Source organism: Perna viridis, chromosome 5, assembly GCF_037379345.1.
Source record: "Perna viridis isolate PV_CMFRI_1.1 ecotype Kerala chromosome 5, ASM3737934v1, whole genome shotgun sequence".
Lineage (NCBI taxonomy): Eukaryota > Metazoa > Mollusca > Bivalvia > Mytilida > Mytilidae > Perna > Perna viridis.
Window position 1 is genome coordinate 16787012 of NC_142449.1, and position 72089 is coordinate 16859100.

Sequence of the window (72089 nt, forward strand, 5' to 3'; positions counted from 1 at the left end):
TTGATGACTTTCATAATCATATTTATCAATAACTACTTGATGGACCTCAGATTTTTACCTCTTTACTTTGCGTTCATCTCAAATAAACAATAGAGGAAAGAACTTGACCAACTCAAAGACAAGCACGATGATAATTTTCCATTGTCAGTAACCCATTTCTATGTAGAAATATTCCAGCAAACTCGCAATGTATAAGTTTCGTTAAAAATTGTTGTATCGATGATTTTATTGCCTCAGCAGCTTACACAAGAGATACAGGTTTTTGCCCATTTCTTAATGTCATAGTTTCGAAAATAAAAAACGAATGCAACGTAAGAAAATAAATAATTATACATTATCACATATTTCAATACATTTAAGTAAACAGAAATCAAATGAATAAAGATATCACACATATATAATGTCATTTAAAATTCCAGAAAAGTTCTTCCACTAGGCTTTAGCGGCACCTTCTAAGCCCAATCCAGATTTCTTCTTGCACAATGAAATTGCAGCTACAACAACCGACACCTGAAAAAAAATAAAATATTCAATTTTCCCGTATTTAAAACGAAGCATATAAGCTTAATTTCAACTTAAACCCTGACAAAAATAACCGACGCGAGGGCAATGGGACAAATACAGTAAGCCAAAATCTAAATACATGACTAGAAACAAAGACGAGCAACACTCATAATGTAGCGAGCCGAATAAATAGATTTCCTGTAAATACTTAATACGTAACACACAAAAAAGGACTAAAGCACTAGCAATATGAATTCCCACAAAAAACGGGAGTGACGTCAGGTGGTTTGGAAGGGTAAACATGTCCTACTACTCCAGCGGCATCTGTCATATTGAAGTGCGTTAAATCTGGTAATATAGTAATATAGTAAAAATAATGCAGCTCTCCTATACGCACTACAACATAAGTACAAAGACATGTTACAAGTAGGAAATCATTTTTCTGGGGGTTACATAAATGAATTAAAGGGAAATGAACGTCTGTTTGGCACTAGTGCAGTAAGACTTGAACTGCATTGGCTGCATAGATCAATCTATAAAAATACAAACTACTGATCAATTAACTCGTATTGTCTGGTAGGTAAAAAGAAATGAGCACACACAATTATTTTAAATAATCCAAAAACACAACCATAATGGGGTTGAAGTCCCATGATTGACTATCAAATTCGAATATGTTACGCTTAAAATTTGTAATAACCCAATTTGTATTTATTTCACCTCTCATAGCCATGAAAGGGCTAGAACGAATTGGAAGTAGCAGTTCTGATTAAGAGTACATTTTTTAACTTTTTATATACATTTTATTTACTCAAAAAGGTGCAACAAAGTTTTTGCAGGTGATATAAGTGTATAATCATTACAAACAATAACGTTAAAATGTAATGATATAAGGGTTTAAATTGAAAAGAAATTTCATCCAAGTAGTACCTAAAGACAAAACATCTATGATAAGAACAAAAGATTGTATACATTCAAGTAGAGCATTAAAACTACGAAACCTAACATCACTTTAAGCCCAGTAAGTTACAAGATTTCTGAACACTAGCTACAGTTGTTTGTTTCACAGTTTTTCTTCCTTTCTTATAGAAAAAACTCCCCCTCAAGTTCAGTAAGCTATAGAGGTTAAAAACTCTTCCCACGCTTTCAGTAAGTCAGAATAAAAGAAATAGCAAAGTATCTTATGTGAACGGAAATAAATCACAGTGCAACTATTCACATTATTACCTCCTAAGACCAAATTATGTTCAATTCTGGTGTATGTTGTTATAGACTTTTGATATCATGCTAATAAGTTGCAAGCAGTTTTTAACACATAAAGTAAGTGCATTGGAACTTTTATCATACTACACCAGGAAAGTATTTTTAAAAATGGGTCATTAAGTTGGTTCGCAGCACTGACATTTTCAAACATGCAAATAAAGCATCAATTAATTATAGTGCAAATATACAAAAAAAGTCAATGGTTTTAATGCACATACATGTGAGTAGAAGATTATTCAACACCAGTACAGACAAACCAGATTAACCAACAAATGTAGCAAAACAAAAAAAAAAAACATTTCTATAAAGAAACTGTAGGTTAGGGTTAGTTACATAATGAGAGTAAAACCACGTTACTACTTCATTTATCGTTGTCCCTTTCGGTAAGAGTTAGTATCAGTTGATGGCAAGCTCAATCGGATTTTAAAACAAACGTTAAAAAGCATAAAAAGTAGGTTCAACTTGTTTTGATAAGAATATATTATATGTGCAAGCTGCGTGTGAATAGGATTGCGAAACATACAATGTCGTGAACCTCACAGAGTAATCAAATAAAAAGTTTCGCGTAGCTCAGTATGATACGGTCGCAGCATGTTTAACTCTGTATGGATACAATATTAGTTTTAGACGCTTATGCATAGGGACTTACAGTTTATAATGAACAAACCTTCTGGTTTAGACGCAATAAAGTACAAAATTAAAAATTCAATTAAAGGTGAAAAAAGTGCTTTAAGGGTGCTAATCAGAGACCCGTTACTAAAATAACGTATAAGATGCTAATCTGATAGAGTAACGCAGGCAGAGATTTTCATAAGGAATCCAATGAAAAATTTCAAAATTGGACCAAAAATAAAAAAAGATCACGTAAGAGATATCTAACATCTGATTGAAACAATGAAGACAGGGATTTTCATAAGGAATCCAATGAAAAAATATCAAAACCGGACCAAAAATAAACAGAAGGCTCTAATGAGTCTCAATTGCTCACTCTCACCAGGCTTGAAAAGCTACACTTTATTTTTTTTGTAAAAGCGGCCATGTTGTTATGGATAGAATCCAAATAGTCATTTTGTACAGGATTCCCTAAGGATCAATCATACCAACTTTGTTTTTTATTCTATCTAATTATTTCACGGTAGAAGACTTTTTTACGTTAATAACATCAAAATAGCAAATATGCGCCCGAAAAGAGCAATAACTCCAACATGTATCAACAGATTTTCACGAAAGATGACCTCAGGTTGATCTCTTCATGCCGAACACTTTTATTCTGTATGTAACGAAGATATATGTCACAATTTGCCATCTGCCCCATATGTACTATTTTTTGTAATGGCGGCCAGGTTTTTTTTTCACAGATCAGGAATCCGATCAGATTTTGTTTGAAAAAATGTAAATGTCATGTGGTGGCAATAACTCACATAGACTGTGGCAAAGTCAGCCACGTATAACTCGAAAACTGTGAGAGATATCAGCAATCTGATTGAAAAATGCAGGCAGGGATTTTCATTAGGAATTCAAATAAAAGAAATCATAAGCGGACCAAATTTATTTTTAAAAATGTATTTTTTTTTTGGAGTGGCCTAATTTTGTAACTCTTCAAAAACAGTTAAAGATAATTCTACCCTGTAAAAACTTTTTAAACAGAATTTCAATACCAACACTGACGTCTGCTTCATCACAATCGGATTAACATTAATCTTTTCAATTTCACTGATAATGATAACACCAATTTTCCCCTTCTAGCCCCCTAATTTCGAAAGAGGTGGAGCAAAGACCTCCAAAAACTATAGGGTCATGTCCCTAGAAACGATTTGTGTAACTTTCAAAACGACCGAAAAGTTTATATTCAAGTTTTGGTAAATAAACAGAACGAAGACGACAGTGTGATACCATTATACGACCGAAAAAAGTTGCAGTCGGATAAATAAATTAATGCAACAAAAACGTAGAATGGTAGTTGTGCCAAATTGTAAATGACGTATTGTTCAACAATAAAACAATAAGTGTGCAATTCAGTAAATTCTTTATCACAGTTTATACATACGTTTACTTGTTTTTACACGACTAGATCTTTCTTCGAGCTACGTTTACATATCACAAGAGCGCTTATAACTCCTGTTATCTAAAGCAAATAAACTAGTCCTTATAATGTACATATTTTTTCTGACAAATATATATATAAACAAGTCAATACATCTATCTGTAAGGTACGGGAGTCTTTTATTTTATGACAAAAATTGACCTTCAGACATTATTGAACTTGAAGAAATGTGTTATTACTTTTAGATACTTAATCATTGCTGATATGTAGCAGTATCATACCAGATATGAAATAAGTTATTGTTTTTAAAGCTGCATTAGCTGCCAAATTTGTTCAATTTTGATTCTACTGAATTTTGTTGATTTAATGAAATAAGTTTGTAGTGATGCAATTAAAGCAATAGTGTTGATAATACCTACATAATATTGTGAAAACAACGTTTTTAATCAGAGAAGATCGATAGCTCTGATCTAATTATTTTTCGCCATTACTTCCTTCGATTGTCGACAGGCAATTCACCCGGGTTAAAAATACTTTTATCTTGGTTAAAATAAATAACAATAACGGATACACAGGTAAGCACGTGTTTTGTTTTCATTTCATTTCATCTATTTTTTTATTAATTTTCAAATAAATAATAAGCCACATTATATCACAACACGTAAATTTCAAAATGATCCTTGCGTTATATTCGAACTTTTTTTCTTTTACGGCTTGAGTCCGTCTGTCTTCCTTTCAGTTGAATAACCACTTTCGCTTTGCAATCAGATTTGTTATTAAAGAAGCAAACCTTACATCACATGCGCGTATTAAGGTCACCATAAGTCACATGCATACGAATTTAACTAGGTTGATGTTTTCTCTTGCAAGACAATAAATATTTAGACACCTATTTCATGTATTTAATGCATTTTATTTGTAGATATCAAATGAAATTATACAGGAAAAGTACAATTTAGTAGAAATAATTCAAGGTTAAGGCATACTTCAACAGACACAACAAATTACAAAAATGACAGCTAATGCAGCTTTAATTAAATCGAATAATTTTAATATACTTGAAATCATTATGATAATTGTGTTCGTTGGCTTGATAATTAGCCCCGTTTCTATTGTGAAGTTTTTTTTTCTGAATGAACTCGATGGAGCATGATATGATCATTCTGTTTTCAAAGTACATGTGACTATCTCAGCAAGATTAACATATAACATTGATGACAATGTCTATTTCATTTCCACATAAAATATGAGTAGGCAAATACTTGCATATGCGTATCATATGTAATTCATTGATATTATATGTAATTTATAATTATGCATTGCAAATATGGCTGTAAATAATGATATTGATTAAGGAGGGGCGGCTATTCTTCATTTTGATAGTGGCGTAGAATGCTTAGTATAAATTTAATACTTTACCTCAATTAGTAAAATGAGGACCAGCACAACAATGAAGGCGATGGTATACGAACTGATCAGGTCATACACCACGTCATAACATCCCTAATAAAATATAAAAATATCATAAATATCACTTTAATTGTACATGATTTCGCAATGCAACATGACAAATAACACGGTTGCTAAAATTGGAAACTTAATTTTTGATTTTGCTTGAAAATAAATTTAATCAACAAGGAAAAAGGGTGTTAAATTTGTAATTAAATGACCCGTACAATTTTGTTTAAATATCAAGAAATTGTCCTCATTTGTTACAGACTAATTAGTAACATAAGGCGGATATTATTCTATATTTATGTTATTACCATGACACTTAAAAAAAGGTACGGAATATAGGGAAGTTTGCAAACGAGGGGGAAATCAGTCGAAAAACGTAACCTGGAACATACAATACAAAACAAAACGTAATAGGCAGAAAAATATCACAGAAATATCAGATATATACAGGAAGCTGTCAAATGAAGGATGATAAGAAGACATCATGTATACATTAATTGCATCCATCTACAAATTATTAGTGCAGGTTTATGTTATTTCAATACACTTCAAAAAAAGCTAAATATACTGTAGTTTATAATCAGAGGAAAAATACATAGGAAAATAAGCATCAGAATTTGTTTATAAATTGAAGATCCTGGATGCCTATTAATCTTTATTTTGATCGCTCAAAAATTATATATGGCAATATACTTCTATAGGTAACAAACAGTAAACAAACAACACTAGTTTGTATATCAGATATTATCGATGGAAAAAGAACCGAAATGTTAAACACAGCAAATTCACAAACGTATAACTTAAATCGAAAACATTAAATATGTTCAGAGGTATCCATAAGGTCGTCAGCAAGTGTTGATACACCTTAAAGCAAGCCCTAAAAGGCCCCGAGAACAAAAGTACGAAATTCGCGATAACAGAAAGAAGATAATTCTTAATAATTAAACTAAAAAATAGCATAATGTCACCAAGGCAAATTAATTACCAACAACTTCTGACTATGGACAGACCCGTGATGTATGAGAGTAAGGCAAAAAAAGCAAACTAACCGAACTGACAGGCAATAAACCAGATATTGTATAGCGCGTTAAACATCGCGCTTCTATTACGGTCGAGTATGTCCTCTTCACTGCAAAATTTCCACCGGATAAAGTTGGTGAACCCAGTCATGTTCAAGATATAAATTTATTATTATTGGAGACAAATACAGTGTATATGTCATCGGTAACCACAAAATTAAAGTCACGTTTAATTTCGGTTATAATTTAAATATATATTTTTTTAAATTTGGATTCAAAACAACAAATATGTGAAAAACATTTTGTGTGTTTATTATAAAATCTTTATAATTGCGCCGTCCATGCGAGACTCATGTGAGCAGTCAAGGAAGTTTAAAAACCACCACTATCATACTCACCTTTGAATATTGTCCAACAGGAGCTGTTCCAGAGCTTGATGGACATCCTGCATTTGTGGCAGAGGCTGAGTTATACGAAGTAACTGTGACACCAGGACAACAACCAAGAGGTATATCTGTATTTGGTGAACCTGTTTGCCAGCTTGTCTGGTCAAAGTCGTTTGTTGCAGATGTGACAGCGGCAATCCCACAACACTCCATCTAAACACAAAGAAAAAAAATCATGCATGTCTTACATTTGGTAGGTACTCTTTTATTGATCACCTTTCAGTCAGAAACTATGCATACATTAACAGTTATCTTGACACACCATCAATTTACTCTTCCATATATTTGATTGATTTAAACAAGAAATATATGATACCATCCTGTCTGGTCAATTCTTTTTGTGTGTTATTTTGGGTTATAGATGATGATTCATAATTTCTGTATGAAGCTTTACATGTGCATTTCAGGTTTACAAAAAAATCCATTATTTATTTGTATATTTTAGTATGTAAGATTTTTATTTGATTTTAATATAATTCGCGTGTATCTGTAGTTTATAGATTTGTTTTTCGTTTCTTTCTTTTTTTTGTGTTTTTTTTATATTAATAGAATTTTAAGATATGGCTTCTGAACATATTACAACTATTGTCGTATATTGTGTATACAGGTGTATTACCTGCATAAAAAGATAGTTCCATGCTGTAGAGACTTCGCTGCTAGTCAGATCATCGTGGGTGTACTTACTGAGCAGTGCCGTAGACAGTTCTGCTTTAAGTGTTGAAACAATCTAAGAAATATATACTACCAATGTAAGCGATTAACCAGAATATTAAAAGTTGAGGTCTTCTGGTGGGGTAGGTGTATGTCATATCAATTCACTGTGTATTTTAAAGTAAACACAGAGACAGATTTAGAATTCAAATATTGCTGGACTTTTCAGAAAATAACAATATTGTAATGAAAAAGTGCAACTGAACTTACCCCGGTATACATTAAATACACTTCATTTAATTGAATGGCAGTAACACAATTGCCATTTTCTTTAATAGAAATAGTTTTTTGCAAAATAATATTTATACAAGATTACTTTAATCAGTATATATAATTAAAGCCTAACTTACCGCATCGTTCATTACAAACCAAAGAACGACAACTGCAACTTTACCAAGAAACAAAACGCCAACAATAATTGCATACTGGAATTAAAAGAGCATTGTTTAAAAATCATGCATAAAATGGACAAAAATGAAAAAGTAAATATTTATGTCATTAAACCATTACATTATTTTCACGATATATAACTAGCATATACCTTCTGTTTTTTAAGTTACGAAGGTGTCAACATTTCCATTTAGGTTGTATCTATTTGCTATGTCTAGTCTGTCAGTAACAAATCCAATGTTCCTAATGGCGCAACATCTGGTATCTATGATTCACGGAAGAAAAACTCTAAGGAAAGTAAATCATTTCAAAGGTTACTATCGCGACCAAAGAACAGCAGCTTTTTCTCATAATAAAGCTGGTAATCGGAAACCAGCCTAGTAAGGTACACACGTGTCATTTCTTGTCAGTCAAGGGAATCACTAAATGACTTTACATATGTGGTGCTGCGTTCTTCAAGTATAGTATCAAACATTCGGCCGGAAATATCCAACTACTACATAGTTAGCAACCATATAGACTTTGCCATACTCACAGTTTTCATTGGAGTCCGAGTTGCTCATTTAATTTTGTATGTATTATTTTTGTTAGTTTATGTTCTTTGTTGTGTGTGTCTATTTTCCCTGTCTAGTCTTTGTCCTTAGATTACATTCTTTTGATTTCCGGAAGAATCCTGGTTCATTTGATTACTCTTCAAGTAAACTAGTTGTTTAATTATCTTTGCGCACACTTGAGGGTTAAGTATAGTAAGGTGAACGCCTAATCATATTGTTGAAGGGGTCATTTTGGCAACAAAAAATGCTACCTCTTTCCCTCTTTCCCTCAAAAACCTCGAAACGAACAAAAAAAGCTAATACATAGCATATACGGACTGTTACAGTAAATAATACACTTATGGGTTTTGACTTAATGCTTTATATATCAGAACATAAGCTAACATGCCCATCTTCTGGTCATAATGATTATATAAATATCAGAAAGGGTAAAAATCAGGATTTAAATATTTCAGCCATTTTGTCAGTTATTTCCTAATATCATCGTTTAAACATGATTGTACATTATAATACAAGTATTCACATTGATAATACAAATATTCACATTGATAGTCTCTAGGTATTTTTTATCACATTTGATGAATTAATTATTGCCATATCTGTTCAGAATACCATAAGAACTATGATTTTTTGTGGGAAAATATCATATTTCTGTTTCTTTTGTCAATAAAAAAGCAAATGCTAAGTGAGTAACCGTTCGAATAATGATGAGATTTCTTTGATGTTTAAAAATGTCAATGTTAACGCATCTTAACACTATCTAACATCAACTATTAAGTTGTGTAGTTATAAGATAGACAGATGATAAACAGTATCAATGTCAATCATCATCATAATTTTTCTTTGAAACCTTACAGACTACACGTATATTGATGATTAAAAGCACACAAAATCATGCAAAAACGCTGATATTTGAAACAAAAATACAATTTATGAGCAACTCGGCGGGTGTTTCTAGAAAAGCAGAGGACACTTGCCCTACCGGTGCATCTGGTCCGTCCTCCCAGTTTTTAGTGGAGTCCGAGTTGCTCATTTGCTTTTGTTACTTTGTATGCATGATTTTAGTTACTCTATGTTCTTTGCTGTGTATGTCTGTTTTTCATGTCTGGTCTTTGTCCCTGGCTTGCATTCTTTTGATTACCGCTATAACCTTGGTTCCCTTGATTACTCTTTGCCATAGATGTCACAGCGGTACGAGTTTAAAAAAAGAACGACCAAAAAAATGTGAACCGCAAATTTGACAGTTCTAACGTCGTTGGAATATTTCAGACCCTTTTATGCTTACGTTATCTTCCTCGTATCAATTTGATCCGATGGAGCAGTGTAGCGAATAGAGTCTGTCACATTCTGAGACTTGTACACTAGTATATATATATTTATATATGTTACTTCGCCCTGTTAAACAACATATCAGGAGTAGTAAAACACTTACCACAACAAGACAAACTTTGTTCTGACAGCAGGCACCGAAAGCTCCAAACGCAGCAACGATAAGGACAAATGCTCCAAGTACAATAAGAGTGATAGAGAGACCCTTAGCAAGGTCACCAAGGTTAAACACTCCAACCGTTATCTGCTGCATCAATGGTAAAATATTGTCATTGACAATATCGACATTCAAAATCATAAGAATCCCTGGAATCAGGAGTCCTAAACCGAGTAACTGGAATTAGTAGACAATATTTTTAATTTCGTTGACAATTCAAATTAGTACTGTTTAAGTTTAAAAGCATCAATTACCTCGTGATTGTGTAATGTATTACTTGGTCACCTTATTTGAAGACACAGCATTGCCATTACGATGTTATTTTGTTATTTGTGGTGTATTTAAATTTGGCCTGGTAAACAAAATAAATGCCACCATTTTTTCTAAGAATTAGTATACTTAATTGTTTGTTTGTTTGTTTGTTTTTGTTTTTGTTTTGTTTTTTGTTTTTGTTTTTGTTTTCGTTTTGTTTGTTTTTGTTTTGTTTTGTTTTTGTTTTTGTTTTTGTTTTTTTTGTGAAAATTGAAAGTAAAAATAATGGAAGTAAAACATGCAGGTGATTGTTGTGCGTCAGTATATAATCTATTAGTATTTTGTATCCATATTGCAATAAAGAGGCCGCTACCTCCAAGTACTCATAATGGCAAACTTCAAGATGATATTTTGTAGAAAAGTATAAACAATCTAGTTACATAGAAATTAAATACTTACAATGAATATCGTATTCAGTACAATAAGCAAAATTTTGCTAACTTTTTCGCTGCAGCACATCTTGTCTGGCTTTTATACTGAAATTATTTGGTAAAATCATACATGATACTGTTGTTTCAACAAGGGTATCAATATTCATCATCAAATCTGGAGACGTTTCTCGATTATCGTATTTAGATAAAGGATAAAGGTAAAACCATCGTTGACATTATAATGAAATAGTTTATAATAAAATGGCACCAGATTATTTAAAAGATCTAATGCCACTGACGATTCATTCTACAACCGTATATCCGCTTCGGAATGGTGAAGATATCATTATTCCCCTTTGTAGGTTGTTGGTACTCGTGAATCTTTTTTTTATTCCACCAACAATAATCGAGTGGAATAAACTAGGCAGAGCATTAAGAGAGATCCCGGCACCCCAAAATTTAAATTATGTTTACTGAACACAAATGATAAATTAACTGTTCCTAAACATGTTTGCTAGGGCCCAAGAAACGGCCCACATCACCTAATGTTATATATTTGACTGTCTTTTCTTAACTTTAGAAAAATAAAACAAGACTTGTGAATTTGTATGCCTATACCTTTCGTAATTATCATTCCAGGAGAAGACTTCACAAGTATGTTATACACGAATTCACACAAGTCATTTTACTCCGAATGACCCCAGATTTGTCTCCGAATCAATGAAACAATGTGATTTTAAATTGTGACGTCATTAAACTTTTAGTAGAAGGAAAATTCAATACCAAAACAACGGGAAAATATATTATTTTTGACAATGGCTTCCACAAGTGTAAAAATGTCTATTTTACTTGTGTCTGGTCCATTTTGTTTAATACGAATAAAATATGTTTAAAACAATTTAATGAGGTAAACACAAGGCTCATAGATCGAGACAAGGAAGATAATTTATACATAGGTCTCACTAACCACTTCCGGGTCAAATGGCCACCCCCTATGTAGTACCAAAAACACACTGAACCTAGACATATGCATTGTAAGTGCATTATTTGTGTGTATTATGATTAAAAGTAGTCAAAATAAAGCTGAGAATGTGTACTTTAAAATCATATATGTAATTAACTATAAAAGTGTATGAATATTGTTTACATGTGTGAGTAATTTGCCTCCATGCTGTCAGTTAGCAGAACAGGTAAAAATGTGGATTTTCAGTATTATTTATTCAAGTAAATTTTGTGAAGAATTTCTACTATCATCGTACCATTAGCATAATGATTTTGGAAGCCTTATTTTCCAAGCTTCGCAACGGTATGCAGCTTTAAGATGTCATTTGTCATGGGAATTCACAGTGAGACTTTGAAAATTACTTTTTTAACATGTAAAGTAATGGAAACGTTAGAAGTGGTTAGTGAGACCATAAATTGACAAAACTGGAAATCAAGAAATTAGCCTCTATGGTCCTGACTTGGTATTTCAAAGTGAAAAAGTTGCGTAAAACCAGAATTTATGACCAGCCAAAAGTGACCATTTGCTAAATGAAAACAAATGACAAATCCATTGAAATTGATATATGATAAAATGGGAAGATTAGAACATGCGCGCAAAACAATAGAAAGGCAACTGCATAGGGAATAAAGTTTATATAAAAACAACTGATGATAATGAAAATCATTATTAATGATGTGTTTACAATAAACAACTGAATGTTGCTGATAACAGATATTTTAATGGCCAAGTCAATGCTTGTACATACAACATGTCCTGCAATTTAAAACAGAAAAAAATCCAATACAAAAATTCCTTACCTTACAGAGATTTTAATGGATAATTTACTGAGGAGTTACAATAAATACTGATTTGGTTCAATGACACTGTTGATTGACCTTGTTTTTGTATGGACTTTGAAACGTCATAAAGAAACATTATAATCCTCAATTATATGAGAACAAATCATAATATAGACGTCACTGTTCGTGATTTAAAGTTTAAATTATTAAGTTGAAATAAGTCTAACTTTCTGGTATAATAATCTGGGTCTTTCATCTGTCTACTAAATATGTGTTTTGTTTTGGTTTTTGTTTTCTGTTCTGTTCAATTATATATTACTATCGTATTTTTTTGTTTGCAATTACAATACATACTACGAGAAAAGATATTCCCTAATATACATGCAAACACTTTATTTCTGTTTCAAAAGCAAGACTTACATGTACATGTCCGTACTCTGCGATTTAAATTAACTTAACCAGCATAGAGGTTTACATTGTATATATATAACGATCTGAAAAATTCCTAACGATGTTAAAACTCTCAAATTTGGAAGAAAATTTCAGGTCGTTCCCTCCAAGGGACTTGAACTCGTACCGCTGTGACATATACGGCAACACAAATGTCCAGCGCCCTAGAACACTCGGCCAGCTAGGATATATGTATACATACACATGCATCCCTGTTTTAACATTCTATGTATATCCTCACCGTGTATGCACTAGGAAGTAAGATGGTAGAGTTGCAACATCCCATTAGACTTCTTATATGTATTTTATACATGGTGTGGCTGTACTTATATAATGTTGCAGATCCTTCCGTCTTATTCAGGTAGTCATATTCAGTTATTACACGTGCTGATGTTCGAGCTCTAGACTTACTTACGAGGAAGTATCATTCGGTTAATGAATGCTATATTTTATAGCCTAGTTGGCCGAGTGGCCTAGAGTGTTGTACTTAATGCTAGTGGTATTGCCATAGATGTTACAGAAGAGAAGGGGTTCAAATCCTACTTAGGGAGGCTACCTTGTATCGATTCTAGAGTTGGTATATAATCAATTATCATATTATATGATTGGTATTTTTGTAGTCAATATTTGGTAGAAATTGAAGATGTTTAACATAATAAACTTTTGGCGACAGTTTAAACTTATACAGTGCCAAGCATTTTATAAAAAGTGTAAACTTACCAAAAAATAAAAACATTTAACCATTAAATATCCAAATTTTATAAATTCGTGGTTCTATTCACACAAAAACTTGTTCCCATCTAACAATGGCCTCTTTGGATGCAAAATAATATCATGATTAACGTCCAAGACAATTATAACACCAGTGAGCACTGACCATCTACTGAATTATTTACAAATAGTTAGGCAAAGAAGTAAAAAAGGATATTACCCTTAATACAAACAAAACGTTTACTTAAATTTCATGAGTTGCTGTACCGGAGTTTTAAAAAAGCAAAAAAAAATGGATCAACAAAACAAGAAAGGGAATACCAAAAATAGCAACATACAAATAACAAGTCGCGCAACGAAACTTAATTGATTAGGAAGGAATAAGAAACGAAAACCGTGAACCCCGCAGGCTGAAGTTAAGTGTTTCGGACAGGTGAGCAGTTCATGCTTCTTGCAAGACACCCGTCCTGCTCATTATTGAAAGTAGAATGACACAAGTACTATCTTTAAAAAAAGATAGCCGACGCAGTAAAATTTGTAATTTTTATTTATAATTTTCAGTATTTCATCCAGCAAATATCACATGGCACGCAATATCAATTTTCGATACAGTTTTTTTTTCGAATGCCATTAAGTCATCAGTATTTGGCCAATCGTGAAATAGAATTGGGATCAGGTGACTTGCGTTTTTATAGAAAAGCGTCTCTTAGGTCAAAGGATAATAAGCAGAACTATACCGACTGCGTGGGTAAAACTCCATGCAGCTTTGACATTAAGTACTACGCATGAAAGGAAAGTTGACAATGGTAGGTTTTTCCGACGCAGTCGGTATAGTTTCGCGTTTTATAGAGAACATAAAGATAGGCGCTAAATTCTGTGATTATTTAGTGGATAATTAGCATTTATATTGCGGAAGTTAAATTGATAGGACTGTGTCAGCTTACGAAACAAATTAAAAACGGTATTGCAATTCCTTCAAATTCAGCTTTATACACAAATGAACACTTCCGTTCTTATTGCGGAACAAATGAACGCTTCCGTTCTTATTGCGGATTAGATAAGATTACAATTATGCATGTTAATTTTACACGTAATTGTATATCATACTTAAAACAATGATAATTTGACATTTGTTATTCTTTTTGTACCCTATTACGTTTTTCTTTTTTTCATTGTACACAAAATATAACGATAATGGATATGGAAACAAAAAACCCAAAGTCTTGTATTGAAAACCCGCATAGAACGTCTATAAAAATTGATATATCAAGTGGAGTATTTGTTCCCTTCTTTTGACAAATGTTCATATTTCATGGATAAGCTACATTTTAAATCATTTTTAATGTGTTGCATGACGTGTACCATAATGAGAAAAAAAAATAGCATTTTTGGAATTCCAATAAGGTTCCACAACCTTAATTAATTTTTGAAGAGTAGTTTTTGAATAAGTTTAATGCAGACACTGTGTCAATATTGTAGATAATTTTAATCAATAAAATCTGAGAATGGTTAGCAAAATCATCATCGCAAATAGTGGTTTAAAGATTTTTTTTTCTAAAGAAGCACTCAACGAGGCTAAATCAAACAAAATTTCATCCATTTGGATCTGCCATTTAAACTATTCCAGATTTCTATCAGCAACACGATTTATCTGGCATACTCACTGGAGGTCCACACGTGATTGACCCACGTGGATATTAAGTCGAACCATTTTTCGTAGAACTATCATATAGGCTATAGAAAATAAATTCGATGAAGAAATACGTCTGTGCAAACTCTGTACTTTTAATGGCTTCCTGTTTAATTTCATTTCTATGGACAGGTAAGATTTCTATGGACAGGTAAGATTTCAGTTGATTTTTTTTTTCTTTACTTCTTATCACTTCTTAAGAAGTTTGTACAAGTATTTTGTTCTTTGTTAATAAATAAGTATTGAGCAATGATTAGTAAATGCATTTGATTGCACACAAATGTTCTGTTTTCTATATGTAAAACCCTTCAGCATACCGCCTACAAACTGTTATAAAAACAAGTGTCGGAAAAGTTGGGTTTGGTTCATATATACATGTATATGGATAAAATTTAGTTGATTATTGCAAATGCCTTACTTTATAGTCCAAAGTTTTATTATGTACAGCGCAGGGGAAACAAACATTAAATGAATTGTTTACAAGTCTTTTAGTTAATCTATTTTCAACTGTAGAATACACATGTAATGGATGGTTTTTGAGGGACAACTTTTACTTATTCATTCAAAAATATTCGTTTGCTTACTGATTTTTGTGTTTTTGTCTGTTTGTTTTTAAAGCGTGTACCACTTTTTAACATACATGTATCTTACGTAATGAAAATGTTACTTTATATGAAATCGTTCAAGCAATGTCATACTTTTGGGAATTTTGAATTAAAATAAGACACTTTGTAGTTGCTAAAACATTGATGCGGAATTTATATGTACTCTACATCCAAGGGTGTTGGGACATTAAGTTATGGAAATGATTAAACATATCAACTTTGTCGTAATAACCTAGAAATTATTCAAAACATTGTAAATAAATAAATATTAGGAAAATGAATGTTTTATGATTTTAGTTCTTCGTAATGACGTCATATTGGTGTCACAATTTTACGTCATTTAATAACTGTTGAGAATTTGTTATGTCATATTTACATCCAGAAAACTGTATCCACACCAAAGAAACATCTATATATTTTCACATACAATAAACTATGAAATAATGATTGTTTTCCCTAAATATGAAGTTATTTCTTAAGTGTGGACATAACTTATTTACCAGAAATTTGACGGGAAAGTACAAAATGAACAGAATATCTGAATTTTGCTGAGCTTCAAACAATCATTTCGTTCTTTTAAAGCAAGAACTCTAGAAGTCCTAATGTTTTCTTGCATGGTTGTTATGAATTCAGAATTAACACTTTTAACACTCAAAAATAATTTGCAGTTGTATTATTGGCCAATAAGAGTCTTTTACCCCTTTCTAGTTTTCAAAGAATTTTGTAAATATTTAATTCTCTTAGAAGAACATCAATATCAAGTTTGATTGAGGTGGCTCAATAATGGATAATAAACAAAGTAAGATTTAAACAAACGAACGAGACATAGATGTTTCATAACAATGACAGTCTGATTTTAACGCATCGATTAGGACAATAATGTCAATTATCCCAAAACACTGTGACTAAAACTTATCAGATTGTAAATGAGTGAAATTCGTTTAAAAAACTACTGAATAATGTCCTGACGTAGCTGCCATATACGCAATGACGCACTTGCGTGCACAGATAAAAAAAATCATTTTTTTTTTATTTCTTTTATATGAAACTCATCAGAAAATCGCTTAAAAGTGAAAATAATGCAGCAGAATAATAACTGTTACGTATACATGTACAATATATCTTAGTTTATGTTACAACAATTGCCAAATATTGTCGAATGTTGTAGAAATGCATCAAAAAGATAAGTAAACCCTGTGAGGATAGTGGAAACCTTTGTCTTCAAATTCATTGATTTCATACACTAAATTCATAGGGATCGAGTAACTATAATTTTAGTGTTTTGGATACAAGACTTGTTTAAAACCCCTTAAAACTGATGATTTCATGATCCAACTTATTACCATATGATTATGTCGTGGCCATATGGCCCGTTTGGTAATATATTTGTCGCTTTTCAAGTATAAATTATTAGTTACTTAAAACGAAGCTAAATATGCTTCCGAAATTTCTATCCTTTATAAGAAGAGCAAAACCAGCATTGGGCCTCGGTATTTTGTAATCTTGGCAAAAAACATGCAGACAAGTACGATGTTAAGAATGTTTCATTAGCCGTTTCCGTTTTCAAGTTTTAAAAATAACAGGTTTTCTTTTGTTTTTGTTTGTTGGGGTTTAACGTCCGAGCAGCAATATTTCAGCTATATTCAGACGATGAACATGAAATTGATGATAAAATGAACATGAAACGATGATGAAATGAAAAAGGGATGGGACACAAGGACAATTGGGTCGACAAATTTTGATTGCCACTCGGAATAGGGAGAGGTGGGTAGGGTCGGGCAATTTAGCCTCCTGTGGCGGAGCCCTATGGTTCCTACTCCGGGAGAATACCACAGTAGGGTTCTTTAACGTGCGAGGAACGTGGCTTCTTTCCCAACACGGTGCACCACTATGGTTTGCGGTCAGGTTTTCCGTATTATAGCCTGACAACCCCAGCATGTAACACGCCAGGGGTACCCCATTCCATCACCTGGGGCACACAACCCAGTTGCTCTGTGGGCAGAGCGCCCTAGCCCCCAGCTAGGGTTCTGAGCACTATTTAGTCGCCTTTTACGACAAGCTTAGCGCTGCTGCAGGCCTATTCTTTTAACACCCGCACCTGCACGGGGCAAAAAAAAATAACAGGTATTGCACTGTTTAATTAACAGCGCCTCTTCGGTGAAGTACATTCTTACTGGTTTAATGTTATTAACATTGGAATCTAAATATACGCTTGATATAACTTCGAGATTTGTTTCAACTATGTCCACTACACTGATATTTATGGGGTTGATTTTGTTTGATTGTCACCGACAATCCATGTCAGGGGCGGATTCAGGATTTGACTTTTTTTTTTTGGGGGGGGGGGGTGGGCGTTACGGCGTTAATTGAATTAAATGCCGTGCGAAGCAAAGCAAAAAATATTATGGGGTGAAACTTGTGGTGATTTCCCCGATTTATAGGGGGCGTACGCCCGGCACGCCCGTCCTTGGATCCGCGCCTGCATGTAAACATCACTTGTCCGATTTTCTAAGACAATTTCAAGTTGAACGGTTTGACCATGTTGCCATTGCCACGCCTACGCCTTCGTTTACTGAGCAATGAAAGATCAGTCTTCATAGTCCTTTCCGATGTTAATAAACATTGAAAAGGAGCACTAGAAGATATAGATCAATATCAGGCTCCACTGAAGAGGCGGAAACTGATTTTTTATTGTTTGTATCAATGAAAGAACAGTCTTCATAGCCCTTTCCGATGTCCTCTTTTTCATTACTGAGGTGAGACAAGTGTCGAAAAATCAGAATCATTATTTACACAACTGTCGGAATTTGTATACTTAGCCTCTAAATTAATAGGAAATCGTTAGTCAATAAACATTGAAAAGGAGCACTAGAAGATACATACCAATTTCAGGCTGCACTGAAGAGGCGGAAACCGATTTTTTTTATTTTTTGTATCTGCCGCTGACTTCAGTGGTGTAACAATCATCAGTTCCGGTATCTTTAGTTTCAACAATTTCCGAAATAAATACATTTTTACCCACATTTCAGTATTTGCTTGATTATTTCAAAAGTTCCACTTGATTCTGAAGTTGCTCAGTATATACTTATGACTTTCTGAGTTAGTAACTGCGCTAGCTTTTCGCGGAATTGATTGTGACATGTGACGGGGTTTTGCGGATCTCAGCATAGAAATTGAATTTCACATTCATTGCTATTTGTTTAATGTCAGAATTCTACATTGTCGACATTTTGATGTATGAAATAATAAAACCTTGTGAGAAAAGTGTCGGTGAGTAAAACTCGAGTCTCCTTGTGATTACTTGGCCTAAGGTTACACGTTCTTATTTTTTGTCTTTTTAAAATTGTTTTGTTTTTCTTTCTTTTTTGTTTTGGTTATGATTTTTGTAGTTTTATTCGAATTCTTTTTGGTAAACAACATTTTGTCTTCTGTTAAATTGTTTTTATTTTTTGTGCTTTTCTTTCTTTAGGTGTGTTTGTTTGTTTCTTTGTTTGTTTTTGTATATGTTTGCTTAATCGGTCAGCTTTTATCATATAATGGCTTGTTTTGTTTTGTTTGTTTGTTGGGGTTTAACGTCCGAGCAGCAATATTTCAGCTATATTCAGACGATGAACATGAAATTGATGATAAAATGAACATGAAACGATGATGAAATGAAAAAGGGATGGGACACAAGGACAACTGGGTCGACAAATTTTGATTGCCACTGGAAATGGGGAGAGGTGGGTAGGGTCAGGCAATTTAGCCTCCTGTGGCGGAGCCCTATGGTTCCTACTCCTGGAGAATACCACAGTAGGGTTCTTTAACGTGCGAGGAACGTGGCATTTTTCCCAACACGGTGCACCACTATGGTTGGCAGTCAGGTTTTCCGTATTATAGCCTGACAACCCCAGCATGTAACACGCCAGGGGTACCCCATTCCACCAACTGGGGCACACATTCCAGTTGCTCTGTGGGAAGAGCGCCCTAGCCCCTGGCTAGGGTTCTGAGCACTATTTAGTCGCCTTTTACGACAAGCTTAGCGCTGCTGCAGGCCTATTCTTTTAACACCCGGACCTGCACAGGGCTGTTTTGTTTTGAACAATTAAAAAATGCTTTAAGGTAGCGAACCTTTTTATCCTTTTATGTATAATAGTTGAATGTCATTTGTTTAATTTGTAATTTTTAAATGGAATGTTAGACTTGTGAATAACTAGAAAGCCAAATATCCATAGCTATTTCTTACTGATTCATAAAACCATCCATTTCTTTACATATGTAATCTTTTTGACTTCAGTGCCTTTGTAATTTAAATGCAATTTTATTGCTGATTGAAATAAAAAAAAATCAAAGCATTGTATCACGGGCTTTGTAGTTAAGTACTAGTCCAGCTAAGATTCATGCAAAATGTGATACATGGTTCGAAAGCCTACATATCTTTATTATTGGTATTTTTGTTTATAAAGTTATATAGTAAACATAAATTAACATGTTGCTTTTCATGTACTTCTCGATGTTAGGAGATATACATTGTATATAATGTATTTTAGAATTCAAAAATAAAGGGAAATAACTGTATAAATGACACTGAAATACAATAGAAACTATTGAATTTTCCATATGAAGTTATCTACTTAGACAAGACAGTTTCAAACAAATGACTCTACATTTCATCATAAAGACCCATAGAGCAACTTTATAACAAAAATTAAAATGTGTATTCTTTTTGGGAGTGTATCACATTTTACAGAATTTGCATGATTCCTACAAAGACTGCTACTTGAAATAAAAACGTTTAATTAACATCGATCTTCCACTAGTTGCACATTTAAATGAACCAAACAGTAAATATTATGTTGTATTCAGACGAATTTAGCGGTTCGTTGGGAAATTTTCAACTGTGTGTCAACGCCGGGTATACAGACTCATGAAAACAGAAAGAAATGTTGCCCTGTATACATACGTAGTATTTTCTCCTTTGTTTCCATGATGCTTTCACAAAACAACCAGTATTGCAGGCGGTCCTTTCGATTTGCTATATAACTTAATCTATATAAATAAATGTAATAAAAAATGTAATATAAACAAGTTTTCGTCAGTAGGGCTAGTAATTTAGTATACTACAATTGTAATATTATGAACAAACAAATATAAGTGAATACACATGAGGATTGGGTTAATGAAATAACATAAAAAGCTTCAATTACTTAATGTTGACAAGTTGTATTCAGTAAGTGATTCAATGTTCATACATCCTGGCATATAGGAACAATATCAAATGAGTGTTTTTTTTTTTTTTTTTCAAATAAGTGACAGGTCTCATATTCCCATCTTTACTTTAAAGCTGCATTAGCTGTCAAATTCGTAAACTTTTTTTTCTGTTGAAATATAACTTAACTTTGAATTATTTCTACTAATTTGTACTTTTCTTGTAAATATTCATTGGATATTCACACATAAAGTGCATTAAATACATGAAATAGGTGTCTATATATTTATTGTCTTGCAACACAAAAAATCGACCTAGATAACTTCGTATGCGTAAGACTTCTGGTGACCTTAATCCGCGCATGTGCTGTAAGGGTCGCTTCTTTAGTAAAAATCTGATTGCAAGGCGAAAGTGGTTATTTAACGGCAAGGAAGACCGACGGACTCAAGCTGTAAAAGAAAAAAGTTCGAATATAACGCAAAGATCCTTTTGAAATTTACGTATTGTGATATAATGTGGCTCAAATATGGTCTTTGTTCATTTGAAAACTTTTCAAGAAATAGATGAAATGAAATGAAAACAAAACACGTGCTTACCTGTGTATCCGTTATTGTTATTTTTTTTTACCAAGGTTAAAGTATTTTAACCCACGTGTTTGTCCTGTCGGCAATCTTCGGAAGTAATGGCGAAAAATAATTCCCAGACAGCATTCCTACGTTGGGCCAACGTTGGTTCAACGGAGTCATTTACGTTGGTCCAACGTAGGGTACCCAATGTTGGCCCAACGTTGTATGTGCAAAGTGAGCCAACGTTGGCCAAACGTTAACCCAACCATCAGTCCGACAATTGAATTCTTTATGATATTAGAACATAATTTTATTACGTATTTCCTGTTCATGTCGCAGAGTGCTGATGCTGTACACTCCTTCAGACTAAGCGCTCACGTTTTTCCTCATTTCATCATATAAATTCTTTACTGTAAGAATATACCAATGACAAGCCGATTGTAGTTTACAACATTAAGATAAGAAAATCTATTATAAAATTAGCAGATACTACGAGCATTGGTAGGTATACTAATTATTAAAAATTTGCAATTTTTTGCATTGAATAGACATATGATAATACCTGTCACTGTTTTGTGTTTAGGGTGAATTTACATTGAAAATATGTTCAAAATGAAAGACAACTTTTGTTTTGTTAAAGATGTATTATGCTCTCAGTTACAAAGCTGCATAAGGGGGAGATAATCATGTACACTATTGTTATTATAAAATAGATTTGGTTTTTCATGATAACTTTTTTTTTTGTATTATTAAGTTCTAAATATTAAATGTGAATATTTGTTGCATGAATATTAAACATGCAGTTAACAAAATTCGAGAAAAGAGCCAACAGTACTTTTTTGAAAGAAGTAAAATCATATTAATGAATATATACATTTTGGTGTTTCAACGTTGGGACAACTTAATATCGCAGTTTAGATGCACAATATTTGCTTTCATATTATTCCGGATTTGCTTTCTAGTTTTATTTTCTTGTGACCGACATACATTTTTGCATCAAGAATAATATTAAGTCTTTTTAACATGTTTGTTACCAAAGTCGTTTCGACGTTGGGTCAATGTTGGTTCAGTGTTGGCTCACTGTTGGTTATGGGTTGGCTCACTGCTGGTTCTGGGTTGGCTCACTGTTGGTTCAGTGTTGGCTCACTGTTGGTTCTGGGTTGGTTCACTGTTGGTTCAGTGTTGGCTCACTTCTGGTTGTGGGTTGGCTCACTGTTGGTTCTGGGTTGGCTCACTGTTGGTTCAGTGTTGGCTCACTGTTGGTTCTGGGTTGGCTCACTGTTGGTTCAGTGTTGGCTCACTGTTGGTTCAGTGTTGGCTCACTGTTGGTTCTGGGTTGGACAAATGTAGAATTATGCAAATCATGTGATCATGGTTTTGATTTAAAAATCAACATTTAACAATGCTCTCACACAGAATTCGTTTCTAAACAAGTTTGTAAAAAGAAGCATTAAATGAAATGGTTGTTCAAATAAAGTAGGTCCAACGTAGAACCATTTTATGACATGAAAACATTCGAAATTTCAAAATGACGTGTTTAATCATTTAATTGTCAAGTAAAAACCATTTTGGTTATAAACAAATCAAAGAAATATAAAAGCAAATCCTATTTTTACATTGTTATATGTAGCTGTCGAAGATTTCCTTATCCCACTCAAGAGTTGAGACAAAACACGTGCGCTTTCCCGTAAAAGAGGCACAATGGTAAACAAAGAGTTTGCAAACGCTCAAATCTGGCCAATTTATGTTTGAAAATTAATTTTAATTATTATTTTTTGTCATACATTTAGTTTATCCAGTGACTGTTTTAAAGCGACTTATGTTTTACACTGGTCACATTGATACGTCATGAACAGCTGTTAAGTGAGGGTCATTTTGATTCGAAACAATTAGTCGGAAAACAAACAGAATCAGTCACCAACTTTTGTCATGCAAGATAGGGAAATCTCAGACACGCACGGGTAGGATATTTCATATTTCTCTAACGAGGCTCACGATTAAATCTTACCCTCGGGTGTCTGAGTCATCACCATCTTGTACTCGCACAGATGTTAGATTCTTAATTTCTCGTAAAGAGACAAGAAAATTCCTATTTTTATCTGTGCGAAATTTCTTTATTTCACCCACCGGTTGAGACGGAACGCGCGCGATTGGAACAATCTAAAAAAATGTTACTGAACGGTCATATCTTACCAAAATCGAATACGTGTTTATGAATTCTCTTAAAATGATAATTTTATCTAGAATTTGACATATTTGGCCTGTTACGTCGCGATCAGCTATTAAATTCAGGCTTTTCTCGTGCAAGATTGGGAAATATATTTTCATTTTACCCTCCCCCTTTCACTCGTACAAGCCTTAGACAAGGAGGGTCTTTGAGTTATTTCCCCTTGCACTGACCGTTCCGATCATGTTTTCTGACAAGCTAGCGTTGGAGTGAAGGGAATTGTAGTCCAACCTCTTACGTTGTAGGGATATACATGTATATATATAACCTGTAAAATCCAGAACGCTTGTCTTGTCCTTGTAAAAAATATGTGTCTAGTGTAATACATGTAGGAATCCAAATATTCCTTTTAATCCTTGCTTCATTTTGAAGAATTTTCCGTGAATTTTATACTTTCGTTTTCGGGATCTTTCAGAGCTTACTTTAAAGGTGTGTTTATACTTGTTGAAGACATTTTGGTGATCTTTTGAAGAATTAACTATTTTGTATTTCGCCCGGGGTAAATACACTATTGCATTGTTGCGTTTCATCATATCGTTTCTTTATCTATTACTTGTTTACAGAAATCAGGTTATTATAGAAACTGTAAGGCGCAGAGACATTGGACTTTGAGCATTCACCGTTAATGTCCGTATGTTGTTTAAAAAACACTTCATTGAAAGCAAATGAAACTAGCCAAACCACTTTCACGAATCCTTTTTCATAAAAAAAAATGTATAATCTAAAATGAAAGTTTCCATTTAAACCAGCCAGAGGTACGAATCTCAGCAAAACTGTGGAATGGTAAATATCATAAGAATTTAAAACAACTCTTTTACTTTTTAGTGTCGACTAGTTATAAAATGATTGAATGTTTGAAAGTTAGTCTTTCTCCAATCATTTTGTAAAACGCTGCATGTCGTCCTGTGGACTATATTATTATGATCTTAATTTTTTTATTAGCAGGGGTTTTATGTACAAGAAATCATAATTTTTCAAAAATCTACCTTCATACAATAACGAATGTTCATCCTGGTGGAATATTTTGAAATATGAACATGCAATAATCAAAGTTTTAACTATCTGTTTTCTTTGTTAATAGTTTCTTTATTCCATACAAATTTCTGCATCGCACTGGAGTCTGTGTTAAGTAAGTACACAATTGGCCGTCTTTTTTTTCTGGTTCAGAATAAAAATATTTCACATATGGTAACTTTTTGTTTTTGTATTGGGTTAAACTTAAGAGTATTTCATGATTAAGAGTGTAACAGACACCATTTTTGATGTGTCTTTTCACAAGATAAGGACTATTTTATATTTTCAGTTCCAAAGAAAATTATGATATGAACATACTAATTGAAATATATTTCTAAAATTTTTCAGCTGAAGCAGGGACATGTTCTAAAGGAACTCCTTACATATCAAATTCTGAACAAGTCTGTTACTGGATTATAACATCCATTCAGAATTACAACGCAAGTCTGGCGAAATGTCAAACCGACGGTGGAAGTTTGGCTATCATTCCTGACCAGCAAGCTCTAGACTTCGTCAATGCATTAAAAGGGTAAGAAAATGCCATCATGACTGTGTATGTCGATAAGTCACATAGGCGTGTTTGAATGATGTCTCTACTATTTTAACATGCCAGATCAGCGAAATCTAAAACTTCAAAATAATATTTAATTAAGATGGACTGAAGGAGAATAAATCATGCAGCTTCTTTCTTTGAATTTGTAGAAAATTTTGAGTATATGTTTTATTGAAATTTTGAATCTGACAGTTGAAACCTTTTCTATAACTGCAAGAAAAAGGTTCAAAATTTTAATAAAACATAAAAACATTCACAGCCATCTAACAGCCGTACAGACGTTATAGGTGTTGTCTTGATTAATTAACGAACATGTTGAGCTGACATTTGTCATCCCGGTGGGGTTCTTTGTCTCTTTGACATTTTCAAAATATCCACTCTCGTTATATTTCTTAGATAATCCGTTTAAGATGGAAAGAGATTTAATTAATGTAAGTCCTATAGTCATAACGTCTTAATATTCTATGTATTAGTACTTTTCGAGAATAGAAAAATCTTTAGGACCCGGATGATCACCAAACCAGTCGTTCAAAACATGTTTAAGTCTATATTAGTTCGCCGTTAACTTTAAATCTTCGTTATTTATTCGTAAAAATGATTTTTAAGTTAAAAAAAATAAGGATCAGGTACCCATTGTAAAATCGTCTACCAGAACGTATAAAATATCACGATGGTCGCATTGATCCACATAGACAGAGAAAAGGTACAATAATAGCATTGTAAAGTTGCAATTTAATAAATCTTATAACGTGTATGGAAATATGTTTAATATTGATTTTAAAATTTGAATATCAATATAAATTCAGCAGAATATTAGAAATTTATTAAGGATACGACCTTGAACATATGCTATTTCCTTTCAATTTGACTGGAAGTCAGAATTATCAAACTTAATTATACAAGCTGTCAAATAGTAACAATCGTGAATCAATATGCTCGTGTTAGTAGACGCACTATGATTAAAACCATATATTGACAGAAACATTTAAGATTACTGCTGCCACTTTGGTGTAGGTAATGCACGTGCGTATATCGCCTCTTGAGATAGAAAAAAGGATCACCAATAGAAGAGGTAGATATCCCGTTGGCGGGGTGCACCGTGCAGAGCCTCCACTCATCAACTTCTTGGTGATTTTCAGGTATCTTTATACCTTTCATTTACGAGTCACTTTGTCGACAAAGAATTCTCAGATTCTTTTCACTGTTCTTTTTCAGTATAATCCTGTGTTTGTAACTCATTGTGTCAAAAAGCCAAATTTTTGTGACTCTTGTCTTCCTGGCAGGACATCAAATATACAGAAATATTTATAAATATCACGTAGCCAAATGTCTTTTGCTTTCTAATGGTGCCAATAAAGTTGTATAACACTTATGACTTTTGAGTTAAATGTATTACTTATATGTACCCCTACCCCTCGAACAAATCGCTTAAGGTTCTGCTAAAGTCAACATCTAGGATATTAATTGTCAAGATAATATTAGTGCAGATGTTAAGAATGCAATTATTATGTTCCTGAAATCTTTGCTGAATACTACTTTATACAGTATTCTACACATATGCATGTTTCTTTCCTTCTCAAAGCATGTTACATGCGTACTACAGCCATATTTTGCTTACAACAGATAGAAGTGTAAACATTAAATTTTAAAATAAATGTACATGTACAGATTTACCAGAATGGGTTTTTGTTCGGAAATGCAAATATTCTGGAGCCTAAATATTTAGTGCAGTGTAAGCTAGCAATAATGTGTGACAAATTGTCAGATTTGAATGAAAATGTTAATAATTTATGTTTATTGGTGTTTAGCTGGATCATGGCATAAAATATCTCAATTCATCTAAATTTAAAGAAATGGATTTTTTCAAGAAAACTAATGCCAGCTTGCATTGCATAATACATTCAGTAACAGGTCTATATGAATTTCAGACTTCTAATCTTATTTTTGACACTGTAGATTTATTCTAAAACATGTTGTTTACAGTTTTGCCGTTCTTGTTATAACAATAACACTTTTGTTGTTATATAGATGTTATTAAACATTTGTTCCTAAGTTTGACTTGTGCTTGTGTGTTAAATACACATAAAGATGCACTTAGAAATATTCAGCGCTTAATTTAATATATTATTAAAACTATGAATGACTGCTTTGTGATTTATATATGTGTCATTTACCCCGTTTTGTATTTTTGCCTAAACGAGGTTTAAAAAATGGCCCAAAAAACTCAAAAAATTTTGATGACAAATTGATTCATAAGTTGGAAGTGCGAGGGTACCTGAAAATCATATTGTGGTTGATGAGTAAGCGATGCGTGGGGTTATCACAGCCAACCTTGTGGTTGATGAGTAAGTGATGCGCGGGGTTATCACAGCCAACCTTGTGGTTGATGAGTAAGTGATGCGCGGGGTTATCACAGCCAACCTACAAGGAAAGGAGTTATGTGATCATATTGGCCAATATTTTTATTCAAAACGGGACTAGTAGATGTGCTGATCTCGTACTAAGTAGAGGAAAGGCTTTTTTGGGAGACCTTTGGAGACAATCAGTTCCAGACTATTATCTGAATATAATAGCATTAAAACCTAATGATTTTTCAACACTGTATACTTCTATTCCCCATACTCAGTTAAAATCCCGACTTGAAAACATTATACATCGTTGTTTTTCCAAAAAGATGGTACACCTACCTACAAATATATAGTTCTTGGTAGAGATTCCTCATACTTTGTAAGAAATAATTCCAAATCATCTTCCAAATATACAGAGGAAGATGTTTACAAATTTTTTAATCGACAACATATTTGTGCAATGTGGTGGACGTGTTTTTCAACAAACGGTCGGCATTCCAATGGGAACAAATTGTGCTCCTTTACTTGCTGGCTTTTTCCTTCACTCATATGAAGCTAACTTTATAGTTGATCTGATCCGAAAGAAAGAACTTCGTTTAGCTAGATCCTTTAATCTCAGTTACCGCTATATATATGACGTATTATCTTTAAACAATCCTAATTTCGGGGATTTGATACATCGCATCTACCCAAAAGAACTTCAGATAAAGGATACTACAGACACTGTGAAGTCAGCCTCATATCTTGACCTACACTTAGAAATCGATGGTAAAGGAAAACTATTGACCAAACTTTACGACAAACGGGGTGACTTTTCATTCAAAATTGTCAACTTTTTTTCATCTGTGGCAACATCCCTTCAGCAACTGCGTATGGAGTGTTCATATCACAACTCATACGTTATGCCAGAGCTTGCCGAAACTATGCAGACTTTTTGTATCGCGCTAGAACTCTAACAAGTAGGCTTCTGTAACAAGGTTATGTTGCTACAAGATTGAAGTCATCACTACAGAAGTTTTATGGTCGTCATCATGAACTCGTGGATCGTTATGGTGTATCCATCTGCACCATGAAAAGTGATTTATTCAACGAGTCATAGTTTTCCTTTTCTCGTTTGTCTACCTCGGACTTGATTTTTATGAGCAAATCGGCGGGTGTTTCTAGAAAAGCAGAGGACGCTTACTCTACCGGTGCACCTGGTCCATGCTCCCAGTTTTTAGTGGAGTCTGAGGTGCTCATTTGCTTTTGTTACTTTGTATGTATCATTTTAGTTACTTTATGTTCTTTGTTGTGTATGTCTGTTTTCCATGTCTGGTCTTTGTCCCTGGATTTCATTCTTTTGATTACCGCTATAACCTTGGTTCCCTTGATTACTCTTTGTGAAAAGCTCCGATTTTAACAAAAAGTTCTCAAAGTCTGATGTTACTATAAACTCAAGTGGACACTATTTTGTCGAAAGTGGAGCACGTGTCTTCTAGCAGGCCATTTTAATGCCTATAGGACATAAAGTGAAGCTAGGTTTTTATAAGCGCTACTACAGCAAAAAAAAGAGAAGCACGTAGCTCAGTCTTACGATTTCATAACCCGTTATCTTATTGACAAAGTATTTTTTTTGACAAACAGATCATAGATGATTTTCAAAATGTCAATAAATTAATTCTGTTTATTGTTTTTAGTTCTTTTTATTTTCACTTATGTGTTATTCATATCTTCTGTATTGTATTGACTACTGGTCTTACCAATTATAACTATTGACAATTTGATGCTGCTTGGAAATAATGAACAGTGATGGAAGCGGGAGGTTCAGTGTCCTATAAAACTTGGTTCAATCCAACTTTCATTTTGAAATGCCCGTACCAAGCAAGTCAGGACCACTGCAAAAAATCCCAATTTATGGGTTTCCTTTCATTTAATCTACCCAAGTGATTCTCAAATTAAAGAGAGGGCTGGTACATCTTCTGTTTCATACCTTAACCTTAACCTATGTGATTGGTGATACAGGACGTATGAAGCGGAACTTTATGACAAACATGGCAATTTTACTTTCCAATTGTAAACATTCCCTTTCTTAGTGTTAAGTGGGTTATAAAACCTGGCTCAATCAAGCATTTCCATCGATAATGCCTGTACCAAGTCAAGGTCATTACGATTGTTTCCAATTTTTGCCGTGATATTACCGTTAGTTTTGTGGACTACCCTTTTTATGAGCTATTGCCATCACTTGGCGTCCGTCGTCGTCGTTAACAATTATTCAAAACTCTTCTCCTCTGACACTATCTGACCAACTGGAACCAAACTTTGTATGAATGTTTCTTGGAGTATCCTGCATAGAACGGATGTGGGGATTTTCGATCCGTCGGAAAACTTGGCCGCCGTTACTAAAAATAAAACATAGGGGTCAGATAGTAGTTTTTCGCATATATCCCCAAAATCGTTAGCTTTAACCAAATTTTGACTGGTATAAAAGGTTTAGCATCATGAGATCTATCTGTGGTCAAATTTTCAATTTAATCTCTTAAGCCATGTTGGAGTTGTCGCCCTTTTTGAAATTTTTTTCCTATTTTTAATGTTATTTCTTTCAAAAATCTTCTCCTCTGACACTATTTGACCAATTAGAACCAAACTTTGTATGAATGTTTCTTGAAGTATCCTGCATAGAACTGATGTGGGGTTTTTTGATCCGTCGAAAAACTTAGCCGCCGTTACTAAAAATAGAAGATAGGGGTCAGACAGTAGTTTTTCGCATATATCCCCAAAATCGTTAGGTTTAACCAAATTCTGACTGGTATAAAAGGTTTAGCATGATGAGATCTATCTGTGGTCAAATTTTCAATTTAATCTTTAAGCCATGTTGGAGTTGTCGCCCTTTTTGATTTTTTTTCTATTTTTAATGTTATTTCTTTCAAAAATCTTCTCTGACACTATTTGACCAATTAGAACCAAACTTGGTATGAATGTTCCTTGGGGTATTCTGCATGTCTAACTGATGTGGGAATTTTTGACCCGTCGAAAAATATGCCCGCCGTTACTAAAAATAGAACATGGGGTCAGACAGTAGTTTTTGGCATATATCTCCAAAACCGTTAGGTTTAGGAAAATTATTTCACTTGCTGGAACGACCCTTATTATAAGTCCTTCAAAAGTCTTCAGGGATCACAGTTGTCAGGCGACCCCTTGTAAGGTTTATTGCCCATGAATGATGAAAAATGACTTTTTTACAGTTTTTAGCCAATATCTTAAAAAAAACTATAATAGATAGAAACTTTCAATCACTGAAATGATCCTTATGATATAGTCCTACCAAAGTCTTCTTGGGTCAAAATTGTTGGACAACTCCTTTTTGAATGTATTGCCCTTGAAAAACCAACTTTAACCAGGTGAGCGATTCAGGCCCTGGGGACCTCTTGTTACTATTCCTGTTGACTGTTATCTTGGGCTTATCATTTCAGCGGTTTATTTACCTTTCATTTACCTACCGCGCATTTAACGTGGTTAATGTGACGGGTGCCGATGATGGAGTAGGGTATTCTTACCCTTCCGGAGCACATGATGTCATGCTCAGTTTTTTTATGGAATTGCTTTAAATTGGTTTGGGTTTTTGATCATAATGTTGTATCTGCTTTTTCTATCAGGGATACTGAAGAGTATTATATCGGTTACAAAGTAGTCAACAATCAGTTGGTACGATTAGACAACGCCATACAATCCTGGGCACCGTGGAAAGTTGGGGAACCTTCCGGTTCCGGTGACTGCGTCTCGTCTTTTAATACGGATGGTACATTTTGGGATGAGAGGTGTACTGCAGAATACGGTGCAATTTGTCAATATCCAAGCTTCAGTAGTAGGTTATGTTACAAACATCATACAACGTATACAATGGAAATGGAAACACTATGACATATCCATACATTTTTTTCATTAATTAGTGTTCCATATAAACGTCTTAGAATGTGACGACTCTATTCGCTACACTGGTCCATCGGATCAAATTGATAGAGGGAAGATAATGTAAACATACAGAAGGGTCTGAAAAATTCCCGACGATGTTAGAACTGTCAAAATTGCGAAGCGGGACTCGAACTCGTACCGCTGTGACATCTTTGGCAATACCGCCTCCACAAAGTCCAGCGCCCTAGACCACTCAACTTGATTTGTTGTGAAACGTATCATTAATTTGATCCTCTATCCTACATAATAACACCTAGATGAACTGTCCAGTACTACCATACATCGTGTACTAAGTAACAACCTTAGATTAATCCTACGAGGAGGAATGACCCGGCCAGCGAAAGCTATATTTTTATATAGCCTAGTTGGCTGAGTGGTCTAGGGTGCTGGACTTAGTGCAGGCGGTGTTGCCATACATGTCATAGCTTCCAAATAGTGAACAATCAAAGCTCGCCATTTACTGTGAATCCTATAAAGGTATATACACCATTAGAATCCTTTTTTTCGAGGACACTTTCATATAATACAAGCTTGATAGTAGTACTCTTATCGATTGGAATGTTTAATAATGAGACGGAATTGGTAGTATTGACACTTAAAAAACACTTTGTAAATGATTTGTTTCGAATTTTGAATGTACTCATTCTTACATGTATGACAAGTTTCAAAGAAACAAACCAAATAAAACAAAACCAGATAAAACAAAACCAGATAAGCAAAATGACATTCAATAAACAAATCAATATATCTATTCACTCTTACTTTTATTATAAAAATATTTCGGCAATCGATTGCTATATTTTTTTTTTAATTGCATCTGCAGGTGTACACATTCAGAGTACGGCTGTTGACTCTGGTACAAGTCCTATAATGGAAGTAGTCACAGAATCAACAACGTCATGTCAGGTCTCGACCACTGAGCCATCGTGTGTTTACGTTTGCAAACAACAGGGAACGCATTCTAATCTTACCGAAGACGTTAAAAAAGAAATAGCAAAAAATATTTCAAAGGAACTTTACGTTGACAAAAAAACATTATCATCTACCATTCGTTCAAAGACGTCGGCAAAAGACGAACGACCATCGGCAACTAGTATCGGCTATGTCGGTGCTGTAATTCTTACAGTGATATTCGGTGGAATAGTTATTTTGGATACGCCAACCTTCGCAAGCCTTTGCAAAGGAAAAGTAAAACAAATGAGGTCTTTGAGTTCGAAATGTAAAAAATGACCGTTGCATATTAGTTAAACGTTCATTTATATCAATTGCATAGTGCTTGATTCGTGACAATATTGCACATATGAATGTACATATATAGTTCTGGGCGCTTCTAGCAATACAATTTCATTTACTCAACATAAGTGTCATGCATCAACAGTCAGCTGTTTTTGCTAACGAGCGAAATTTTAGTTGGTTTACTGATTTAACTATTAAATATATATGTATATATGTATTACAGGTAGTTGCTCACCTTTGTCATATTTTTCCTGTTGACATGTGAATATTCACTTGTTCTTACAATCTATACTAACTTTTTGTATTTCTTTCTCCTACATGTGAAACATTTTCTCATTCCGTCTAGGTTATTAGTGAGACATATGTTTCTGAATATGTACATACGTTTATCACTCATTGTCCGTGAACGGTCCAAGCACTGATTATATTGTCTTTCTACAACGCATTTCCTTGTGCAAAAGTTTGAATGAAATTGAAAACTTTTCTTCGGCTGTTTATATCTAAAAACCAAAAACTATACTTACATTACTACGGTGCATATTTAGATTGACATTAAGCTGTTTTCATGTATTGTAGATTTATGTAATGGTGACAATGGCTGGTGCATTAGATTTAACCGGACAATTATATGTAGTTCAGTCGTCGGATTCACGCCTTTCGTAAGTGTGAAATTGATCGTAAATCATGACGTCAAAATGCTTTTATAGTTTATGATGTCATTACTTACGATCAACCTTACACTTACGACTTTTTGTGAAATCGAGGCCAGAAAGCTGCGATCATAGAAGAATCAAAATACACAGAACATTTTGGTTCATTGGAAATTATTATTGTCATATATACATATCCCATTTAAAATACTCACGTATTTATAGGTGTGGGAAATAATGAGCTGTCCAAACTGGTCCCAAAACAGAAAGTCGGGGATATTGTGATAAACCTAATGGGACGATCTTTTGATTATGAGGGGGCGAGGAAGAACTTATTATAATTATTTTGATTTTGAATATCGAGAAAAAAATATTTTGATCCTTTCAAATCATTATGAACCACACATTATGCTATGAAAATAAATAAACTGGTTCGATAAAACTATTTTAAAGCAAATATTTTAACAGTTAACATGATGAAAATAGATATTTCGATCCGAAGAAATTAAATCTTCCACGCTCCCTGCCCACAAGTTTATATACAAGTTCTAGCCGGGCTACATATTTGATAGTGGAGCAAGTCCTTGTGGTCAGAGTATACAGTTAGGAAGACAGAGGTTGTTTTTATTAGTTCAAGTTGTTAATCGACCCTTTAGTTACATACACATGCACAATCTAAAACTTCATATAGATGTCAGTTAAGGAAGTATTTATAACGAAAAATCATACAATCTTGAAACAAAAATTAATATGAACGTCGCTGAACTAAGAAGTTCTACTTAACCAAGCTAACCTTCGGTCATAATTTTATTGGTAAGTTTATTCAGGTTTACAGCGCTAAATAGTTAAACCACACCTTAGTTGTAAGTATCCAATGTTACTTTAAGTGTTTCTTTGTCTAAGAATCAGACACACTGTACATAAGATGTGGCACATGAAGATTTTATTTCATTTTCCAAGTATTTATACCTCATATAACCTCCAGAAATATCCACCAAAGTGTTTGAAACGTTTGCATTTTTACGATATTGATAGGTAATGCAATATGGAAAAATGGCGGGAAAAATTCCCCGTACTTTTTTTTCTCATATAAGCATTAAAATATCTACGTAACTGATGTTTCGGGATGAATTTAAATAGGTTTTCTATTGGTTTATAGATGTATTGAATATATTTAAAGCAAAGAAATTCGAATGGAGAAAAACCATGTGCCACCCATTGCCTGATTATTACACAGAACAGTACTTAAAATGTTTCTATGTTTTGTTATTGACTCTCTGTAGAAAAATTTAACTTATCTTAAGTTGACATTATTAGGACGGACTCATCTGTATCTGTGAAAATACGTTCAGGGTGTACAAAATCTAACCACTTCTTGGATGGTAATCGATCAAAAGTGTTATTGACACGAAAAAACTTTGTTTTTGGGACGGATATGCAGTATGTCCCAAACTACTTGCCGAAAGATATTCTTCTATCCAGAATTTTACTACATCGCCTAAAATGTACAAAAACATTATCGTATTTTGAATCTGATATCATCAAAATCATGCAATATTATGATCTGACTGAGTTCCTAGATGAATTTTTTACAAGAAGCAGATTTCCTTTTGTGTCAAAGTGACATTCAATCGTTAAAAAACGCGTAAGTGAATTGGAAGATATGCACCTGGAAGAAAGGAAGTCACCCACATCTCAATTAATTCGCCAAATATATAGTTTCCTTGTGTGCCTTAATTGAACCGGGTTTTCTATTACAACGTATTGGTTTACACAATAACACAGTGCTCTTCATTACCGTGCACAAGATTTCTTTTCTGGATGCACGAACTGTATTAAAATTGGCCTCATCGCGTTTAATAATACATACCAAATTTGCCTTGCAACAGCTAGAATTGTATATGGAAATTCTCGACTCCGACTCTAAAAAATTTACATGCTCTTTTCTGACATACAAACACAAACTTTACAATGAACATGATAGTTAGCATCTTTTTTTATATTTATTTATTTAATTAGTTTAGTACCAGGTTATAATTATTCCATATCATTATAAATAATAGACCTTAAAATGAGCATTTAAATTTGAACTTTACTACCATTTGTCTACTTCTATTTGATATTTAATTTTCCTTTTTATGTTTACTTATTTGCTCTCGATATGGACGATAGTAAATACTATATAATAGGATTTTAATGTCTAAGTCTGCATCGTACACTTGCTTGATAAGTAAACGACTTAAGTTCATTTTATAAAGGTGGTTACGGCAAAACGAAGTAAAAACTAACGAAAAGCACACCGAAAACTGAAAGTAGTGCTGGTTCCTAATGATATTTATATAAAAACATAATATGTTTATCATTTGTTTTGTTTTTATTAAGCTTTTTTTAAATTTCGGTCCTCATCATAAAAGGCAAATAAGGTTTGTTATTTTATTTAGAAAATATGAAAAAAAAAATATGCTGCAATTTATCCTGTATACTTTAAGTCAATAGTCTAAACACACGATAGAAATGAACAGATAAGTGCAAAACCACTAGACATAAAGTTTCTCCATTCGGACAGGTATTTAATTTACAGTAGATGATGACGTGCACTTCCAAGCATCGCATCCATCTTCCGTAATCATTCATACATGACACTAAGTAGATATGACAGCTATAAATATCAGTATTAAAGAAGTGGTATTGACTAGAACACAAACATCGTGTTCAATATAATAAGTAATATTTAACAAAATCATAGCTAGTAATCTCTTAACGACCGCCATGCAACTTCACATGATAGAAGGTATCTATGATATAATGAATGACTAATGGTTGTCACCGTCAATGACATCTAATATGGGTCATTTGCTACTTGTGCATTCATTAAGTTAAAGGCAAGAGCGGAAAGGCAAAACTTGGCGCAAATCTTTTGTTTTCCTTTTTGATTGAAATTACTGATGATAATTGTTTATCAGTGAATACACACGTCTCCGTAGACTGAATTAAGATCAGATCAGATGACTGGTTACCTTGGTTACGAGAAAGCATCCTCGTTAACATAAATAAGTAGATTTAAATAATTCACTAGCAAAACTGTCAATTGGATATTTAATGTTAAAACACGGGGAGTTTGTTTCATTCTCCTTGTGATAATAATAAATAATATGCAAAAGATTGACCACAATTCGATCAATTTTACCAGACATTTAACCCCCATTCATATATATATTGATTTTGATTGAAAATATTAAGGTTTACCAATAGGTAATTTGTGATCTCACTTCCAACGGAACTTTACGTTCTGCGCCCTACAAGAATGTTGCAAGTATAGTTTAGGTAGAACTATTATATCTTTGTTACTTGTGTATTTGGTTTCAAAGCTAGCACATTCTATCATTCCTCTAAAAATAGGCAAGTTTGGCAATAAATGTGCTCGCCACATTTCCGCTTTATTGCACATGATTTGAATCCGTTTCCTACCGGTGGCAATTTGATGGACGGCAAGCACGGTTCCAGAAATGTCTATTACTTTGGCACCGATCTCTCTTGCGAACCAAATTATCCAATTATCTACTAAAGGCCTACCTATAACTAAATCAGGAACTAACGTCCATGGAAATAGCTCATTCGTAATATAATAATCTGCGGCAAATCCATATGATAGATTGCCATATCTTGACAGAGTATCGACATCGCTAGGTTGATCTATACGGGGTTCGTTTATAGCAGATATATTGACGTCTATCCGTTTTCCCACTATAAGAATTGGTCCTTTATTGAAGAAATCGCTTTTAACAATAGCTGTTAAACTTTCAACAAAGCCATCATTAAACAAGATATCTGCATTTGAATAGCCGTACAATCTGGATTTTGTTGGCATTTCCATAGCTTGAATAAACATGGAACGCAATACGGGGGTACCGAAACAAGCGGTCGTGTTAATCCGCTTAACGCTCCAACCCTCAGATCGGGCAGATTTGGCGATACCCTGGTCATCGGTAAAGACAACCGTTTTCACCTTTGTGCTCAGTGAGTGCCAGTTCTTTACCGCATTGGAATAAACGACTGGTTTCTGCATGGTGGAATCCCATGTTGTAAATAGAGTTAGTAGTGGCATGCTCTTATTCTTTGTACTCCACGTCATGTTCAAATATTTGCTATAATCATTATCTGCCAAGTATCTTTTATTTCTACTGAAGATTGAAATATAATTCGATGATGTTGATCTTACACTTTTTTCAGAAATAACATGTACAAACGTAAAGGCAATAACAAGAACTGATCCAAGGAGTATGAACGGTCTCCAAGTCAAACGATAACGATAAAATGTCAGTTTTATGGGAACAATATGCCATGTCATTTTCTCTAACACTCGGTAATTGGATTCTTCTTATCATCTGTGTTATAAAAGAATCTAAAAAAAAGAAGTAGATTTTACATATTTCATTGTTTTTTGTTTTTTTGTTTTTTGTTTTTGGTTTTTTTCTGATTGAGAATACTTGAAAAAAAAGTCATGCTGCATATATTTGGGAAAAAACTTGCAGAACGAAGTGTTTGGTTGGGAGAGTAAGACCAAAGTTTCATGTTGCAGGATTGGTTACCACCCCATCCAAGGTAAGACACGTCCAACTACAGAAAACAAACCTTTAACGTTTTTGGTATTTTATGGTTTACCATCATTGGTCGATAACGATTAAGCATTATTATACATGTAGAAGTATTTGATATAGGCAAGTCTGCAATTGTTACATGTAAGTACATGTAGTTTACAAAAATATTTAATTGCTCACCGATCTTGATCTGGTCACACTAATTCGACACTGCCCTGACAATGAATTCAAAGTGGATTTGGTTGACATATTTTCACAGCTTTAAAAGTGAACTACATTTTACTTGTCTTGTGCTATTTTGGTTTTCCTTGTCTGTTAATGCGTAGTGGTGACAAATCGCCTTTTCCTCTCATCTTTTTTATTCTCAATTAAGAGCGTCAGCTAATAAAATTTAGCAGCCGAAAAATTGCAGGAGTGGTAATTGGTTGGTTATATACTAAGAAACAATCAGCCAAATGTACTTATCAAAATATTGCATGGTGAATTACATAACGGTCCGGAAACTGTTATTTTTGGTAATTTAAAAGGTTTCGCATTTCCGCACAAATGTGTTATTAGATGCACATAAAAATAAATGAAATCGTTACAGGACTAGCGTGAACGCTCAACCTATAACAGTATTGCTGCCATGCGAATAATAATGTTCGGCAAAATAAGCATATAGCTTGCTTTCCTCCCTATGAGAAGAAACGCCTCGATGGTTTCGGTCTAGCGTGCACACTTATAGTCAATCGTTCTCGTCCTGAACTGCATGAAATATTCACCATACAAATCAACAAATCTATCAATAGAAACCGTGTCTTGATGGCGGTCTAAGTCTTATAAAAACAAAACCAATTATAATGTCGCAGTATAAAATAAATAGCCCAGTGTAAAATCTAGTCCACATATAAAACGTATGGCATAATATGGTACTGCAGTAATTTAAGAAGTCCAACTCCTATGTTGATATCTTTATTTGAAACAAATATGTACATCATGAATAATAACAATACATATGACATATTACATCGCTTCACCAGAAAGTATAAATCTGGCACAGTTTCTTCAATACGTATAAACTATGAAGCATTCATACTAAATTTCATTTAGACTACCCATCTTTAAATGCCCTAAATAATTATGAATTTAACAGGCGCATAACTGAGGCCAAATTGAAGTGTAGGCAAAATTAAGGCAGGGGGTCTGGGGCCGCTTAAGGCCCCCAACAGGTCCAGGGCGGAGCCCAGGTAAGGGGTCCAGGGGGCGAAGCTCCCCGAAACTCCGCGGAGATAGCGTTTTAGAGCATCATTTATGCCTCTGCTGGATGTATTGTATCTCAAAATTTTTTTTTTTTGGGGGGGGGGGGGGAATTGGCAAAATTAAGTGCAGGGAAAAGATTTTTTGCCTAAGGGCAGCTACGCGCCTGTTTAACAAAAGTACGATGTAACTTTCTTAAACTCTCTGTATCTAAAGTTATTAAGGCATTAACTTTAATCTTTCTTTTATCAATGTACAACTTCAATATACCTGAAGCGGCGACTAAAGCCAATCGTAATACGTTTCTGGACTAATGAAACAATGGTTATATTTTCTTAGTCCCTATCTATACTGCACCTCCTGAAACGTGTTACATTTCCATTTTAGCGTGCTTCGTGTTCGTGTTTCGTGGGATCGCGTATCGTGCAGCGTGGGCTTCGTGTCCGCACTTCGTGCTTCGGTCTTCGTGTATCGTGCAACGTTCTCTGTGCAACGGTTCTGTATTCTGATTGGATGATAAAAATAGCTCCTATGATAGATCAATTTTACGTTGTAATTTCGTTTTCTATGCCAAAATAAATATTCCTTTTACATTGAAAATACGATATTTTGTCAGAAATCAATACTTGTAGGAATTAATTGGTTTCAAGCATTCGAATATTATTTGTACATATAATAAAATACTGTAAATATTGGAATGGCCTTCCGGAATGATCGGGGGGAAAATCCCGAACTATAACTGCTTATGATTTCATGGCGATCATTCCCTTGTGGTAATAGTTTGTCTTTTGAGAAATTGAGTATATATTACCCCAATTTTATGAAATTTCATTTTTTTTCATAATCCCAGTCCAGTCAAAATGTTTTCGCAATGTATCATGCATAATAAAATGGACACTTTTCATATCAACAATGAAAACATTTTATCTTTTATCACATTAGCTTAAATAGCTAAATTATTTCAAAATAGAGTGCTTTTTTCCAATACTTTATGAAATTTTGGTATTTTTGTTCCACTGGTACAAGAAAAATGTGTTTACAATGATCCATATACAACAAATATGGACATTTTTCATATAAACATTACTTTCTTTTTATATTCATAGAAATTAGATGGTATCACATCTGTCAAAAACACTCTATTATCTAAAAATTGAGTATATTTTACCCCAATTTCATAAAATTTTAATATTTTCTTATTCCAAGACCAGTCAAAATGTTTTTGCAATGTACCATGTATAATAAAAATGGACACTTCTCATATAAACAATGCAATGTTTTCTTTTTTAGATAAATAAGATGGTACATGTATTGCATTAGCTAAAATAGTGAAATTATTTATTTTGGGTATTTTCATTCTCCTGGAGCAAGGAAAATGTGTTCCCAATGATCCATATAAAACAGATAGAGACATTTTTCATATGAAAATTACTTTCTTCTCATATTTAGAGCAATTAGATGGTATTGCATTTGTCAAAAACTTCTCTATTATCTATAAGTTTAATATATCTTACTCTCATTCTATGAAATTTCTTTCTTTTCATACTCAGAGACTAATGAAAATGTTTTCGCAATGTACCATGTACAATAAAGTGGACATTTTTCATATCAACAATGCAATATTTTCTTCTTTTTTTTTGAAAAATGGTATCTCATTAGCTAAAATAAGTAAATTATTTAAAAAAAGAGTACTTTTTACCAATACTTTACGAAATTTGGGTATTTTTATTCTCCTGGAGCAAGAAAAATGTGTTCCCAATGATCCATATAAAACAGATAGAGACATTTTTCATATGAAAATTATTTTCTTTTCATATTTAGAGCAATTAGATGGTATTGCATTTGTCAAAAACTTCTCTATTATCTAAAAATTGAGTACCACATTAGCTAACATAGCTCAACTATTAAAAAAAAGAGTACTTTTTACCAATACTTTATGAAATTTTGGTATTTTTATTCTTCTGGAACAAGGAAAATGTATTCACAATGATCCATATGCAACAAATATGGACATTTTTCATAAGCAATAAGATGGTATTGCACTGCAGTAAAACACTCTATTATCTAAAAATTGAGTATACCTAATTTTATGAAATTTCAATATTTTCATACTCAAAGACTGATGAAAATGTTTTTGCAATGTTCCATGTATAATAAAATTGACATTTTTTATATCAACAATGCAATATTTTCTTTTTTAGATAAATAAAATGGTATCGCATTAGTTGAAATAGCTAAATTATTTTTAGAAAAGTGTACTTTTTACCAATAGGAGAGTTCGCCAATCTCATTTGTGATGTCATATTCACTAATTGACAATTTCATAATTAGAATCCCAATTTTCAAAACTTTATAATTTTGTTATTTAATATCCAATTTTGGTTCTGTAAAATGTTTCATTTAGATAAAATAATTCATATTGTGTATATGAATTTATAACTGTTTTACTTGAAAAAATAAATGTGTAGTGATATTTATATGTCAACCTCTATTTTTGTATAAAATTATAATTAAAATCTTATGCACATATAGTCTAATTACGGAATATTTATTTAAAAATTCAACGGATAAAAAGAATTTTATTTGCAATATTGGGACCAAAAGAATTTTTCAGTTACCTTTAAAAATGAAAAAGTTATGATGATTTAAAGCTGATACCTTATGCCACTCAATGGATTTTTGCCAACCAAAACCAAATCACAGATGACATCACGAAGAACTCTCCTATACTTCCAGACCAATGACAGTGTTTTCGCAATATACGATCTATAGCGAAAATTAACGTGATTTTATATCAAAACATTTATAGACATTTAGAAATTGTGTATATCGAATGTGTTTATTAAAGCATAATACACATTAATGTAAAATTACATGTAAGATGTTAGCAATCAACAAAATACGACGAACACGTACACTGTATATCATGAATTATTATTAGTTTCGTTTTGCAAGTTAGATTTCGAAATATACCAATTACTGAGAAGAATACTTCCGGCGGACACGATCATTCGTTTATCGTGCTTCGTGCAACGTGTTTCGTGTGGCTTTCGTGTATCGCGTGCTTCGTGTGCGTGTTTCGTGGGGTCGTATGTCGTGTTTCATGTGCTTCGTGTGCGTGGGATGTGGAACGTTACACGTTTCAGGAGGTGTACTAAAGGAAGAGACCGATTTTTTAGCTGCAACTCCTCTGAATTAAACCATACAAGTTCGAATGTATTTGTGATATGAGGTTTTAATGTAGTGTTGTGTACTTCCTAAATTTGTCTATGAAATAATCTCTTTTTCTATACGCAAAAGGCGAATTTTCGGGAAAATATCCAATTCGAAGACCGTCATTGGTCCGTGTGTTATAATACGCTTTCGCGCTCGCTCAATCGACGTACTGCCCGGATCATGTGTACATGTGTTACAATAGTATTCGTACATGTTAGTTCATTATTTTGCTTAATTAAATGACATCCATCATTTTCTGGGGTGCGAAACTATCTAGACATGGAAAAGCATAGAACGTGTCGAAATCAACCTTAATTCTCCCTTCTCTGTGTAAACATCTGCGTCCGAAGTCCGGACCCCTCCCCCTATTTATGTGTAAGACTTGAGTAATTGAAGAATTTATTACGCACCTTTTAATTGGGTGGAGCAGAACTTTCAGAAAATTAAAGGGTGTTCAACCCAGCTGCTCCTTCACTCCCACCTCCCCCCCAAAAAAAAGGCCGGATCATCAATCGCAAATAACAGGTAATAACATTTCCACACATTTAGAATGTATCGAAGTAAACCCTCCCCCTTTTTATGTGTAAAAACACCTGCACCCGAAGTCCGCGAGTAAACCTTCCTCCTTTTATGTGTAATAAAATCACCTGCACCTGAAGTCCGGCGTTAAACCTTCCCCCTTTGTATGTGCTAAAACACCTGCACCCAAAAACAAGGCAGACGTCCAGACCCTCAAATCAGACCAAGAAGACCCCTATAAGCGGAATTCTTGATATAAAAATTAAGGTTACTCTCTTGCTGCCCACTGGCCATGAAGTGAAAACCTGGACGAAGCACCAGGATAACCGGCAAATAGCACCAGGGTTACAGGTAGAGACGGCTAATCTTGAATTAATCGATCGCTGCAAAAATACGTCATTGGCGCAACGCATGTCTGGAGCAGTCAGATTGATTATTGCAAGTGTATTTTAAAGAAGTTTGTTTCTTGTCCACAGCGGACCATATAAACTTTTAAAGTCTTCACTTTGCGTTTGTTGGTGTCGTCATCGTCGTCGATAAACATCAGCTCCTCCCATACCCCTAGTTCAATTAAACCTGGAACCAATAAAACAGCCTCTAAGTCCCAGATTAAACCAGTTTTTCCAGGAAAGTTCATTGGCATGAGGATATGAAACTTTGCTTTGGGACGCACCATTCAACTTCCGGTGGGCTTCGTGTTTTGGTTTTTTTCTTGGTTGTTAAAAACATTTCGATCATGACTATGGAGAAAAATATAATTTGGTAAGGAAGGTTTAAAAAATAAGTAATTCGCTTACATGCGTTAGAAAAGTACACTTCTTAGTCAAAAAGAAAACCAAGTTCCCCTGAAAGGTTAATTGTCAACTCCTCTTAACTACTAAAGCAGTTTGAACAAAACTGTACACCATTGATGTATGGTAGATGATCGTAGATCCTTTACAGCGATTACTTATTTTGCTTGCATCCGTCAAATTAGTACTGTGTCTACACTTTGCTCAATCGACCGCTATTTCACGGGCATCCTTCAGTAGTTTAAAATACAAAAAAAAAAAAAAAATGTTTACGCGATGATTTAACGGCTGAGAAGTTATCTAATACTATAATGATACTGATACTTATTTAATAGATTTGGATATGTCGTTTATTTCTTAAATAATCCAACTTCCACACAGGGGAGGTTAAACGGAACAGCCGTTATTTTGGCTACGCCTAGGAAATTTTTTTTCAAAAATATTACTGTATTTGTTACTCGGTATTAAATGAGAAATGAGAATATATATGCCGTACCCTTGTTAAAATGAGTACAAATCTACCCCTCCGTGAATTATTTCTTAAATAGAAGCGTTCGTGTAAACGCACGATAAACACACAATAGAAGAGTTTATGTAAACGCACGCCAAGAGCGTTCGTTTAAACGCACGTTTTTTAAACGTACGATAGAAGCGTTTGCTTTATTTTGTACATTTATTATTTCCTTTATTCAACTATTTATTTTCATATTTTTTGTATTTTTATCCATTCTATTTTCGATTTTTACTTACTTCATTAATATTAGTTAATATAATTATACATCGTTCGTTATCGTGCGCTTAAACGCACGCTATGAGCGTTCGTGTATCGTGCGTTTAAATGCAGTGCCACGCTAAGAGCGTTCATTTATCTGCGTTTGGTGAACGTTTAGCGTGCGTTTAGGTCTCGTGAGTGCGGGAAATCTAAACGTGGCAAGGAGTGTATACTATATTAAATTGATCCTTTGAGAATACAGTTATTACGTGTAAAACTGTGAGTTAATTATGCTTTCTTGATGATACTCCCTCTATTTCCCAGAGACTAAATAAGAAGTGTATATGAAATTATGTGCTAAAAATTGTGAAAGTTTCATTAAATTCTATTAAGCGGTTTAAGAGGAGGTGTGGAATAGATCGACGGACCCACCTTTATCGACAGATGAGATGTATTGCATCAAGAAAGCCCACAAAAGTCATCCAGACGGAAATACAAAATAAGAGGATGTGATAAAGAATATGTTAATGTTTGATCAAAATTTAATTATTTGCCAAATCTATTGCCCAACAATGCAAACCTGGTTACACGACAAACTTATTTTAATAAGTAGTGAATACCTTGAACTCCTTCAATGGCGCTATATATCATTTTGTAAATTTCAAAGGACCTACAATACAAACTTCCAGCAGGTTGGCAACAAATCCTGAATTTCAAAATATAGAAATGATATCGGTGAGCAAACTTTTTTTGAAAAGCTTATACTTGTCATGAATTAGCTTTAATGCTCGATATGGATTATCTAATTGTGACCAACAATACAATAGAGCTGGTTTTGTATAGTTTTATCTGCACCGACTTTTAAACGATATAATTGCTAATCTTAAGCATAATTAAAGTTGGTTGGATTTTAATACATTTTTCAAATCAACTTCAACTTCCTTGTAGTAAAGAAGGGAATACCTGTCAGTAAGCAGGAAGAGAACTTCCTTGTAGTAAAGAAGGGAATACCTGTCAGTAAGCAGGAAGAGAACTTCCTTGTAGTAAAGAAGGGAATACCTGTCAGTAAGCAGGAGGAGAACTTCCTTGTAGTAAAGAAGGGAATATATGTCAGTAAGCAGGAAGAGAACTTCCTTGTAGTAAAGAAGGGAATACCTGTCACTAAGCAGTAAGAGAACTTCCTTGTAGTGAAAAAGGGAATATCTGTCAGTAAGCAGTAAGAGAACTTCCTTGTAGTAAAGAAGGGAATACCTGTCAGTAAGCAGGAGGAGAACTTCCTTGAAAAGACGGGAATATCTGTCAGTAAGCAGGAAGAGTGCAACTCAGAAGATAGGTGTACTCATGATTCAGGGTTGGATCTAGAATTTCAGAAAAGAGGCGTTCAGATCAAGAAAATAATAAAAAAAAGTCAGATAAGAACCGGATTAAACAACTAGCACTGATTATATAGGTCAGAATGTGACGACTCTATTCACTACACTGCTCCAACGGATCAATTGATACAGGGAATATATGTAAACGTATAGAAAGGTCTGAAAAATTCCCAACGATGTTAGAACTGTCAAATTTGCGATGCAAATTTTTGGTCGTTCCCTCCGCGGGACTCGAACTCGTACCGCTGTGACATTTATGGCAACACCGCCTGCACAAAGTCCATATATATAGCTTTCGCTATATATATAGCGAAAGCTATATATATGGACTTTGTATATATATATATATGGTACAGCCCTAGATTAAACCTACGAGGAGGAATGACCCGGCCAGCGAAAGCTATAATAATTTTTACCCTAGCTGGCCGACTGGTCTAGGGCTCTGGACTTACAATGTAGAACACTGTTGCAATAAGATGTCACAGCGGTTCGAGTTCGAGTCCCACGGAGGGAACGGCAAATTTGACAGGTCTAACATAGTTGGGAATTTTTCAGATCCTTCTATATATTATATCGGGGCCCTGATAATATTTATGATCTACCTACAGTCAATTTTAACGAGCCACTGTGTCAGAATCGGAGGCTGAATAATAAATAATATATTCAATTCAATGCTTAACGATCATTTCATCTTTGAAATCAAACAACAACAAAGCACACACATAGTTCACATGTGTATGATAGTTAAGAGGTATATTCACGATTTCACGGTCTGTAAAAAAAACTTGCTCATTGTTTAGGTCTGTAAACAAGCTTGCTCATGGCTAAGGTCTTTAACTATGCTTGATCATTGTTTAGGTCTGTGGAAAAGTTGCTCATTGTTTAGGTCTGTAAAAAACTTACTCATTGTTTAGGTCTGTGGAAAATAGCTTGCTCATTGTTTAGGGGATATTTTGGTGGTTTTTATTAACAATATTCAATTTTGGTCGCAAAGTATTAAGGTTAGAAAAACTGTCGTACTGAAAAAGGCGTTCGTAATAATAGAGTATAAAATCACTAAACTTTTTAGGGAATATGTGTCATCTAATATAAAGTTATGAGGGCTTTATTCGTTCCTCGTCTTGTTCCATGATAGGATTTTCACTATCTTGCACTCGGATTAAAATAAATTATTCTTTCGATGGAGCTCAGATTTCAAGTAATAGATTTTCTAAACAAGTCAGCCGTCTCTTAGCTTTATCTAATGTTGAGAATAAAACTTTATGCATTTTTTTTATAACGGAACTATTGGTATTCTGATGGCAAATGCATTTGAATCTTTTATTTTATAAGTTGTATTTACAGACGTCCAATATAAAAAAGAAACCCGCAAAATGTTGCTGTATTGCGTATTTCGTATCGGTCAATTCCGTATATCTGGTATTTTCGGTCGATTCCGTATATCTAGTATTTTCGGTCGATTCCGTATATCGGGTATTTTCGGTAGATTCCGTATATCTGGGTAACATGTTTCCTAGTTTTTTCATCTAAAATATCTTTAAACATACACAAGATAGTTTTGTCTTTTTAAGTTACTTTCTCCTTTTAGTACATTATAACATTTCTTTCTCCTTTTTTTATTTTTCTATTGTTCATGTGTGCCTAATTTAAGAACTGATTTAACAACAAGAGGGGAGCTCTGAATATATATATATATATTTTTAAAATCTGGTTTATAGTTCTGGTGCTAGCCTTATAAAATCAAAGGGTAGCCATCAGTGTACTATATTTTGAAAAAAATAATAGTACCATGACCATGCACAAAGTAAAAAATCGATCTCCTCCAGAACAACGTTATTTGTACTTGGAGGAGTAGTTCTAACATATTTGGAATTAATTAAATGACGTGTGAACTTCTGTGATATAATAATGTAATATTAAAATACCGACAATATTTTCATAGATATATTTATGACAGAATATACGGAAGCAGAATGCGGCCATATGAAAATATTTTGGTGTTGTTCCCTCTAGATACTATATCGTTCCCTCAAGATACTTGATACAATATCGTTCCCTCAAGATTCTTATCTTGTTCCCTCAATATAATTATGATGTTATTCCCTCAATATAATTATGATGTTATTCCCCCAATATACTTATTTGTTGCCTCTAGATATGATGTTGTTCCTTCAAGATACCATGTCATTCCATCAAGATAGTATGCTGTTCACTCAAGATACCATGCCGTTACCTTAAGATAGCTATGTCGTTCACTCAATATGTAATGTCGTTCCCTCAAGAAGATATGTCGTTCCCTCAAGATATTATGTCGTTCCCTCAAGATACTATGTCATTCTCTCAAGATCTTGAGGGAACAACATATTATCTTAAGGGAAAGACATACAATTGTAATATCTTGTGGGAACAACATAGTATCTGGAGGGAATAAGATAAGTTTCTTGAGGGAACGACAAAGTATCTTTATGGAACGCCATGGTATCTTGAGGGATCGACATCGTATCTTGAGGTAACAAAATAAGTACCTTGAGGAAACGACAAAGTATCTTGACGTAACGACATTAAGATATTTTTACATTGCTGTATTCTGTTTCCGTATGTATGTATGTCGTAAACACAAAGGCCTCTGATAATGTCTCCATAGTATATCCTAGTCAACAAATCTATATGATATTTTACCGTTTCATTGAAAACTACGGACGCCCGTTGGTGTACAAGGAAGATGTTTTAACTTGTTATATCAACTTAGCTTAGTGATATCAAAGAAGTTGTAAATTAAACAATATATCAATTAGTACTAACCAACTGTACTTAGTATCGTTTCTTTTGTTGACTAGTTTTATTATCTTCAAAATTGGTAGGAAGGTTATGCTTACATGTAACTATCATGACAACAACGAACCAAACCAATCACACTAGAAACATTAGTTACATTCATCTGATAACCATTATATTTTGTGTGAAAAGGTACAAAACTTTGAACAAATCTATGAAAAAAAAATCAAACCTCACACATGTATACAAAAACCAACAGAAACAAACATACCAAATAGAATATAACGATTATAGTTATGGTGAAAATGACAAAGAGACAAAAATATGTCAGCTCAAGGCTACCCATTGGTCTTCAATGAATGACGAGGAAACCCTCATACCGCTAGGCAGACTGCAGCAGGCCCAAAAACAACATTATGCACAGAAACAGCGAAATAGTTCCCCCATACACTCCAGCAATGGAAGCCTACTTCGTTATATGCTTTAGTTTTAAGATTCACGCTGGACTCCATATAGCCACTGGTAATCAAAAACATCATTGAACAGAGTTATGTTATGGCCATTAACTCATTGTTGAAATGAATTATATTGAAATATCAAGGACAAAACTAACATAAAAAGAGAGAAAATGAATTCGTTCCATTCATTATACTATATATACAGCTACAGCATGGATAATACCAACTTCATGAAAAAGCCAGAACATTTTCTCCCAAAAAGCCAAATCTATATGAACATACATTCATGTATCTATCAGAAACTTAAAAACGAATTTACCTGACTCAACATGGGTGTACCTCCACCTTTTTCAATTTTAAATGAATTACCCATTAAAACTATACTATTTGTCATCATTAGAGATAATAAGTTCTCACTGAGAATGAAAAGGTAAAACCAGTTTGTGGTGAGGGTTTGACATTTATATGTGATACATATTGTCAAGTCAACGATTTTCAATATATATATATATTGTATATGTACATGTACACAGTGTAGGAACGAACCACAATTTTGTTCACTACATGTATATTTCGTACAGCCATGTCAGTTTTGTGTAGACTACTAAACTAAAGTTTATATTCAGGTTTTATGTACACTAAAATACGAATGATATAACAATGAGTTACATATGTAATAAATTAAATGTCCTTTCAAAATGAATGTCAAAATATCGTAATTTGATTCTGAGTTGTAAAACCATGTCATTACATTAATTCTGCCACTTTCTTCTATAACTCAGGAGAAGGATAGTGGAACTCGAAAACAAACAGTAACAATGGTAACCAAGATTCTAGCGGAAATTAGAAGAAAGTAATCCAAGGACAAAGACCAGACATGGAAAAAAGACACACAACAAAAACATGCCGATTGAAATAATCAAAATTATACATACAAAGCAACAAAAGTAAATAAGCAACTTGGACTCCACTAAAAACTAGGAGCATGGACCAGGTGCACCGGTAGGGTAAGCGTTCTCTACTTTTCTAGAAACACACGCGGAGTTGCTGCTAAAAAGTCGAAAGAAGAATGGAAAACAAAGAAAGCTATTATATACGGCTCTATTCAAAATACGGGCAAGTCCAGTCATCACACTATGACTTTAATAGAACCATGTCTTTGTGATAATTTTATTTTAAATAATAGATTTTTAAACACCGATGTATGTAAAACCATTATATTGAGGAGTTGTGACCACAATTTCCTTATGTATGAGTGAAGATTTAGTATTAGTGAAAACTCCCGCAATCGAGTTCTAACAATTTAACTACGATATTGCGATTTTTTTCAATTAGTCTGTAATACGATCACGTGATTACGATGTTATTTAATGTAATGTTTTGTTTAATAAGTTTTGAAATTGTCAATATCTATTTTTCACACATTATTAGACACTATTTTACTTGTAAGGCACTTAACAGTTCAACTTAAGTTACTTTTTCCGGAAGCACACTGTGTTAAAGAGAGAAGAGAGTATAATTAGTGGAGCAGTTATTTCATATATAAAGTATGTTCAACTGTACTATTTAATGCACAAATGTACTTTAGGCACTGACTATATTTATACTGAGGGAGGACTAGGATTTTGAAAAAATTATTCAAAATTTGAGCAGAATAATAATTATCTTACTCAGCAATTGACATTGTCAAGAAAGGCTATTTATAGCCTGAACTTGACTTACAGATCGTGGGCAAGTGGGATTCAACCGGAAGTGGGGTGTTGACACATGGAACCGCCTAAATATTCCGCGGTCTGTTCTCTTTACCCTCCACCTTTTCCACCTAGCAAATTTACTTTAGTATATCGCTCCGCCGTCGATCAATATGTGATGCTTTATTTTTCGTAAGAGATGGAAGTATTATGACATCAAAGCTTTTATAATATTTGTTGAATTTCAATATTACTATGATTATGTGCTTATTTTAAAATATTTGAATTTTGTCTTAGCGAGCAGGATTATTTTTCCTAATTGACCTGACGCAGGTCAAACACGGTACCTCCAATGACCAAAAAACAGTATGGCGTCAGGTACGAGAACACAATTAATTCCCCTTTGTTTTCGTTGTATATAGTTCCAACTTTGGTAGTAGGTACCTTCCACATTTTTTCATATTTTTACTGGAAACTTATTTGCTGAAGTTTTGCCTCTACTTGGTAGAAAATAGGTTAAAATTACATGGAATTTTTTTTTCATTAATCAATTCTGACTAAAAGTTGTGATTTGGTTCAGTGGAAGTAGGTTAAATTTTAGGACTTTTTAACTCAGTTCATTTGTCATGTTTACCCCATCTCCGAATTATATATATTAATTTCAGAAAATGATGGTAAAATTTTCTACAATTTATATATAAAATCCTGTTTGTACATATCTTTAGGCCAGAGAAGTTTTATTCAGTTTGCGTGCCGTCAGAAGGACTAATTTCAATGTACTGACGCCATATTGATTATTACATACTTTCGTTAGGTATCTAGAAAGTGCTGGAATACTAATAAAAAAAATAATTTGCAAGTGTGTTTAAAATAACACAGTGAGCAATTATACCACACAAAAACGTGTTTTATTGAGGTTTTCGGATTTTCAATCTGATTTTCGGTTAACACCGAGGTTTCTGGTTATTCGAGGAACCCGCTCAAACATTCACAAAATGTCGGAAGTTTTTAATGACGGATTATTTTGGACCTGCAATGTACACTCTTTGAGTTGTTAGTATATTGTTAATGTCTACCATTACAAGATGGGTCCTGTAGGTTTAAAAGTGTTATTTTTTTGTCAATCTTACCGAGGAGTTTAATATAGACTACTATCATGACTGTAAAAATCTATTGCGAATGTCGGGAGCCTCTAATAACTGGTTTTCGGAGCTACAATGTACGTTATTTTGTGATGTACAAAACGTAAGTATAGTTTTAATGTTTATGATTACAGTGAGGGTGCGGGGGGAGGGGGTGTGGAGTTGGCATCCCACCTTTTTATGGGGCAATATATAGTTTTCATGTGTAAGATTGACAAAAATGGCAAATAATGTCCTAGCATCCCCTTTTTCTGAGGAACCCAAGCTCCCACTCCTCATCTTCAAAGTGTGTGGATCCGCCTGTGCCATATCCTGAAGGTTTGAAAGTGTTCTATGTATAGTGTTTGTAAATTACTGGTATTTTTGTGAACAATTTTGATGAAAAAAGTATTTTTACATATGCTAAGAGTTTTTAAGCTGTTGTGTATTTTATACACATTGTACTGTTAAATACATATTGATCCTATATATATATATATATCAAGTATGTTTGATTTGATTCCACGCTCTTCACGTTGACGTATACTCCCAAACAGTTAGAGTGGGGAAACGCTCTCGGACACAAGTGGCGTCTGGGAGTAGGCCAGAGCGTCAACAGAGCAGCCCAGCTGATAGTAGGACGTACCCTGAGTTCTTCGGTCGGGTATCCAGAAGGCTGGGCTCCATTACCTCCAACTACTAACAGACATTTACTAACTGAATCCCCGTAAGGGGCGGTCGTGCGAGATCCGTAAGGATAGTCAAGACTGTAAAAACCCCCGATCATCATTTGATCCCAGGAATTTAAAATACAAGCAATGTATACATGTACATGAATAAACTTACAAATGTACAAGTAGCAAACAATTATGAAGTATTTAAACTTTAAAAAAAAACATTCGAATCATGGAATTGTTAAATTAATATGATTTCAAAGCAGAAAAATAAACAATGTCTGTTTCAAAGGTAAAAATGAAAGGCAATATAATTAAAATTAGATCTTAATTGCTCCCCCATTTTTCTATGTCACATGAAGTCATGCGACAAAGAAAAAAGGGGTAGCAATTAAAATCTAATTTGAATTAGATTGAGATGAAATGAGGTCATGTGGCATATATATTACATTCAGTAGTTGATCTTGATCTATTTAAAAGAGGGATATCTAATAAAAATTAGGTATTTATATGTAGCCAAACAAACTTTTAGAGCATACAAAATGTAAAGAGTCTCCGCTTATGACATTCCCGCTGAAAATTTTCCTAAATATGTTAAAAATGATTTGATTACATTTTGATTGTATTAGAAATTGCCCCATTCTAAAATTTTCAATCATTATCATTGTGGCTGACCTGTGATTTAAATACCCTATATCACATTCTTAGGCCTAGACCTATATCGCATACTGTATATCACACCCCTAGACCTATATTGCATATCCTATATCACACCCTAGACTTGTATCGCATACCCTAAATCACAAGCCTAGACCTATTTTGCGTACCCCTAGACCTATATTGCATACTGTACAAATGTATATCACACCCCTAGACCTATATTGCATACTGTACAAATGTATATCACACCCCTAGACCTATATTGCATACTGTATATCACACCCTTAGACCTACATGTATATCGCATATCCTATATCACACCGCTGCACCCTTAGTCATACATAATGATATGCACATGATGTACTGCATATCACTCCCCTAGACCTACATACACGTATATATGGCATACCCTATATCACACCCCTAGACCTATATGGCATACCCTATATCACACCCCTAGACCTATATGGCATACCATATATCACACCCCTAGACCTATATGGCATACCATATATCACACCCTTATACCTACCGGGTATATGGCATACCATATATCACACCCCTAGACATATATTGAATACTTTATATCACACTCTAAACAGAACACACTTGAAGTATAATTAAAATATATGTTTTAATGAACATGACATGCCAAAATCTGTATCTGATGCGGTATCAATCCTCGACCTATATCACCCCGCGGCCAATAGCCTTAAGTGGGTTGACATAGGAGTCTTGTGTTGATACCGCGTGTGATACAGATTTTGGCATGTAATATTCAGTATGGAATGTACATGTACATGTGTATTATATCCATATACATGTAAATCATAATTGATTATCAATATGGTTCTTTTTTAGTGCATTATCAAGATATACATTTAGAATGCAGACCTTTAAGTTAGATACAGGATTTTCATGACACATGAAAGACACAGTCAATTAGGTTAGAAATTTTATGTCCATGAAAGTGGGTTGAAAATATGATGAATATCAAGGCTCCAAAAAGTAGACATTTCCTAAGAGCTGATTTTCAGGGACATTCATACATGTACAATGTATTAGGTAAGTGAAGGTATACATAAGTTTGTTCATATACTTCCAATGTACACAATGATTTAAAATTTTCAGAACTGGTGATAAGTCTACTGTAAACATTGCTAGTGTAGAACAGTTGTCATATGTCTTAGCAAAATTTGCAGTTTACATTTGTATGTCTGTGAATAGGAAATTTATACTCAAAACTACAAAAATGCATGTGCATGTACGCTAACTGGTTACTGGCATATGCAGTACAGTATTAATTAAAGATTTCATACATGAAATTATGATATTTGTAATATAATAATACATGTATCAAATTTGTTATATACTTTACAGTGTGACATTAATTGCTCATAAATAAATCAACATACATGGATGGATCCAGATATTTTGAAATGGGGGGTCCAGACGTCATTGTAAATCATCAGGTAACTAGAAACCATACATGGGAGAAGCCCTAAAGCAATATCATTAGTAAACTTTCCAGTTTCTGTAAATAGAAGTTTTGTCTAGTACATGAAATTACTTTAATTTATTGTTTTAAACTCACCACTTCAAACCACTTTAATGATCTTCCTGGTTATGAGGGGATGTTGTTTTAACAATGACCACCTGTCAGTCAGGTGAAAAGTAACCTATTCTACTCTTACTTATGTTACCTGTTATTAACAATTATTGAAACAAAGAAGTGTTTATTTTTCTTAATTAAAACAGCTGATAGAGATATTTTAATAGCATTTCAGAACACTCAAATATAATATGTATTTATTGTATTAACTTTTTATAATGTAGGACAGAAATAATGATGTTACAGAAATACTGTTTGCAAAATTTCAATTAACCAGTACTGACTAGGTGGCTTAAAACCAGTAAAAACCTGGAACAATGATAACCACCCAACCTCTATTTTTGCCTAATTTTGCACACAATTATATGTACATGTAAGAATATTTCTGATCAAGAGGAGGTTAACTCCATGTGATGTGGCTAAAATACATGTATATTTTCATACATTTATATATTGTAACATATTGCAAATATCAAAGGCACTGTTATCATTTTTCCTTGATTTCTTTTCAGTGGTAATCCCTTTTAAAGTTTCACTAGAGGTAGCGAGAAGAAAGCAAAAGCAAAGTGGACTATTTTTGTGACACTATTTAGGCATGAAACAAAGTTCGTGATTCTCAAGTGCTGGTACATGTCAACATCTCTTAATAAAAACTAGAAATATGAAGTCTGGTTTCGTAGCACTTATTTGTTGGCTAACATAAGAGTTACTTGTATTTGAATATAATACATATTGGTGAAACAATCATGCAGAAAAAAATGAAAGAAATGCACACACATCATTGAAGGCAGACAGGTATGAAACACTTTGCTTAAGCGCAATAATGATTCATCATAAAAAGTGGTACTCACGGGGTATGGGTTCACTAGTAACCTTTTTTGTTTTAGAAAGTAGAAAAGATGGATTTATATTCAAAGTGCACTTGTTATAAAGAAAGACATAATATTTCCTGTATTCACCACATCTCTTTATCAATGACTTTCCATCTTGATTGGAATCCTAAATTGCTAAAATATATGAGGTACAAACAATTTTTTTAGTTTAAAGGTCTTTAAACTGCAAAGTAGTTTTGATAACAAGATTTTGTATCCTTGTTTGAATTGAAAAATTCCTAGAGAAAGGTAATTATTTATTGTAAAAAAGTGTATAGTTTTGACATTTTCAACTTATGGCCTAATCTAGACAACAATGATAAGAACAAGCTTTAGTAAATTCTGTTTGAAAACTAACAATATTGACATATTTGTTCATTTAATCTATTACAAATCACTGTCAAGGAGAGCACACACAAGGAAAAGTTTTTTGCTCATTTGTCCCTTTAGATTAGGTCTTTAGTCAACCTAGCTCCACTAGTCCACAGGATTCATTTCTACTTCATGCATCTCCAACCCGAAATTTCAAAGTGTGGATTTTTTTCTAACTTTGAAAATCCATCTAATATTGATAGTCAGTGATTCACAGTGGAGATCATATTTTTGAAGAAATGCTGGTTAGGTGTAAAGTGTCAAGAAATTTGAGGACATAAACGTACACAACCAGAAATACCAAAACAATAGAAGAAAAGAAGATCCATAAATACATTAATAAACAAGCAGTATTGATATGCGTTTCATTAAAACAGATGGTTTTCTTTAAAATGACTAAGTTTTTGATCGTTTTATTTAGCTTTCAATTCGGTTACATGAATATTTATGAGGTCTTCCTTGACACAGTGCCTCAGCACTTTGATTTTATAATTTGATCTAAGTGAATGGATTTAGTGAGGAATACACCGCAGAATACACAAGTCACTACAATGTAATACAGAAGGGAATGGGTCTACATGTTCACATTCCTAAGTGATCGATTATTTCTACAATAATCACCCGTAGGTATGATATTGTTAATTTTACCATTTGAAAGAAATCGAATAGGGATGTAAATAAAATATCTCCAATACAATACGATTTGCTACATCGTCTGCATTTAAATCAAATCTTTATTACAACAAATAAATATCTTGCCATTGTGACAGTTTTGAAGAGAAAAGCTTGCTTTGTTTAGTGAAAAGAAAAGTTATGGATATTTGAAAAGTTTGATGAAAACCCTTTAAACTCTTATTACGGACTCCGGATGAGTTTTGTTGAACCATATAAAATCTTTCGATTATATATGTCACTGGTATATACATGTAAACTGCCTCTTTATTCTCGTTCAATTAATATTTAAAACGAGGTCTGTATTTATATTCTGCTTTTATTGTTTTCTTGCGATCAAATAGCGTCCATGTTACCTATTTAAATAGGTGATTCCTAGGCATTATTGAAGCCACTACTGAGAGACTTGGTAAAAAATCTAGATGTTTTTTTACTATCAATACATTAAATTCAAAATAAAATGACATTATAACAGCGTTTGTATTTAACAATATTTAATAGTTGGACAAAACCGATCAAAGAAATTCTTTGGAACATCTTAAATTACAGAAAGACAGGACTTCCTGAGAAAAACTGAAATGAATGCCAAATAACTTGTAGCAAAATATATTCAGTAGTGGATCCAGAAGGGCTTGGCACCCCCTTTCTATTGGAAAATTTGTCAATTGCAAATTAATAAATAATGTCCCAGCACCCCCCTTTTCTTAGGAACATCGGCTGGCACCCCACCCTTTGCAAAGTGTCTGGATCCGGCCCTGGTTTTGAGTTTTGTTTGGACCATTCTTATCAAATTTTCCAGCAAAAGAGGCGTTCGAATTCCTGGTCACCCCTTGTATTTGCTACTGGCCTTACATATAAATCAGAAGCCAGTATTATGAGACCATATAAAGTTACAAAAAATATTGAGCAAATATAACAAATCGTATCACTGACAGTTCGTAAGTATTAGCATAAGCCTACTCATAAGATGTACTTAATGTACGACTATTATTCACTATTTTATAACCTTGTTTATACATGTATTACAATAAAAAATGCACTTTGAAAAATAAGACATGATCGGACAAATCATAAGCAAATTGAATATACTTACGTATAAGAGTAAATAGTATCCCCTGTTTCTTGACGCTAGTAACCATTTAAAACACTCGTTTACTAGTCCAGCCAGACTATTTTGTTTGTCGACCAGTGACCACTGTCAAACGTAATTCCTTGTACAAACTTTAAGTGTATTAATTTTATTCAATATTATCCTATTGATGGCGTTCAGCTGGCATAAAAAACAACAACAACAACACTATAATGAGAGGATAATATCATCAACTTAAACCCTATACAATAGACTTCACTGAATTTTACATTTGCAAACTACTTTCGGTTACATCAGTTAAAATTATGTGTATTACCATACAAAGGTCAATCCAACTGGACCAGCACTATGGACTAAAGTCAATACTGATCATACGAATTAGAGATAATACTGTAAGTATTTAGTAAAGGATTCATTTGTCAACTACATATAGCTTATATTTCGGAGTTGTGTACCGCAAAATGTAAAATGGGTTAATCTAACATAAATTATAAACTTTTACATGTAAGTCCGGTCAAGTTTGGTGAAAATGAAACTTTCTCGGTGCACTGTTTGGTAAATCATTCTGAACAGAGATCGATACATCAATGTATTTTTCGGCATTATATGTTAATTTACAGGCTTGGTAAATCAAGTTTGGCTTAGAGCAGTATATTGTCCTGATTGTGTAAACATAAACAAGTATTAGCCTTTCTAAACTTAGCTGTAAAAATTAACCGTAGATATTAAAATATTTAAAATTGTAACATCGATATCATGTGATCTCTGAACTTGATGTTTTGGATAATGTTTTATGTGCTGGGATGTACATGTATCTATTATCTCGATAAATAAATGGCAATCCGATCACCTTACCATTTTTTTTTTTTGGTATCCCTGTTTTAAATGTTGGGAAGTCGGGACTTGTTTAGTTGTTTTCTGTATGAATAAATCTGGTCTGTTCCATACTTTTGTAGCGACACATTTTTCATTTTACCATCCATTTATCTACTATATGTATAAAATCATTTGGGGACACCTTATAACTCGGTGTAATTTTTAGCAGTTTAGATTAGCAAGTCACCTTGCCAGTTTTTCTCCAGTTTGACTGTTTTTCATCCATATTTTACTTCCGTATCTTTGAAATCGTTCTCAACCTGCTTTTGTTTACATAGTTTAATTTAGTTTAGTTTAACTTTGCAATAATGTGCTATAAACCAGTTTGATCACACATTACAATAATTTTTTTTCTTTTTTTTTTTACAATCGGACAAAGGCGAGCGCTCTGTCGAGACAAATTATAGGCTCGTTCACATTATGGACATAATGGAGAATCTGTCTCATTCTACGTAGTATCCCAGTTATTTATCTGGTTGTACTTAATCGTCGCACCGACTTCCCTTCCTTTTGTCTTACCCAGGTCGGGTACCTCTGCCCTGTGATAGACTTATAATTGTACAAAACTGGAAACTGTGGTATTAGGCGAAAGATTCGACTATTTTTGTAAATGAAGTCACGACAGTGTCTAAAATTGATCTAGACAGCACATGCAATCTTGCTTATCATAATTTACAGTAGCACTCACACACATCCGCGATCAATAACATAGCAAATGGAAATGAGTGAAATGTTAAATGGGAAGGAGTAAAAATAGCCATGAAATTCAAAGTTAATCAAGACCAGCATGCAAGAGAAATTTCGCTTCTTTCATTTAATTAAGAAAATCCGTATAATGATTTAGCATTATTTAATGACTTGTTTCTTCGGACTATTTTCACGTGGTGAAAATTGTCGTACAGTTGCCAGCCATCCAGTGCGTAAGAATCTCATGTGACCTTAGAACAAATTTCTGAAGCAGAAGGGAACACCAAGCGGGAAACACTTCGACTAATTAAGGTGGGTAACTTCACGAAAGCATCCCATAATGTGGACACCATTCTTTCCTTACAGATCCTACTTGCGAACAAGTTTTGATTATCTCGACTGATTGGAAGAGTGAATAGTTTTTTCTGTATCTGTAGCTCCGGCTAGTACCCTCGCGTCACCCCGCCATCTTGGATTTCTTCAGTTGAGCATTTTGTCAAATCTTAATATATCCTTTAATTTGCCTAATTATTTCAAGATGTAGTCTTAAAATAGCTTAAAGTAATATTAAAGAGACAAAGGTTTATGTATTTTAATCTTGAATGGAAAATGAATCCTTTTTTCTCTGCCAGTCAACCTGTTATTACCTTCGGGTCACCCCGCTATCTCAACAGACGAGCGTCATGTCAAATCTTCTGTATATGGCCTGTTTAATTTTGTGATGTTTAAAGTAAGGTTCTATTAATTACAACTGAGTGATAGAGGTAACTTTACACGCCAAAATATTTTGGGCGTTAGTGAAAAAATTGCCTTTTCTCCGTAATTTTTTTTTTTTAAATTTCATATGATATTGTAAAATGGTTGTATGGTATGTCAACGTTCGATCTGTTATATTTAATATGCAGTAGGCATTGCCTATATCAGCGAGCACCATGAGCTTTACCATATTTATACCGTCTGTGCGAGACTTGTAAGAATAGTCAAGGAAATTAAAACCCCTTATAGACACAAAAGGGAGAGGGTTCGAATAAGATTTTTTTTCGCAAGCGCAATATTTTTATTTATAATCCAGCAACAAGTGAAATCAATTTTTAATCTGCTTTCTTAAATAATGGGGGGAGGGAGGTTAATTTTTTTACCTTGTCTGCCTTAGTGAGAACTTAAAACTGTAAAAAAAATATTTGGTTCAATCCATTGATAAACAAAAGCAAAAACTATGTAGTCAACGTAAAAAAATAAAACAACAAAAAAGCTTGGGATATTGAATTAACATGTTTAATGTGTATCATCAAATTTATGTGTGTTAAACCTTGAAAAAAGTTGTGGGTTATTTAAAATATTCCCCCATTTGTCTTGTCTTCAAGACTACTGAGCTAATAAATTGTCTTTGTAAAAATACATTTGCTTTGAACAACATTTACTTTCAAGATGCAATATCGCTCTTACATAGGGGATATATACATGGCGACACAACCAGTACACTGAGAACTTGCTGAAGTAATAGAGAAACAGAGGAAAGATGCAAAACACACTACAAGCAAACACACCTATCAAGATTCAGTTTGTGAAGAAGGGGGAACTATGTCAGAAAAGTAAACAGAACACATCAGGACTGTTAAAGTAGGCGACAGACTGGCAGTTAGGAAAAGGGAAAAAGCTGCAATTTCCTGATATTGTACCAACTAACTTTAGACCAGACATGGCTCTTTGGTTTTCCGGCAGTGAAAAGGTTGTAATTATAGAGCTGACTGTTCCCTGGGAGGAGAGATGTGGCGGAGCCAATGAAAGAAAGAAGGCAAAGTACGTTGCACTGTTGGCAGAATGCAGAGATAGAGGATGGCAGATCGACATGAAACTTTCCTGTTGAGGTTGGCCGCAGCCTTCCCTGCACAGTCAGTGTGGATGTTGTTTTCGGCAGTAGGAGTGACTGACCGGCATAGAAGAGCAGCAATTCAGAAACTGGGACAAGCAGAAGAGAAAGCGTATTGCTGGATATGGATGAAGAGAGACAGTTGTAGCTGGAAACCTACCACCAATGCGCAGTGATTGATCACCACTGTTGGACCCCAACCTTAAAAGTGTACCGAGGTAGGGGTCGAAACACATGATGATCACACAGTTCACCAAATAAAATCTTAATCAGATTTTGGCATTAACGAAGCGTGAGTATACGACGGCTACAAGACTTCATGAAGTCCCATTTTTCATATGTAAGCAAATTTGCACATGATTATGTACTTTACCTGAAATTAGTATACGTGTGTAAAAGTAGATTTTCTAAGCATTTATATGTCTTTTTTTTCATATCTGCGCATCAAATGACGAAGTATTGGGTTTTAGGGTTTGGGGTTGGCTTTAGGGGACGACCATTAGAGGTCTCAAGGGGGAGGGGGGCTGGCAGATTCTGAAAATAAATAATCTGTCTCTGATTATATAGGAAATAAATAATATGGCCTTATTATACCAGAAAATAAATAGTCTGACTTTGCAAATTGCTAGAAAATAAATATTCTGACCTTGGCTAGTGAAAATGGGTAATGTGTAGCTGAATATTGCAACTGTAGATTTCATTCATATACATATATATGCGAATCTGACCCCTAAAAAATCTCTTGCAACATTGAATGAACTTCATTTAATAATGTGTTTTATAGTAAACATAGAAAGTAAAACATCCTTTGATACAGAACCCCAACCACATAATTTTGGTAACCGGATATGCACATTTACATTTTCATAGAAAAAAAATAGACTCTTTTAAGCGCATGGAAAATAAATAACCCAGCCAAGGTTATGATGAAAATAAATCATCTGACTTGCAATAGGCTGGATATAAAATTTCATACCTGAAAAAAAAAATTACCAGCCCCCTTTTAAGAATCTACTGGTCGCCCCCTTAGCTAGCCAGAAAGCAGAACGTAATACCGGTCTCACTAATTTGAGACAAGAAGTGTCAAGAAGCGTCATGAAGTGACATGAACACATTCAAATCTGGCAGGATCATCTACTGAAATACATTGAGATGCAGGTACCTTTACTATCTTTTATGATACTGATCATGAAAACTTCTTACTACTCACTTCATCAAACAACAGGCAGGTACAAGACATAGATATTTTAATACTTTAAAGTAAAAAAACGTATGCAAAATTGGACGATATATTCCACTCATTTAGCTGGTAATAAGAGTAAAGATATGAACTAAAAGTGAATTGGGTCTGTTGAAGGTGCGTGTCTGTTGTGATATATATTATATTTGTTAAAACTATTTTTTAAAGATAAACGTATTTTTCTTTAAATGAGCTAATTTAAACCAATGCAAAGTTTTATTTAACTCGCTAACTTACATTTGGAAATAAGTATCCCAACAAAAAGGCAATTACAAAAGCGATGAAGCCGAGATACACCGCAACAATTAAATTGCGTAAATTCCACTGAATGACCCAATGAAAACACAGCATAGCCCAATACGACTTTAAAAATATAAACACAATTTTCAAGAAGAATTGTTTAAGTATGGTAAGTTCTGAATATAAGCGGATGCAATTTGGTTCAGTCAATCGAAGTAAAAGAGAACATCAACAAAAACTTGCATAATGTTACCGAAACGACATATTTAATGCAAATGACCTTTCATCTCACCTTTCATGGGTCTTAATCCTTAGACCATAAAACCAGAAGTGATGATAGTCTTCATAACAACATTGGAACATTACTATCAAAGCAAACATAAGTAAAGGGTAAATCATATTCAGGTAATCTTATAAAGTGTACATTATTTGTTTCAAAATGACTTAGGGTTTTAAGGCTACATAAAATGATAGCACGTGGTAAGTTTCTTAAGGTATCATTACGTAGTGATTGTCATATTGGCTTGGTTATATGTATTGCCTTAGACCAATATGACCAGCCCTGAACCTACAACTAGGTCAAAATATATTTGAATCGTTACGTTATAGTACTATAAATATACCCACCCTGTATTGATCTGTATTGATTCTGAGTAAAGGTTAGGATTCAAACTTACCGCAAAAATGCTAGCATATTGATGATTCATTTCTATTGTTTTTAAATCATTGGTTAATTACTATTTATATGTAACATGTAGATTCAAAATACCTTGTTCCAGGGTGGTAACGAATTTGGTTTGAACTATCGGCCATTAAACCAAAAAATAGGGCCCTCTAATAACAATGACACCACATTTAGTTAAAATATTTAATAAAATGTCGATAATAAAATTATATGAGCCATTAATCTAATTTAGGTTTATATTTCTCCTTTAGGCCTTATGAGCAGAATTAATCTCATACTTAAACAACAAATGGTGTATTAATGGCGTTTAGAATGTTATAACCAGCATGTACTGTGCAAAAGCTCTGGAAGTTTCATACAAGGACAATAACAAAAGAACATAAGCCAATAACATATTTAGCTGCTTCTCTTAGTTCTAGGTAAAGTTTTGCTATAGTCCATGCACTTCGTGGTTTATTTTCACTATGTATGCGTCTGATTAGGTTAAAGACCTCGTCGCTTAACAGCCACGAATACAACTTAAAATGATCAGTCTTTTTTTTATCTGATCCCCGACAATAGCTGACCATGCTTTTTTTATGGAAATTAATCTGACACCATAAAGATAAATGGGGGTTGCTATTTGAAGGAAATTTTCAGATCAAAATATCTATTTTCACCATGTCAACAATCAAAATATTTATTTTTCACACATATCGAATCATGTTATTCATTTTCATATATGTAAAAGTACGGAAGCTTATTCGAGCCACTTTTTTGAAAGAAATTATTGCGTTTAAACGCAAAACATTGCGAATAAACGAAAAATATTGCGTTTAAATCTTCTAGATCAAAATATCTTTTATCAAAAAGTGAAAATTGTTTCACAATTCTTCAAGACCTCCTCAAAATCAAATTGACAAACGTCATCTTTAAACGTGACCTGTACTGGTTAAACATCAATACTGTAATAGATCATTTAAGCACATCTTATATAGTTACATCAAATAAAATTTACAACATGCACATCACTGTACTAACGAATGGTTTATAATAGACGTTTATGGATCAGGACATACTTTCATTCCAAAATACTTCAAGTCATTGCCTGTTTTAGATTTTTTTTCTTTGTTTTTGTTATGATAATAAATTATAATATTGTTTTTTTTTAATTTGTATTTTGTTTTTATGTGGCGTGAGTTTATACTGCAAGTGATTTAGCGTTTTGTAAACGTATGCTATAGTTTTGATCTAATTTTCAGTTTTTATATGTAAATGTGTTTTAAATATATTATTTATCATTTCATCTTGAACTTGACGCACACAAAGTTCAAGACTTTTTGAAACTCGTGGCTAGGATGTACATCATGTTTGTTGTTTTGTATCATGCAAGTAAGCTTTCTACTATACAAATAAAGGGTTTCGAATACCACAAAGTTTTAATTCCTTTACTGCATAACACCATCTCCTGCTTACCTTTTCAGTTATTAGCAACGTAAAAAACAGGAAACAGGTAACTGGTTTTAAGGTGCCCTCGCCGACCGCCGCACTCAAAAGATTGCTGGAAAAACTGTTTTGGACAAATTTCGCATGTTTAATTTGAAAAAATGCGATTGCAGGTTAAAAAAATACAGGAACATTGTCAAAAAGATCAATATATCTATTTGTACTTGGTTTGAAACAGTCAGATTATCGGGGGAAACCTCGCGACCGTTCCTAAAGCTCGTCAAATAAATTTGATATATTCCGGCAATATACATGTATTGTATATTAGTTATTTCAAATTATTTAAAATTGTTCATGTCTTCTGTACTGTTTTGACTACACGTTTTTACCGATTTTGACTAGGGCAATTTGATGCTGTCCATTTTTATTAAAATATACCCGAAATAAAGTACCGTTAATGAAAGCGGGAGATCTAGGGCGCTATTAAACCTGGTTTAACCCACCTTTCATTTTGAAATGCCTGTACCAAGTCAGGACCATTGCGGTGGTTTTCCAACTTTCCGGTTTTTCCCCACTGATATTGACATTTGTTACACGGAATTAACTTTTAGACATTCCTTTTGACTACTGCATATATTTTGTTAGTTCAGTAATTTTGTTATTACAGATTCATTTATTCAGTTGACTACCTTGTTGCAATATATACTATTAGATAGTTTCACGTTTTGGTCATGTTTTTATGTCCTTCTGTTTCGTGCTTTTATGTTTGTTTGTTTGTATTTAATATTTTAAAGAATAAAATCACAAATAGAAAACTATATAAAATAACAATGATTTGCCACGGTTAATAACATTATTGGAGATAATCGCTAATACAATTACTACAAACAACCCACAAATATATGGAACTGACTCCAAGTATATATTTTGAAAAATAATACATGCAGCTACAGTTTAACATATAACAAGTCCATTACATATAAATATACCAGACCGTTATATTCACGTGAAAACACAATAACATAATAATGAATACAAAATCCAATTAATCGTATGAATAATATAAAGATTATGTTCAATCATTAAGTGCTCGAAGACTGCAAAGAGTAATCAAAATAATGTAATCCAGTGATAAAGACCAGACAGGGAAAAGAGACACATTCACAGCAAAGGACATGAAATAACCAAAATAACTCGTACAAAGAAACAAAAGTAAATAAATGAGTAATTCGGAACCAACTAAAATCTGTGTGCATGGACCAGGTGCACCAGTAGGGTAAGCATCCTCTGCTTTTCTCATAAAATATCATCTTTGAGCTGAATTCATTATAGTCCATGGGCTGGTACGGCCCAACATGCACCCCCACTCGTGAATCAAAATATGATTTTCGGGTACATTTATACTTCTAATTACCGAATCAATTTGTTGTCGAGGAATATTCAGATTTTTTCCGGTATAAGCCTATACATGTACTTGTACAGCACAGGGTTAAAAAGCCATGATCTTTTGTGACTCCATTATTCGAAGTCTTCCTGAGACATTAAGTATGAAAAAACTAAATATATATTGAAATTATCATGTGGCCCAATGTCTCAGATTTCCAACGATACCTAGAAAGTTGATATAAAACTTACGGTTTTTGAGTTAAATGTGAAATATGTAGCCTTACCCCAACAAAAAATCACTTCAATTGATATATGAATTAATGAAAATATGTTTTTCGTGGTTGACTGATGTAGAAAATTAGATTATCTATCGAATGATACCAAAGTACAGACGTTCTGATTGAGCAATAACTTGTAGAGTCGAATTCATGCGAGCTTTTATTGAAAATTCGAAAATCCCTTATTCTGCAATGTTTGGTAAATTCTGACTATGAAAATCACCACAAGTCATCAAAAGAACCCCAGAAGTGTTAAGTGTGATAGTACTATATGGAAAATACCAAATAAACCATTTTTACTGAAACATAAATACTCTGGGTGTTTTGACTATCAAAAATACGACAATTCAATTGATTTTTCGGTGGAGTAGGTACATATACTTAATTTTACTCAAATTCCCGAAGTGTTACTGCAACGATCTTGGTAGCATTAGAAAGTTCAGGAATTTGACTGCTTGATGATACCTACATGTGTCCATTTACTTAGTTTTGTAGAAAAAAAGAAGGCATAGATGAACAAAAAAGAATGGATTTTTGACTCAACGAGGTATAAAAAGTGGCCAAATATACATAAATGGTTCAGATTAATTTTTTTGGTTTGGTGACAAAATGATTCGTAAATGGGAGGTATAAAGGTACCTTAAAATCATATTTTGGTTGATGAGTGCGGTGGGGTGTACGGGGTATATAACAGCCCATACACTATTAACCTGTATGACACGAAACACACGTTTTCCACTCCAAGAAAATGTTTTTTTTTACAACGATGATGTTCTGTTATGTCTTGTCGTTTGTTCGTCCTTTTGAGACCTGCATGCTAAAACGATAATTCGCGAATTTAATAGGTTAACAGCTACAATGTAGGTCGTTGAAGTAAGTATAACATATCCTATCATGGAGATCACCTGGATATTCTTCCTTTAACATCTGATGTGTATTGAGTTACCGTAACCGTAACAAGTATACATCAGCGTTCAATCATTTGACTGAATGTGAAAAGTGTCTTAAGCCTTAAACATGCCTTATGCAGTCTTAGGATATATCTTTGTCTTAAGTCTGTTCATCAAAAATGTTAAGAAATTCTCTTTATGTTTCTAACTTTAGGACGTCTGATTAGTAGCTTAATGATCATCTTAAGATAAGACGTCGACTTAGATGTCCCGAACAAGAAAACACACATGGTTCCTACATTATTCCACATTAAAACTTCATAGGCAAATTATTAAAAATATAATATTAATTTCTATGCAAATTCCTTCCCAAATTGTAGTTTTCGTGTGATTTGTGGTAGTGTTTGTAGCTTGATGAACAAGATGACTTTCTTCTCGACCTCATCTAAAAGAATCTGAAATCAATCTCGCTGAATTTCGAATTAATTTTACTACTCATATCAAAGTGTTTTGAAAATATATTACGTGTTTTCGAGTACTGCCCCACCAAAGTGACTATTTCCCCAAAATAGAGAAAAATCGAACGGTTACACTTGGTGGAAAATCCGGGTATTCTGAAGATACAGCAGCATCCGTCTGCAGTTTACATTGCAAGAACCGCAAATATTGTGAGAATGGACTTTCGTTTTCGTCAAATTGTGCACAACAAGTTTGCAAATTATGTGGTAATTAGAACTCTTGATCATTTTGACTATTCGCTGTGCTGCAAAATCATCATTTTGCTTTAAATGTAGATTTCCTGGACATTTTGCTAAAATGTGCAAATTCAATACCTCCCCAGATGAAAGAACAAGTAATAAAAGTGAAATCAAACATAAAATACATGTTACGTTCCGGTATTAAAAAAATTAAACACGGTCATGCGCGTTTTTTTTTCCACATGGGAAGTCAATTTCGTTTATATTGGTCAGTAGTTAACATTTTGTATTGCATTTTATTGACCCCGTTTGTCAATATATGTGTATACACAGATCACGTAGTTCTTTAGGAAATCAGTCGGAACTCCTCAGCCTTTCTGGTTACGCAAAAGAAAAACCTCGGAGATACTACGCGAAAGAATCTGTCCGGAGTTGACCGATCCGATTCTAAAATTACAGTTTTACTGGTTGAACTTTTTACCGTTACTGTTTTTCCCTCGCTCCTCGCTTCGCGTCAAAATTCTTGACGTATTTATTGTTCTTTATTTCAAGTGTTAACTAAACCATATTTTAGCGCGACCTAGTGGATAGAATTACTTTGAGTCGCGTATTACTACAATACCGGCATTTTTTTTCAAGAAGAAATTCTGCTTTCTGCAACCGAGGTTATTTTTTACTATAGAGGAAATTGCCCAGTAGTTCCGATTGCTAAGAAAATGAGATCATAAATAAAATACTATAAATAATTACTGTAATTGTAGTACTTGTGTTTTCGTTTCCATTTGGTTGTAAATATTAAAATATATAATCAATTTTACTTCTCTGTATATATGCAATTTATCCCTTTCTTAAAAAATATAGTTAATCTAATGACTTAATAACACTTGTGAACGTCATAAGAGTATCTTTATAACTTCGGTTGTGCAACTTAAGATTCTTCGTAAGATGATCATGAGATGAGCCTAATCCATGTCCTAAGATATGTCTTAGGATATATCATCGTCCTAGTGTCTACGTTGTCATGAAATTACATCTCGTCTACACTATTCTTCTAATAGTCGTTTTTTCCTATTTACGGAATGCAGGCCATTTGAGCAAGTTTTTTTTCAAAGGAGCGTAATCCACCAACACCTGACAATCTGATTGGTCACATGCATGTTTAACTTGAAATATCTTATCGACATGTATTTATTTAGAAGAAAGAAACTGGACTGCGCTTTTGTAGATTATCGAAAAGCTTTCGATTCTGTGACCAGAGTTTATCATGTCAAAAACTGTTACGTAATGGTATTTATTATTGTACAAAATTTATATCAGAATGCTAAGTCTTCTGCATTAGATCTGGTAACAACTTCTCAGAATATTTTGCCTCCAATGTAGGAGTCAGACAAGGTGAGAATCTTTTACCCTTATTGTCTGCAATTTTCCTCAATGATCTGATTTTTATCAAATGTTTTTATGGAGTTCTCACTAATGAATGTAGTATTTCTCATTTGCTATTTGATAACGATGATATTGAAGTTTTCTTTAAATTGTATTTGTTATTTTATGTTGATGATACTGTCACATTTGCCGAACCTGCTACTGAATTACAATCTGCATTAAATGCTTTTTATTTGTACTGTGAAACATGGAAACTCAATGTTAATGTAGCGGATACGAATATCATACTTTTTTAAAGAAACAGACAGAGTGAGAATATTCAACTTTTCTATAAAAATAAAAAAAATAGATGTATTAGAACATTCTCAATACTTGGGTACAGTGTTCTCCAGAAATGGCACTTTTCATAAAAATAAGACCGGTGGTGGATCCAGGGCGGGGGCAGGGGGCCTAGGCCCCCTTTAGAAAATTGCAATTTTTAAGAATTGTTGAAAATTTCTTCAAGATACCCTTAGAATGCAGGATTTGAGGTTTAATATTTCAAAATTTATTTGGGGGCATGCCCCGAAACTTCCCGAACAAATTCGGATCACTTCGTAATCCTCATCGGTGATCCTGTCTAGAAATTTGTTTTGCCCCTACCCCTTTACCTAAAACTCTGGATCCGTCACTGAAGGCTAAGACTTGTTCAATAAGCTAGAAAAGCAATGTTCTATGTTTTATGTAAAGCAAGGAAACTTAGTTTACCAATAGATATACTGTTACAATTATTTGATGCAGTGGTTGCACCTGTTATATGGTGCGGAGGTGTGGGGGTTATGAAAATAATGATATAATTAAATATATGCATTTAGAATTTTGCAAGTATATACTTAAGATTAAAAATGTATGCCTATCTGTATTGTCTATGGTGAACTTGGTAGAACACCTATGTCTATTTGTATTAAAGCAAGAATGATTGGTTTTTGATAACGAATTATAATTGGGAAAAAAGAGAAAATATCTCGTACATTGTATGACATGTTATATAGACTTGATGGATGTGACATGTACCATTCTAAATGGCTGTTATGTATAAAATATATTTTAAATGAATGCAATTATGGTAATTACTGGTATGACCAATCTGTGTCAATAAATGTTAAAATTGTAAAGCAATTTCTTCATGAAAAAAAATGTTGAGGATTGGAAATCACAAATATTTGATTCACCCAAGTGTGTAAATTACAGAATATCTAAATCTGATTTTAGTTTTGAAAAAAATTTCTTACTCTGCTTCCACCATATTTGATGTATTATCAAATTTAGATGTGGCAGTCATAAATTGCCAATTGAGTATGGTAGATTTTTCAGTATCATTAGAGCTGAAAGAATTTGTGATGGTTTGTAATAAACAAGAATTGGGTGATGAGTTCCACTATATTTTAACTGTAACTTTGTAAGTCAAGAAAGACACAAATTTATGCCTGTTCATATCTATTATAACAGAAATATTGTTAGTCTGTCAGATTTAAAGAATAGTCACGATAAATATGTCCCTGTCGGTTTGGCGAAATTTTACAAAATTGTAATATCTGTAAATGATATGTTACACTTGTAGATGTATTATTCTTTCATCTGCATAAAACTAATTCATGTGTATATAATATTAGTTTATGCATTATTATTGTTTGTTAAATTCATTGTACTATTATGCTTCATGTGTGACCATTAGTGAAAATAAGTTTCAAAAGGTGGTCTCATTGGGGAAAGAGAAAACAATTAACATTTTCTTGGAAACTTAACCTATCTACACTTTGGTAAGTACTTACTTGGTTTGAAATAAGTTATTCTAAAGCTTCCAAGTACTTACCGCGGCTCTTATAAATTGAGTATTTGAATTTGAAGTCTACTGCTGTCTGTTGCTCCAATTTGACAGTAAACCAGTCTGTCGGATGACCAATTGTAGAAAGTTACTACCCTTTGCTTAAAAATCTTTAAAAAAAAACGAAGCCAAAAACCGGCGTATGAAAAAGGACTATTCTCAAATGACTATGAACAACATGGTGACATCCTTTATTTGGTCAAATATGCCAAATATGCCCGGAAAACTCTTTGACTTGTTTAATGAAGATGTCTAAAGACTAAGACATGTCTTAGGACGGTCTTCGGAGAAACAATAGTTCTAAGTCTGTTTATCGAAGATTAAGACAACTCTTTATTTTTGTCCTAACTTTAAGACGTCTAATGGTATTTACTGCTGCCTTCACATCATGCCTTATCATAGTTTACTTATTTGTCCTTTAAGTGATTGTCATATACGTTGAACAATAACCTCAATTTTCAAGTACTCTTTTATCAAGCAAGGTATCTGGTATTTCCATCAGTAGGTCACATGGTACATGTATGTCATCATTGGTGTCATCCTAAAAACGTTGGTAGTTTCCAAATAAAGGACAAGTATAAAGATCGTCGGTT

At 33.6% G+C, this 72089-nt stretch overlaps 3 protein-coding genes across 4 annotated transcripts; 1 reads left to right on the forward strand and 2 right to left on the reverse strand.

Moving 5' to 3' along the window:
* Window positions 1–312: 312 nt before the first annotated feature.
* LOC148616285 (uncharacterized) lies at window positions 313–12455 on the reverse strand. Of its 2 annotated transcripts, XM_088583180.1 has the most exons (9): window positions 12362–12455; window positions 10587–10663; window positions 9822–10052; window positions 7796–7870; window positions 7351–7461; window positions 6687–6887; window positions 5231–5314; window positions 3815–3892; window positions 313–510 (listed from the first exon to the last, which is right to left on the reverse strand). In XM_088583180.1, exons 2-8 carry the CDS (start codon window positions 10644–10646, stop codon window positions 3827–3829), a joined length of 828 nt encoding a protein of 275 aa, XP_088439306.1. In that variant the 5' UTR covers window positions 10647–10663; window positions 12362–12455; the 3' UTR covers window positions 313–510; window positions 3815–3826. The 2 variants fall into 2 exon arrangements, with proteins under 2 accessions (XP_088439306.1, XP_088439305.1); XM_088583179.1 differs by lacking the exon at window positions 3815–3892.
* A 2711-nt stretch (window positions 12456–15166) lies between these two features.
* LOC148616286 (uncharacterized) lies at window positions 15167–33364 on the forward strand. The gene is made up of 4 exons (XM_088583182.1): window positions 15167–15326; window positions 25143–25323; window positions 31328–31536; window positions 32467–33364. Exons 1-4 carry the CDS (start codon window positions 15257–15259, stop codon window positions 32871–32873), a joined length of 867 nt encoding a protein of 288 aa, XP_088439308.1. The 5' UTR covers window positions 15167–15256; the 3' UTR covers window positions 32874–33364.
* A 2590-nt stretch (window positions 33365–35954) lies between these two features.
* Window positions 35955–37988, reverse strand: LOC148616287 (uncharacterized). Its single transcript, XM_088581584.1, has one exon. It carries the CDS (start codon window positions 37875–37877, stop codon window positions 36795–36797), a length of 1083 nt encoding a protein of 360 aa, XP_088437710.1. The 5' UTR covers window positions 37878–37988; the 3' UTR covers window positions 35955–36794.
* Window positions 37989–72089: the final 34101 nt, after the last annotated feature.

What these genes read in the sequence shown, in the direction of transcription:
- LOC148616285 (XM_088583179.1), bottom strand. Translation starts at nt 10,646, where the DNA reads ATGTGCTGCAGCGAAAAAGTTAGCAAAATTTTGCTTATTGTACTGAAT. An exon ending in CTGTTGGACAATATTCAAAG is followed by an intron (nt 5,315 to 6,686) that starts GTGAGTATGATA and finishes ATATTTTATTAG; the next exon opens with GGATGTTATGACGTGGTGTA. An exon ending in TCCTCATTTTACTAATTGAG is followed by an intron (nt 511 to 5,230) that starts GTAAAGTATTAA and finishes ATTTTTTTTCAG; the next exon opens with GTGTCGGTTGTTGTAGCTGC.
- LOC148616287 (XM_088581584.1), bottom strand. Translation starts at nt 37,877, where the DNA reads ATGACATGGCATATTGTTCCCATAAAACTGACATTTTATCGTTATCGT.
- LOC148616286 (XM_088583182.1), top strand. Translation starts at nt 15,257, where the DNA reads ATGAAGAAATACGTCTGTGCAAACTCTGTACTTTTAATGGCTTCCTGT. An exon ending in TTCGTCAATGCATTAAAAGG is followed by an intron (nt 25,324 to 31,327) that starts GTAAGAAAATGC and finishes TTTTTCTATCAG; the next exon opens with GGATACTGAAGAGTATTATA. An exon ending in TCAATATCCAAGCTTCAGTA is followed by an intron (nt 31,537 to 32,466) that starts GTAGGTTATGTT and finishes TTGCATCTGCAG; the next exon opens with GTGTACACATTCAGAGTACG.